The sequence below is a fragment of the Acomys minous genome (assembly GCF_964271855.1).
Source record: "Acomys minous genome assembly, chromosome: 16".
Classification (NCBI taxonomy): Eukaryota; Metazoa; Chordata; class Mammalia; order Rodentia; family Muridae; genus Acomys; species Acomys minous.
This window is the reverse complement of record NC_140498.1, coordinates 94,071,895-94,139,633: the sequence shown is the minus strand read 5'-3', so window position 1 is coordinate 94,139,633 and position 67,739 is coordinate 94,071,895. Positions and strand designations below refer to the sequence as shown.

Below are 67,739 nucleotides of genomic sequence, written 5' to 3'. Positions count from 1 at the left end.
GCGCACACACACACACACACACACACACACACACACACACACACACACACACACACTGCTCTGTATGTGCATGCTCCATGTGAGGAGGAGGGAAGGCAGACACCACCCACATAGCCTCCTCTAACCCCTACCTCGGAGAACAGAAGCTCAGAGAGGGCAGCAGCTTGCTCAAGGTCACACAGCATAGAGAACTGCATTCGAATGCAGGTCTGTCTGTGGCGTGGGCAGGAGCCTCAGCATGATGAGCTCTGACTGCCTTACTTTATTTTTAAATGCGATGTACTTTATTTTGGCAGGATTTTGCCACATGGCACAGGCTGGCCTTGAACTCCTGCCTCATCATTGCTAGGATTGCCAGAACTGGATAGAACACGCCAGTGGTCCAAAACCAGCTGTTGGTGGGGGGTGGGCGCTGCTTCCTCCCTCTCCTCCTCTGCCTTCCTTCCCTATGTGTTGGCTGTGGGTGGGCTAGCCTCTGGTCTCATCACTGCAGCTGTGGGCGGGCTAACCTCTGGCCTCATCACTGCGGCTGTGAGCAGGCTAGCCTCTGGCCTCAACACTACTCCTCCCTCTGTCAGGATTCATGAGCCTTTCTGCTTTCTGGTTCCTAGGAGAATGCAGGTGACCCTTTTCCAAACATGGCTTCTAGCCGGGCGTGGTGGCGCACACCTTTAATCCCAGCACTTGGGGGCGGCAGAGGCAGATGAATCTCTGTGAGTTCGAGGCCAAGCCTGGTCTACAAAGTGAGTCCAGGATAGCCAAGGCTACACAGAGAAACCCTGTCTCGAAAAACCAAACCAAACAAACATTAAAAAAAAAAAGTGGAGGAAATAAGTTGGGGGGGGTGAGTGGTTCAGCAAGAGCAGGGAGGATGAGAGGAGGGTATTGGGGTGAGGAGGGGTGAAGGGAGGTGGTGGGGTGAGGAGGGGTGAAATGCTTTATGTCCAAATATGAAAGTGTCAAAAGTGATAAACCGCTAAAAACTCTGGTTTTTGTATCTGCATGTCCCAAGCGTAAGTGTGGCCTAGTGACGCCCAGATCTGCAGGCAGAACACTTCCTGAACCCTCTGTACAGCATACAGCGCCTGCTTCCTATGAAAAGAGTAACGTGGTGTAGGTACGCTGGCTGCGGGGTAGCAAAACCGGAAGAGAAAGGAAAATGGAGACTCAGAGAGACGAGTCCAGGATAGCGTGGCCACCATGGAGCTCTGAACCGAGGGGTGAGAAGCAGACACGACTTCAGGGAGCCTCTAGTTTAGTGGGTATCAGAACTGTGGTGGTTCCTCACTGTCGCCTGATGGACTGGGGGGGGTCACCCGGGAGACACACCTGTGGGCCCCTCTGCAAGGGTGTTTCCAGAGAAGATTCTGGAGACGTTAACAGAGTAAGACCACCCTGAAGACAGCATGTGCTGTGGGCTGGGATCTCAGACCAAAATCCAGGAGTGGAGTGAAAGAGGAGCGAGTGCCAGCGTTCACCTTTCTGCTTCTGGATGGAGCAGTGTGGACTGCCCAGAGCCACTGTGCCATATAGGCCATGAGGGACTGCACCCTTTCAAACCGGGAGCCAGGGTCAAGGGGTCCGGTGGAAGGGGGGGTCTGGAGCGACGGCTCAGTGGTTAAGAGCGCTGACAGGACTGGGTTCGACTCCCAGCACCCACATGGTGGCTCATATCCATCTGTAAGTCCAGTTCTGGGAGGTTCAGTGTTGTCTCTGGCCTCCAAGGGCTCGCGTCTACATATGTGTACATATTCTCAGCAACACACGCATAAAATAAATAACTACTTCTTTTCTTTTTCTGTAGTGGATGTAAACATGTTTCTGTTTTGATCCCAAGTGTGGGATGGGAAACAGACTTGTGAGAGAACAGGTGATGTTTATCCACTGGAGTAGGAACCGCCCTTGCCGGGGGGGGGGGGGGGGGGGGCTCGGTCTTTGCCAGCTGAAAAACATCCTAGACTGGACTCTGAGAAGATGCATATGAGCTCAAAACAAGAGGCTGGGCTTTTTGGTCTTGAAACCTTTCCCTACGGCTTGGCTGTTCATCGCTCCACTTCGAGACACTTCTGGAGAGAACCGCTCCAGAGAACGCTTCGAAGTTCCGGGTTCTGGCTGCTGCCCTGGATTCCGGCTACTGCAGCTGCAGTCCCCTTTGCTGAATTGCTGATTTGCTGATTTGCCGAGTGACAGGCTTGCTGGAATCCTGCCGACTAGGCCAGAGGAACCGCTCCAAGGAACTGAGTATGAAAAGGTCTACTTCTCCTGTTCCCCTTAACCCCGTTTCTCTCCTATCTAGGGTAGGTGGGTTGGAAGGGAGGCATAAGCACTAAAGAGCCCCAAATAAAGTAGGTTTGAGAAGTTCAAAGTCTACATTTTTTTTCTTTTTCTTTTTCTCTTTCTTTCTTTTTTCTTTTCTTCTTTGTTTTCATAAAGACAGGGTTGCGTTATGTTTTGGAACTACACGCATAGACCAGTCTAAACTCTGACTCCCAAATGCTGGGATTAAAGGTATGTACCATCGTTCCTGGCTGATAAATAAAATTTAAAAAGAATCACCCGGGGTGTTCCGGGGGTAGATCAGGTTGATCTAAAGCAGACTTTTATTCCCTCTTACGTGTGTGGTACTTTGCGTGTGTGCATGTGTGTGCACCGCGTGTGTCACTGGTGTGGGTGGGGGAGGCCTGAAGAGGGCGCTGGGTCCTTTGGAACTGGAGCTACAGATGGCTGTGAGCTGCCATGTGGGAGGTGGGGTTTGAATCGGGGGTTCCCTGGAAGAACAGCCGGTGCTGTAAACTGCTGAGCCCTCTCTCCAGGCCCCTCTCTGGTCTTGTAGTATGCTCGGCTACATGAGGCCCAGCTGGGAGGCTGGGAGGCTGGCAGCACGTGCAGGCTGTTCTGCAGTGGAGAAAGGAAGGGGCCTCTGTTGGAGGGGAACAGGGATTTGCCCCTCTTTCAGGAGGTTTTAATTTCAAGGTTTCTCTGGCTGCTCAGAAATAGCAAGGGATGGGGGGACTTGGCGCCAGCTCTGGGCCCTGGAGACCCTTTACAGCTGTTCCCCCTCTTGGGGTGTGTGTGTTGGGGTGGGGTGGGGGAGTGTGGGGGAAGCACAGTTTTATGGTGGCAGCTGCAGAGTGAAAAATAGCCAAGCTTGTAAACTGGCCTTTCCAGGAAAGCTGGTGCCAGAGGTGCCTGTAAAGTACATCCCTACTCTGGGGGCGGGGAGGTGGGGGTGGGGGTGGGGGTGGGGCGCTCCCTCAGGCCGGGACAAGGGGTTGATCTAGATGGTAGAAGGCAGGGGAGGCAGCAGGACCAGGGGCCTCCACTGTTGCCAGGCCTCCCGCCTCCCCCAGAGTGTGAGGGGCAGGGTGCATGGCACGGTGACAAGAGCACAGAGCTGGGACCTTAATTCTATCCCCCAGCTGTGCGTTTTGGGCAACTCCCTTAGCCCCTCCTTGAGTGGGCTTGCCTGAAGTAGCAGCAATGGTGCGGTGGTACAGGTGGGAACCGAGTTTCTTCTGGGACTGGGGTGGGTGCTGTGTGGCGGGTGCCCTATGGACGCTCGGCTGTGAAGGGAGCGGGGAGGAGGGGGAGGAGGCCTTGCTTCCTTGAGCTCAGAGCTTCCTAGAGACCAGTGAGAACTGGGGCAGCTAAAGGGGTCCCCAGGGCTGGGAAACCAGAGCAGAGGCTGTCATCAGGGGAGCCCAGAGACCCTGTCCCTGGGCAGGCGTGTGTGGGGTGTCCAGTGAGGTCATTAAGGGTCACAGCTCAGCTGTTTCTCATCTCCCCTCAGGGACAAGGTGACCGTGGCCAGGGCTTGAATGTTGTCTGGGTCAGCAGCTGGAGACATGGCTGGCGACATGGCTGGGGGAGGCCTTGCCCCGCACTGGGCCAGGTGCTAGGCTGTGTGTAGGGGAGTTGCGGGACCCTGGGGTTCATTATCGGGGAACCAGGCTACAATTCCTTCCTTAGGAGTCTGGGTGGGGACAGCCTCCTCCAGGCACAGTTGTGGGGAGGGTGTGAGGTTTCTGCCTCTGGTTCCCAGAGACTCCGGGGTTAATCTCAGCATTTAGTCCACACCCTGACTTTAAGCAGTTCCTGCCCCCATCTCGAGCCTCTGGGTGCTCTGCCTGGCTGGGAGGCGCAGGCTGGAATCTTTAGGGGAACATTTTTGTACTATTACTGCTCCCCCACTAGTGGAGGCTCTCAGGGGGGTGCTGTGCTCCCCCCACTGTGACCTCTCTACCCCCCCTCCCGCCCAGAGCCTCGTGACGTGACGCCTCCTCCCAGGCCTGGGTGTTCAGATCAACAGGTGCTTAATAGGTGCTGAGGAAGGATTGTGACACTCCAGACCCGTAGGTGAGGAGCTGGGGGTTGGGTAGGGACACTAGGTGTTGGATATTCCTCTGTACCTGCTCCTGGGCAAGCCGTGCCATGAGAGGCTCCTGCCCCCAGCCCCACAGCGCTGCCTTTCCTCAGCATGTAAATCTCACTGTAGAATCCCCGCCCCTTCTTGGGCGCCAGTGTGGGCAGGCAGCGGATGGCAATCAACACTTGATTTTGTTTGTTTTGAGACAGTGAGTAGCTCAGGGTGGTCTCAAACTCTAGACCCACCTGCTGGGATAACCGTGTAAGGCCCCCCCCCCCAAACTAAGCCCTTCCTAGCGCCGAGAGTATCAATGAGGTCACTTAACTATTTCTGTTGAGGAAAGACCCAGGAGTTCAGAGAGGTGCGGTGATCTGCCCAAAGTCACACAGCCAGAAAGTGTCTGAATGGAGCTTCAGCTCCGGAAGGTTGAACTCCCACACTTAACGACAGTGCTTTGAGTAAGTGAGTTAATGAGTTAATGAATGGATGGATGGATGGGTGAACGGGTGGATGGATGGATGGATGGGTGAACGGGTGGATGGATGGATGGGTGGATGGATGGATGGATGGGTGAGTGTTTTGGGGGAAGGAACCCAAGGCCAGTGAGCTCAGACTTCCTCAGGACCCTGGGCAGCTTCTCCATTTTGTGGTGTTGCATTTGTCTCTTGTGGCTTGGCAGAGAGTCCCTGACTACAGCTGGCCTCTCTCTTCCTGTCTGTCTGCTCACATAGTGGAGCTGCTTGGGGGGGGGCACTCATGTGGCAGAGCGCGGGGTGGCCAGGCACCTCGTGTGAGCACCCATGACCTGTTGATCTTCCTCTAACGGAAGGGACTTGTTGAGTGGCCTGCTCCAGGTGGTGAGTGAGTGGCCGAGCCCTGACTGTTGGGCTCCAGATTCAGCATGTTGGGGGGAAGCTGAGAACCTGGCCCAGTACCCTGAGGTTCTCCAGAGTTCTGTGATGGAGGAGGGTCCTTGGGCAGGCCCTGGGCAGGAACCCTGGGAGGAAGGACTGACCTCAGCCTCTTGCTGGGCTGTGCATCCTGGATCAGGTCACTTGCCCTTTCTGGGCCTCAGCTGTGTCTCTGACTTAGGGGGAAATGAGGCTTGTGCTGGATTTTTGGGCAGGGATGGGTGCCAAGTGCCCTCCTCAGACCCGTTTCCATCTGAGATGCTGTTGTTAAGCTGGGCCTGGGGGCTGCCAGAGTCACTCTTCCTGAGCAAAATGGCTCAGCCCTTCCATGAGGTCTCAAAAGAAACTGGCTCCTCCTTCTGGAATCTATCCCAAGGGGATCAAGCCACTTCCCTCCCCCTCCCCCAGTCACCCAAGCCCCTTTGTACCTTTCTGCTGTCCAACAGCCCTGCACTCTGAGGACCTCCCTTCTCCTATCTAACCCAAGCTGAGCATCTTGAGCCCAAAGGCCAAATCTCCTCACAGCACAGCCTATGCAGAGCTGTGTTGGCAACCTGGGCCAGCCTGGGCTTTTGCTTTCTCCTGTAACTTTCTTTTTTCTTTCTTTCTTTCTTTCTTTCTTTCTTTCTTTCTTTCTTTCTTTCTTTTTTCTTTTTTCCTTTTTCCTTTCTTGAGACAGCATTTCTCTGTGTAGCCTTGGCTGTCCTAGATTCACTTTGTAGACTAGGCAGGGCTCGAACTCACAGCGATCCACCTGCCTCTGACTCCCAATTACTGGGATTAAAGGTGTGCGCCACTGTGCCTGGCTTCTCCCGTAACTTTCAGCCCATCTTGACTTGGTCTCATTCTAAACACATCGGGCTTTGAGCAGACTGGTAGGGGACAGTCAGCCCTCCTGGAAGGTGGCATCTGGCACCACTGAGCAAAGATCAAAAAGTCTTTTCTAGAACTTTGCCCATGAGCCCGCACCAGGGTGGACACAAGAGGATGGCTGTGCTAGCGTTGTTTAGAATAAGTGAGAACGGGAGTGGCAGAGGACCGGTGCTTCCAGACAGGGCCTGCTCGAGGCCTGGACTCTGCTTTCTTGCTTGCCTTGCTCTGCTTTCAACCTGCCCCTGGCAACCTGCGCTGCGTAGGCAAGGGCCCTCCTGCCTCCACCCCGTGAGTGCAGTGCTGGGGGTGGGACCCAAGGCAAGAGCTCTACAGGCTGAGCTATAGCCCCAGTCCTGGAAGTTGGCTCTTGAACAAAGACATTCAGAAAGACCTTCTGGCTGGAACAGAAACACAGCCTTTATTTCATACAAATGGTTGCCTGTCAGAAACTCCTGTGAGCCCGGCGACGGTGACACATGCCTTTAATCCCAGCACGCAGGAGACAGAGGCAGGAGGATCTCTATGAGTTCTAGACCAGCCTGGTCTATAAAGCAAGTCCAGAACAGTCAGGGCTACATAGAGAAACCCTATCTTGAAATATTCCCCCCTCCTAAAAAAAATAAACTGCTGTGAGGTTGGTTTGGTGGAGTTCATTTTTTATTTTGTTTTGTTTTGAGACAGGGTTTCTCTGTGCAGCCTTGGGTGTCCTGGATTTGCTTTATTTATTTTATTTTATTTTATTCTATTTTATTTTTTTGTTGACCAGGCTGGTCTCAAGCTCACAGAGATCTACCTACCTCTGTCTCCTGAGTGCTGGGAAGCCACCACACCTGGATCTAGAGGGGTTTTCTGAGGCAGCAGCCCAGATGTGGAGCAGGGAGCCCAGATGGAGCCCAGGGCAGATGCTGTGGCTCTCAGACCAAAGTGGCCACCAGTCTGAGGGTGGACTCAGACTTCCCCTGCCCTGGGCTATAGGTGACCATGGTGGGCTTGCTTTTTGGGGTGTGTGTGGGGGTTTGCAACAGTCAAGCTTCAGGCCCTGTGGTGACTATGGTAATGGAGAATGTGGATGTGAGGGTGCAGGAGGTGAGGGCGGAGGGGGCGAGGGCGGAGGGGGCGAGGTCGGAGGGGGCGAGGGCGGAGGGGGCGAGGGCGGAGGGGGCGAGGGCGGAGGAGGTGAGGGCGGAGGGGGCGAGGTCGGAGGGGGCGAGGGCGGAGGGGGCGAGGGCGGAGGGGGCGAGGGCGGAGGGGGCGAGGGCGGAGGGGGCGAGGGCGGAGGGGGCGAGGGCGGAGGGGGCGAGGGCGGAGGAGGTGAGGGTAGCAGAGGTGGCAGCAATGGAGGGGTGCAGGGAATGGTGTGGTAGAACGGATGATGGTGGAGGAGGCGATGCTGGCGATGGTAACATTTGTGGGGTCAGTTGGTGACAGGTAGAGGTGAAGGTCATGACAGCCCCCTCAGTGGTGACGGCTGATTATCCTGAGTCTGTTGTTCATGAGAATGCTCTCAACGTTTTGCAAGCGATGTCAGCTGTCATTCCTTGCAAATGATCTTTTCAGAGGTAAGGAAACCGCTTTCTACTCCTAGATTGCGCTAAGATACCGTGCCGCGGGTGGCCACTGACTTGGAGTCACTTATCGCTGTGATGAAACACCATGACCATAAGCAACTTGGGAAAGAAAAAGTTTATTTCACTCACAGTTCCATATAACAGTTCATCCTCTAAAGTGTGAGGACAGGAACCCAAGCAGGGCAGGAACCTGGAGGCAGGAGCTGAGGTCAAGGCCATGGAGGGTGCTGCTCCCCATGGCTTGCTCAGCCTGCTTCCTTATAGAACCCAGGACCACCAGCCCAGGGATGGCCCCGCCCACAATGGGCTGGGCCCTCCCCCACCACTCACTAATTAAGAAAATGCCCTACAACCTGATCTTTTGAAGGCATCTTCTCGATTGAGGTTCCCTCTTTTCCAGTAACTCTAGCTTGTTGCAAGACGACATAAAAGTAAGTAGCCAGGATGGTCACTGAGGTTTAGGAACACAGCTTTCCCTCACCCTGGTGGGCTGGGAGGACCTGGTCCTCAGCAAGCTGAAAGAGCTGGCTTTGTGAGCAGGGACCCTCTCCCTGAAGCGCTGACCCTGCAGAGCTGAGAGCTGGGCCAGCATCCCCTGCTTGCCTGCTGCCTCAGCACTTTCTCCTGAACACTTCTGCCGCTGTTTCCTCTGGCTGGTGGGATCCCAGGGGGACCGGACTTCCCCCAAGTTGTTCCAGACAGAGATCGGGACGTTCTGAGGCTGGGTAAAAAAAAAAGAAAAAGAAAAAAAAGAAAAAAAAAAAAGAAAAGAAAGAAAAGAAAAAAGAAAATGCCAGTGGCAGACAGTCGGGGGGTGGTGGGATCTTGTTGTCCTGTGTTCCCCGGCTCAGTGGCCAAGGTTGGGGAGAAATGCTTGTGAGGTTGGGGTGAGGGGAGGAGGGGTTGTTCTAGGCAGAGACAGTGGATGAATCATGCGCTGGCCCTGCTCTGGTTATTGGCTAAAATGAGGAGTTTTCCGAGTCTGTGGAATCTTTTTGTTTGAGCTGGAGGGGAATATGGCTCATGGGATCCAACTATCTCACTTCGTAGACAGAGCGACTGCAGACTGCAAGCAAGCAGAGACCTTTGCCCAGGAGTTAGGGACAAGCTCTGCCTCCTGCCTGTCCCAGGGCCCTGGCTATAAGGCAGGACCTGAAGGAAGGTGACAGAAGGGGCCTGTGTTGGTGTCAGGGATGCCTCAGAGGTGATCTCTCTCAGCAAGAGAGATCTAGAGTTACTGTGGTGGTGTAGTGACCAGGCCTGTGTCCGTTTAGCTGTGGCTGCTGAGAGCCTATCTAGAAAGTGGCAGCATTCAGGCGGCATTTAGGCAGCATTTAGGGGATTCCCATTTGACTATTCCCAATAGTCTTGAGGCCCTCTAGGGAAGATGGTTTTTGGCACTCGAGATGACAGGCACAAAGCTAGAAATTAACTGGGCGAGGCAAGCCCACTGTGAGGAGTAAGCTGAGAGAGAGAAAGCGAGTGTGTGTGGGGGGGGATGGGAGGGAGGGAAGGAGGGAGGGAGAGGGAGGCAGGCTTCATGAAAGGCTGAAGTATATCTTTCTGGTTCCTTCCTTGCAGTGTGGTAAGGTACCAGCCTATGGAGGAATGAGCATTTAGTAAGCGCCTATGGCGTACTCTGTGCTGGGCACTTTCTATGTGCCCTCACAGTACTGCAAACCACTCTTTCAGCATTACTCACATGAGCTGAGCAGAGTCCTGTGGAGACTCTCACACAGCGCAGGCCCGGGCTCTCTCCCCAGGGACCCTCAGCTTAGTTAGCTAGCACACAGTCCTCCACCAGGCTCCCCTGAAGACCAGGGAGGAGGCTCAGAGCCGAGGCCGCCCAAGTCTGATTTACCAGGAAGCTGAGCGGGGCTGTCTGGAGCCTTTGGGGGCTGAAGTGGATGAATAGTCCCCTGATGGGGAATTCTCTCTGGGGACCCTGCTGTTTTGGGAAAGGGAGCAGGATCCCAGAGCCAAAGGACCAGCGGGGCAGTGTGGGCCGGTCTTGCCAAGCCCTTTGCCCCTAGACCGCAAGCGTGAAGGATGCTTGGGATTCCAGCAGCTGAGCCGTCAGTGTCTTATCGCCTCTGAGTGTTAACTAGAACTCTCTCTGGGGAAAGAGGGATGCCAACAGTGTGAAGGGGCAGTGGTCCTGACGCAGGACAACATGGGGCACATCGGGCCTAGAGTACCCTGTCACGGGGACGGAGGCCGTGTTGGGTTACACCACGCCTGTATCTCCTCTCTGCTCCGTTATGTTCCTACTCAGCTGAGGTGGGCAGAGCCCAGGAGTTGTCTCAAGTGAGCACCTGGCTTATGGCATCCATTGGAGAGTCAGCTGTGGAAAATGGGTCTGTAGTAATGGTGGTGATGACGGTGAAATGGTGTTGATGATGGTGAGATGGTGGTGCTGATGACGGTGTTGATGGTGGGATGGTGGTGCTGATGATGGTGTTGATGGTGGGATGGTGATGTTGGTGATGTTGATGGTGATGATGGTTAGATGGTGGTGCTGATGACGGTGTTGATGATGGTGAAATGGTGTTGATGATGGTGAGATGGTGATGTTGATGGTGATGATGGTGAGATGGTGGTGCTGATGATGGTGAGATGGCAATCTGCCAGGAAGGACAGGGCACAAGGCTTGGACAGCCCAGAGCCGTCAGCTAATGTGTTTAAAGGTGCAGCTCCCTTAGTGGCTGCCAATAACGGATGAGAAAATCCAAAGGGCCTTAGTGATTCACCAGTTTTTGAATGAGACAAAAACAAAAAATAGAGCCAGGCGTGGTGGCGCATGCCTTTAATCACAGCACTCGGGAGGCAGAGGCAGGCGGATCGCTGTGAGTTCAAGGCCAGCCTGGACTACAAAGCGAGTCTAGGACAGCCAAGGCTACACAGAGACCCTGTCTGGAGAAAAGAAAAAAAAATAAAAAATAAAAAAACTTGGACCTGTGTGGCGGCACTCACACATTCTTAGGGTCAGGCCATGGCCGACAACTTTTGATGTGTGGAATTCAGTTGTCAACTGGGATTGATGTGTCTCATTTTAAAATCACAAATAGGGGTGGGGAACTGTAGCATGGCCACGAATAAGGGACTGGTTTACACAGCACAACACACCCTGCAGGACAATTTGACATGGCCCCACCCAGGGGCTAATTTGAGATTCTGATGGGCTCTGGCCTGCGGTCTCCAGAGGGTGGAATAAGTAGCCTTTGAAGTTCTGTGCCCTTCGCCAGAACCCAGAATATTTTAAATAAAGAATGATTCAAGAGCCAGCCTGCTTATGCCTGGACAAAAAAGGCACCATCAGAAAACAGCTTGCTTTTGAAGTTCACTGGGGCTGTCCCAGCACCAGACAACAGGGCGCTTCGCTGAGCTACACAACTGGGCAGCTCAGGGCAGGAGTGGGCTATCCACGTCCAAGTCAGGGAGACACGGCCGATGTAGCCTAGGCTGCCCTCAAACCTTTGATCTTCCTCCTCAGCCTGTCAAGTGCTGGGTTTATAGGCAGGTGCCACCAAGAGCCGTGGGATGCTGGTTTTGGACCGGGGGCCTAGTGCAGTACATGAGCTGGGCCTCTTTACTCTGCCTTAGCTCACTGTTCACCACAAAGCCGGTGCGGCCTCCAGAATAGGACGGCCAGGAGGAGGCTGGAGCCCTGCGCCTCAAGGGCAGCCGTCTAACCTCATCCGAGGCTGCCTGCTTGGCCCACAGGGTTATGGTCTCAGCCAGCTTCCTGGTTAGTGTCTGACTTTCACAGAGCAGGGGAATTACTGCAGGAACCCTCGGCACCAATGTGAACTGACCGGATCTCCCAGAGTGCTCTGGCCAGCGAGGAGCACTGGCCATATCCTCTACCCTTGCAAAGGCACCTAAGTGGCTACTGCATCTGCTGTGCTGTGTCGCCCATCTCAGTCTGGCCTTGGGAACCCAAAGGGCTCTGGGCTGCACTAGGGGTGAAGAAGTCAAGAGACAGGCTCGCTAGAGAAAGCTATCGTCTTACATTCTTTTATTATAATATGTATGCAGATCTGTTAAATATACAGTAATAAATCCTGACAAGTAACCAGAAGGAGGCATTCTGCTGTCACTCTCCCCCAGAGAAGGGACAACTCGCTGTCACTCTCCAAAGCTTAAGACTTCGGTGCTGATTTCAGACCCAGGCCACAAAACAAATCAAGATACTAATTGCATTAAGGACACAGTGAGCTGAAAGGACACGGGATGGGCGCAGCCAGAGCCACGGTGCAAATGGCGAACAGTGTGCGTGTCTCGTAGCTTCTTTGCTGTGGTGTGAGTGCGGCAGGCAGCAGTCTGTGGAGGTGGGGCGGCTGCAGAGCTCACTGCTTCTGTGGCTCTTCCTTCCGGGGCTCCTGCTTCAGTTTGTAATCAGCCAGGGCGGCCTTGATGGCGTCCTCCGCCAGCACTGGAAGGCATGGAGGGCAGGCGTCACTGTGCGCACATCTTTACGATTGTGTCTGTTTAGAGTATGTATGTGAGCATGCGTGTGTGTGTGTGTGATGGCATGCGTGGTGGTCAGAGGACGACGACTGGGAGTGGGTTTAGAGGCTGTGGCTCAGGCTTGGTGACAAGCTTTGCCCGAGCCCCTGCCTGGCCTGGCAGCGGTCTTAAGGAAGAGAATCTCTTCAAGCCAGAGTGCCCTAGATGGGCACAGGCAGGGACGGTCTGTGAGGACAGTGAGGGCATTTGCGCAAAGTGCCTAACACCCAGTGGAGACACAGCAAACATGAGGTCCCCGAGAGTGAGGGCTGGCCGGGCTGTGCACCCCTCCTGCAGCTCCACACCGCAAGGCGTTTCCGAGGGAGGCACTGAGAGTGAGGCTGTGGGGGAAGTAGGAGCTGGGAGCTAACTCAGTAGGGTGTTAAGGTGGCTCCTCATTCCTGACTGCAGGCTCTGGGGTACCAGGCCTCCCCTAGGGCTGTGTACTGCAGGCTGGGGTGGGGTGGGGGGACGACACCAGGCCTCCCCTAGGGCTGTGCAGTGGCTGCTGCATACTGGCCTCAGGCACCGCACAGACTGACTCAGACAAAGACAGCAGAGAGGGCAGAAATGGGAGCACACACACTGGACAGGGTGTGTTAGCGCTGTGTCTCCCTTGCTCAGCCATCCGTCACGCCAGTGTGGTGGGGACAGCAGATTCTGAACAGAGACCCCGGCTTACCTCTGGCCCTCCTACCGCCTCATTTCCTCACCTCTGAGGGGAGCAATGCTGCCAGCTGAGGGGTTTCTGGGTGTTTGTTCACTGTGGCTCCAAGGCACAGGGCCTCTTAGCCTGACTTCTTACAGCTCTGGGCCATGAGACCACAGACTTCATCCCCCTCAAAGCTGACTGTGGCAGCTGTTTTCTGGGGTCTCAGGGTGTGGTCCTAAAGGGGAGTTTATGACCGCCAAGCCTGCCTGGCGCTGGGGGACGACTCACTGGAGCAGTGCAGTTTCACGGGTGGAAGGCAGAGCTCCTTGGCGATGTCTGTGTTTTTGATGGTCAAGGCTTCCTCCACCTGAGGTGCAGGGGAAAAGGCAGTTTTAGTGAACTTTATCTTGCTGAGGGTAGGTGGTGAAAGGGAAGGCCAGAACACATCTCAGGATAGGCTGTCAGGGCTAACTCTTGCTCAGTAACTAATTCCTGGGCAGCACTGCCACTGTGTACCGAGGGGTCTCTAGCAAGGGACACACTCTCATGCTGCCTTGCTGGGTAAGCAAGAAAGGACGCCCTGTCCACTGAAGGCAGGCACTGCCTAAGCGGCTATGCAGCCTCTGCCTGAGATGCCTGGGGTCTGAGAGCTGAGGGATGACGGGAGGCAGACAGGAGACCTTGAGGTTAGAGGAACACGGTCTTCCTACTTTCTGAGCATAGCTCTGAGCCTTCTAAACACCAGGTCCCGGGAGCATGTGCCCAGTCTCACTTCCCCTTCCCCAAGGCTAGTTCTTTTTTTTTTTTTTTTTTTTTTTTTTTTGGTTTTTTGAGACAGGGTCTCTGTGTAGTCTTGACTGTCCAGGACTCCCTCCCAAGGGCTGGGATTAAAGGCATGTGTCACCACTGCCCAGCTCAGGGCTAGTTCTTTTTTTTTCTTTCCATTTCCAAAGATTTATTTATTATGTACACAGTACTTTGTCTGCATGTGTGGGCACCAGATCTTATTACAGATGGTTGTGAGTTACCGTGTGGTTGCTGGGAATTGAACTCAGGACCTGTGGAAGAGCAGTCAGTGCTCTTAACCCCTGAGCCATCTCTCTAGCCCTCGGGGCTGGTTCTTAACTAACTTCCTTTAAGGCATTTTCTTCCAGAACAAGCAGGCCTGGGCTCCCTGGCCTCGGGGAGCTCTGCAGCAGGAATGCCTGAACCATGTGGCGAGGTGGTGCGAGGCCAGCTAACGGCCCTGCTGGAGCTGGCAGTGCAAGTGTGCCAACCTGTGACTCAGCTTCCCCAATAAATGGCTCTGCTAGAACTGGCTGGCAGTGCAAGCGTGCCAATCTGTGACTCCGCTTCCCCACAGGTCCCTGTGAGGGAGCGAAGCGTGAGCACACTGCTTTAAAGCAGGGCCCACGCTGCCTGTGTGACCCTTAACTTGCTAGGCAGCTGAGGAAGACTCACGCCCCAATCCTCCTAACAGCTGGGATCCGGGCTTGTGAGCCCAGGATGGGTGGTTTCGAGGCCCCTGGAACTCAACAGACCCAGCTCTTCACAGGCCTCTGCTATAGCTGCTGCCGAGAGCTCGGGTGGAGAGAAGGACGGAGAAGACGTCACAGCTCTTCCCAGCTTCCTCTCAGAGGCCCTGGACCGCTGCTGCTCGGCTCTCACCCCTGAATCCCTCTTCCACCACAGGCTTCCTGTGCCATCGTGCGCGCGCCTCTCTGGAGTCCTTGAAGCAGGAGATGTGAGGACACAAGCGGCAGCTACTGCACAGCAGCTCCAGGAGACCTCAGCGACCTTAGGGACCTTAGGGAAACCCCAAGCTTTCCTTCCAGTCCTGCTGTTGGGGCTGGGGATGGTCCTGTTTAACCAGTAACAGTAACTAACAAAAAGGCCCACAGCTCCCATGTGAGGATGTGACCAGTACATAGACAGGAAGAGAAATGAACTTAGACTAATGACTGTGTTTGCCAGTCCCTGCCAGGTGCCCAGGCTGGCTTTGAACTGTCATCTTCATTTTCCTGTGTTTTGTTTTTCGACTCATGACCAGATTCTCCCAGAGCTACAGTCACAGGGAATTTTAACTTAATTCTATAATTCTTTTGAGACAGGTCTCATTATGTAGAGTAGGCTGGCCTAGAACTCAACAGAGACCCTTCTGCCTCTGCCTCTGCCTCCCAAGTGCTGGGAGTAAATAGCTCTACAGCGTTTGTGAGCATCTTACCGTCTTCCCCTTCACCCACTCCGTGGCTAAGGAGCTGGAGGCAATGGCGGAGCCGCAGCCAAATGTTTTAAATCTGGCGTCCACAATCTTCCCCTTCTCGTCCACCTGGATCTAGAGGAGAAACAGGAGCCAAGAGGTGATTCTACAGCCTGACATCTGGAACCCGAGAGCCTGGAACTTTAGAGGTCCAGAGTGGGTGCCCCACGTGAGCCCTGGCTGGCTGTCCACACCAGAGGTCCAGAGTGGGTGCCCCTCACGAGCCCTGGCTGGCTGTCCACACCAGAGGTCCAGTGGGTGCCCCTCACGAGCCCTGGCTGGCTGTCCACACCAGAGGTCCAGAGTGGGTGCCCCTCACGAGCCCTGGCTGGCTGTCCACACCAGAGGTCCAGAGTGGGTGCCCCTCACGAGCCCTGGCTGGCTGTCCACACCAGAGGTCCAGAGTGGGTGCCCCTCACGAGCCCTGGCTGGCTGTCCACACCAGAGGTCCAGAGTGGGTGCCCCTCACGAGCCCTGGCTGGCTGTCAACACCAGAGGTCCAGAGTGGGTGCCCCACACGAGCCCTGGCTGGCTGTCCACACCAGAGGTCTAGAGTGGGTGCCCCACACGAGCCCTGGCTGGCTGTCCACACCAGAGGTCTAGAGTGGGTGCCCCACACGAGCCCTAGCTGGCTGTCCACACCAGGTGCTATAATGTCAGTGGCTATGTTTTGTTTTAAAGAGCTCAGTAGAGGACAGCACAACTTGGGGCCCAGCTGGCAGAAGAGCAGGGAGACGGTGCCTCTCAGCCCACTGGTTCTGTTTTCGCCCCTAGGCACTGCATATGAATCCTATTTGCAGAAGTCCGTTACAGCTGCGACCACCGTCAGCCTCCTCAGGCCCTGGAGAGCCTGTGATCAAGGTCTCCATCAACACCTTCCCACTGGGCACCGACTATAGTTAGTGGCTCTTTCCTACGCGACATTACGGAGACTGTTCTGAAGCTATGGCTTCCTGAGGTGCAGCCCACCCAATGCCCCTTCCTTTCCATAGAGAGATTTGGTTAGCGCACTCCTTTCCTCACTGGGGAGCGCTAACTCCTTGGGGGGGGGGTGTCTTCATTTGGCCGGCAACATTCACAAGGCGTCTCACGCTGTGACAGCAGGACTTACGCTGAGCAGTGAAGAGAGAAACGAGGCTGTCTCAGAACCCTCACCACCATGACAGCCACTCAGTCCATCTCACAGGGACAGATCAGATAGAAACGCTTTGTGTGCCAACGCCTTGTGGGGGTATAGCCACTACCTGCAATTTCATGACGTCACCACACGCTGGTGCACCCACCAATCCGGTTCCAACATTTTTAGATGTCTTGTCAAGGGAGCCCACGTTCCTGGGGTTCTCATAGTGATCCACGACCTGAAAGGACAGATTTACAGAAATTACGGGGGCTTTACTGTTTCCCTTTCAGATCAGCAATCCAAGTGGGACGCACACTTCTCATCTCCTTCCCGATGACCTTCATATTGGGACACCGGCAAAAATTCAGCCACATCTTGGTTTCAAAAAGTTTTCAACTACAACCAAACACTTGACTTACAAATTGTTACCAGGTTTGGGCTCAAACACCACTTCTGTTTTTGTTTTTGTCTTTGTTTTCTTGTTGTTTTTGAGACAGGCTCTCTCTGTACAGCCTTGGTTGTCCTGGACTTGCTTTGTAGACCAGGCTGGCCTCAAACTCACAACAATCCACCTGCCTCTGCCTCCCGAGTGCTGGGTTTAAAAGGAGTGCACCACCACACCCGTTTGGTTTTTTTGAGGCAGGCTTTCTGTATGTAGTCTTGGCTCTCCTAGACTGGCTTTGTAGACCAGGCTGGAATTCCTAAGGATCCTGAGTGCTGGGATTAAAGGTGTGCGTCATCACATCCGGCTTACCACTTCTGTTTTTACCAAACAAAATCTCAAGAATAAAACCAGCCCTAAATGGAAGATTTCTCCATTAGTTTCAAGGTGACTGTTAGAGATTAGCGGAGGTTGGGCAATGAGTCACTCGTGGCTGTAAACATAAACACGGCGCCACCTGGTGCGGGAGCGCCCTCTGGTGCCATAGGGCTGCCAGCCCGTCCAGGTTCCCGTAGCTTCTAATGTCAACAAAACAACCTTCCTTTTGGGGGTTGAAGGCCTTGAGCAAACGTACTCAAGCCACAAGAGAACAAACAGCCATTAAAGTCAGGGACACACTAACATTTAATAACCTCCAGTTTTGTTGCTGCTGGTTTTTTCCCCTTTTTTTGCTAGTCAACAAGAGGCAGCCTTATCTGCAGATTTTGAGGCCACTACGCAACATCTAACGGAGACTTTTGGTGTCTTGTGCAGAGATCTTTTGCTTTTCCGAGCGAGTCTCATGTCAAGAGGTCTTTACGACCCTAGAAGGCAGAGAGGCCTGCAAACTACCCTTCCCCTTCTATACTTTCTGCTCCCGACAAACAAAAACAAACAACCGACAGCCGAAGTGTTCTGTTGGTTAGGTGCTCGGCTCGCCCCGAGGCCATCAGCCCCTAAAATAACAAACCGCCAATAAGTGGTTTCCATTTGTTGGACCGAGCGCCGCACACGGTGCAGAAGACCCCTTTCAGATCGGGGAGAGGAGGTCAGGCGAGGGCCAGTGAGGGCGCTCATGCATGTGTGTGCGCTGTCCCCTGACCCCAGCATGACACACCAGGACCCTCCCTTCTGGGATGTCAGAGTGGGGACACTCGGAGCGGCGGGGCTAAGGTTGCCGCGGGGTCCTCGGTGCTGCTTATCTGTGCAACGGCTGCAGGTCCCCTCGGTGGCTCGCGCACCCCCTCGCCCGCCCATACCTTCTTGTGGTAGAGCCGGGCTGGAGCCGACAGCTCCCGGGCGGGGAGCCGCGGGCTCCGGAGCAGCAGCGCGGACGCCGCCCGCCTCAGACGGCCCGCTCCAGCCGCCGCCATCTTGCCGGCTCGCACTCGCGTCGACGTCTGCGACGCAGAAGGCCGGGCGCGCTCGTCTGACGTCACCGCGGCTTCGCGCTTGCGCCCTCCGGTTCCAAGCGCGCGCTTCTGCCATTCGGCCGGCCTCTCTGACCACACCTCCTGCGGGGCGTGATCGGGGCGCAGAGCGGGAAGGTCTGAAGCGGAGGAGGGCTCGTTTATGGGTGCTGCTCAGGCGCTTGGGATCCGGACGTGCACAAGTCCCTGTTGGACTCCTCGATGTGGCTGTGGGGTGCATTCTCTTTTCCCTAGTTCAGCCGTTTCATCTTTAGGGGTTAATACATATTGAGTGTACGCTAGGTGTCACTACGGAATCCTGGGGGTCCAGAGGAAAGCAAAACAGACACGATTCCTGCCTCGCCAACCTTGCTAGAGAAGGAGAAAGTCAGTGGGCGGAGAAAAACCGCCAATGCTTTTCTACCTCAAGAACGAGAAGGAGAAAAAGGAAACAAGCTTACATTGTATGAGCCATTGTTTTACGACAACGCACGGCGTTCCTACACAATCTAGCAATTTATTACCAAGATTAGCTATGAAATCACAGGACTCACATTTTTACTAGGTGCGAAGCGTTACAAAAGGGGAGGCAGCTTTATTCTTCGGGAGACAGGCTTTTCTCACGAATGGTGTATTCAATCGCCGAGGAACTGGACTCTAGTCTGCACCCGGGGCTGGGTTGCCGGGAAACGACCACGCACTAGAACGGGCAGAGCCTTGGAGTCCAAGAATGACTTTGACCTTCTTAAGATGGCGTCTCGACCTTAACTACGGACATCACGCACACACGACTTCCGCTATGACCGCCACTTCCGTTTCAAAGACCCAACGCCCGTCCAAGGTTGTAACGGAACACACGCTATGCTGATGGGCCTTTCCCCCCCTGATATTGGCCTTTAGAGGACTATAAAGAGGCTGTCAGATGGATATTTTGCGGTTTCCGGCCTCCCGAGGCTCTCCGTGCCGCCTTGGGTGGTGATCTAGCGGAGTTTTGATCAGGCGGACGCCGCGGACAGCCCGATGCTCGCCCGGCTTCGGCGAGCGAGGGAAGACCCGAGAGTCGCAGGCTGCGCAAGATGGCGACGGTGGCCGCATCCTCGGCGTCCGAGCCGGAGGTTGAGCCCCAGGCCAGGCCCGAGGCGGAGGGAGAGGAGGATGAGACGAAGGCAGCCGGCGTGGGGAGGAAGGCGCTGTCCCGCGCTGTGGCCGCGGAGGCGGCTAAGACCAAGGGCCCAGAGTGGGACCTGCATCCGCAGGAAGGCGTGAGCGAGAGCGACGGGGATGAGGAGGACGCCATGGCTTCCTCGGCCGAGAGCTCCCCGGGCGAGGACGAATGGGAGTACGACGAGGAGGAGGAGAAGAACCAGCTGGAGATCGAGCGGCTGGAGGAGCAGGTGGGCCGGGGTGGGCAGCGGGCTCTTTCCCTCGGGTCCCCAGGTCTGGCCCGCCCCCCTCGGTCCTCCGTGGTGTTGAGAGCGCCGAGGTCGCCAGTCTCCGGGTCTCCCTGCGTTCCGGGCTCGGTGCCTGCTCGGAGCTTTGCTGATGGAGTGTTCCATCGAGTTCTCCCCACGGCTGGGGAAGGAGTGTCAGCCCGGTTTCACTGTGGGAAACTGAGGCTCGTGGAGGAGGGTCTTGTCCTAGGTATCACCCCACTGGACGTGTTTATTGTTCTGAGCTGAGTCCAGGGCTCGTAGCCTTTTTACTTTTCAAGTCTGCGTGCATGCATGCACCCGGTCGTCTGTTACCGTGCGCGTTCCTGGGATTGATCTCTGGTCATCAGGTGCTTGCCGAACCATCTCTCCGGACCAGGACTGCCCTCTTTACCAAATGGTTTAACTGTCTCACACTAGGAGGAGAATACTCGTCTGATGGGGTATAGGAGGGAAAAAATGGTCGCGACTGTAACAGAAATGCAGAGGTTGAAGCTTTTGTGTCTGAAAGCTAAAGGCCCGAATCCTTTTTTTTTTTTTTTTTTTTTTTTTTGTGGGGCCGAGATTTGAGGCAGAGCCTCACTATGCAGCTTTGGCTGACCTGGAACTCGCTGTGTAGACCAGGTTGGCCTGGAGATCTGCTTGCCTCTGCTGCGCCAGCCAGATGAGGACCACCCTACGGAGGCCTCCCCTCCCCACACACGTATTTATTTTTATTTTCATTTTTTATGTGTATGAGTGTTTTGCCTGCATGCGCGTTTGAGCAGAGGCCAGAAGAGTCTCCTGGAACTGGAATTACAGACCGTTGTCAGCAGCTCTGTGGTCGCAGGCAATCAAACTGGGGTCTCTGGAAGAGTAGCCAGTGTTCCTAACCGCTGAGCCATCCTCCTCCTCCTCCTGGAATTCTGTAGTAGTTCTGCTACTGTGTCCTTAGTGCATTTAAAAAATTTTAATTAACAGCTTCCATTGTAAATTAGGAGCTATCATGCCTGCAAGATGTGCATAGTGCAGTTGTCATAGTAACTATGACCCCGGTGCCTGGTACATAGTAGTAAAGTGGTTCCTGATAAGATAGTGACAAAATTCCTTTGTAATCCAGTGAGCTGGCAGGCATAAGTGACACGTTTAAATTAGAGTAATTTGAGCAAAGATCAACAGATGGTCACTGTCTATAGTGTGGGCAGGGGAACCAGCAGTGCAGGCTTGGTGCCCACAGCTGGTCACAGCAGGGGTGAAGGGAGCCTTAGGGTGCTTGGGAAGTGCGTGGAGGCAGCACCTGAGAGCTGCTGAGACCTTTGGTCTGAGACCTGCTATGGTTTCCCTCCTCCACACCTCTGCCGGTGCCTCCTGTTGGTTAAGCCCAGCTGTAAACCACTGTGCCAGGAAGACCAAAATGTGCACCCTAGTTCATAGGACACGGAGAAGATATGGAGGGAATTGGAGGAGTGGGGCCCAAAAGAGATGAAGCCTGTTCCCACGAAGAAACAGGGCGCAGAGCAAGTGGCAGGATTTGTCTGCACTCACAGGTGGGCTGTGGTGTCTCACGGTTACCCGTGGGCCCGATGCGACGCTGGATGTGCAGCCCCTCAGTGTGAAGTAACAGTTTACTGAGCTAAGCCTGGTGTGTGGCACAGCTCACTGGGCTGAGCCTGGTGTGTGGCACCGATGCTCTTCTAGGTACGAAATGATGATATAGCTCGTCCCACTTGTCGTTACGTCTAATAATTATTAGTAGTTTCTGTTTTCTAAGACAGGGTTTCTCTGTGTAGCCCTGGCTGTCCTGGACTCGCTTTATAGACCAGGCTGGCCTCGAACTCACAGCGATCCACCTGCCTCTGCCTCCCGAGTGCTGGGACTACAGGTATACTTTTTATTTTTTACTAATAAGTACTCTAGTCCTTGTTTTGGGAGACAGGATCTTTTTTTTAAAATTGCCCTTACCTTGTGCTTGAGACAGGTGCACATGCGCCGCAGCAGCGGACAGTCTGTAGGAGTCAGTTGTCTGTTTCCACCATGACTGTCTCTGAGATCAGCGGCATGACATCGCTGAGCTCCGAGCATCTCTTCAGAGGACTTTGTCGCTCAGGTTGCCCTTCACTCTGTTGCCTAGGCTGGGCTCAAACTTGTGGCAGTCCCCTGTCTCAGCGCCAGCCCCTCACATGCTGGATTATGGACATTTAGCCATCATGCCCAGGGTAGTCCCATTGGTTCAGAGACACAGGGAGCTGACTGGCCGTGTCCTAGCCCTTAGTGAAGAAATGTCTTCACGCGGTGTGGTGACACGCATTTCCTGCAGTGGGCAGTATACGTGGTGTACACGTTCTCATTGGCCCCGCGTCACTGTGAGTCCCAGTCCACATCTGCTGAAGACTGGCTCTCCTGGTACTCAGGGGTAAGGTCACGGCTAAGGGGTCAGTTTGCGTGATTGTCGGCACACAGATGGCTCTGCAGCATACATACATAGGTGGAGTCACGCCTAGACATGGCTCTGAGCCCGTGCGTGTTTTCTGTGGAGACTAGAGGTCTTCCTTTCCCGAACCCCACTGTCTCTCCTTCCCCGGCCCTGGGATTGTTAGCTCTTCACGTGCCTGGCTGTTCAGGTGGACGCTGGAGAGCAGACTCAGGTCTTCCTGCGTGTCCCGAGAGCGCTTTGCCTACTGAGCTGCTGGGCAGCCCTGTCGTGCGTGTCAGTGTGCGTTCACGGCCCGTGCTCAGACTCCACCCAAGTGTCGTGACGTGTGTGTCAGTGTGTGTTCACGGCCCGTGCTCAGACTCCACCCAGGTGTCCTGCTCTTTTCAGGGTCAGAAGCTGTCACCAAGCCCCCTCCTGCCTACTCAGTGACTTTCTGGTTTTTGATTCTCAGACCTACGTGTAGTGTCTTAGTTTTGTTCACTGCTGCTGTGGTAAATAACCTGACAGACGCCCCTTAGGGGAAAGGGGTTATTCTTCCTCACACTTCGGGTCATAGCGCATGACTCCCAGGCAGCAGGACCGGGAAGCAGCTGTCAGACGCAGAGAGAGTGAATGACTGTGCCTGTGGGGACTCCTCACTTCCCACAGTTGGTAATTCCCCTGCCTAGGGAGTGTGCCGCCCACAGTGCCGCCTCACCTAGTGCAGTCAAGACAGCTCTTCGCAGACACACCCTCAGGCCAGTGTGATCTAGAAATCCCACGTTGAGACTCTCTCCAGGTGACTGTAGGCGTGAACCAGCAAGGCCTCCTGTTCGTGGTCATAGCCTATCCGACTGGGCTCTGATGACAGTGAGATGTGTGTTCTCCCAGCAGGGAACCTGAAAGTGCATCCCTGGTGACCTTACCCTGTTGCTCTTACCTTGTGTCACATTTGCACTTGATCTTACACACTGACCCACAAGAGTGCTCTTCCCCAGCCTGTCATGCAGTGCCGATACAGTGCAGTGCAAGTGCATTGCAGAGCCGGTGCAGTGAGGTGCAGGTGCAGTGCAGAGCCGGCACAGTGAGGTGCAGTGCAGGTGCATTGCAGAGCCGGTGCAGTGAGGTGCAGTGCAGAGCTGGCACAGTGAGGTGCAGTGCAGGCGCAGTGAGGTGCGGTGCAGGTGCAGTGCAGAGCCGGCGCAGTGAGGTGCAGTGCAGAGCTGGCACAGTGAGGTGCAGCGCAGCACTGGTGAGGTGCAGAGCCAGTGCAGTGCAGAGCCGATGAGCCTGTGGGGATTGATTCACTGGCCCAGCTCTGGCCATGTTGGCCCATCATGAGATCATGAGATGGGCTTCAGGTTTGTGATGAGCCTCCGGATGCTGGGCCAGAAGAGGCATGGGTCCCCTGTGATTAGCTGCCACGAGGGTGTTGGAAACAAAGCCCAGGTCTCCTGGGAGAGCGGCCAGCGCTCTCCGCCTCTGGGCCAGCTCTGCAGCCTGCTTTCAAGTCACTGCTTCTGTTGTTTACCAGCATCACTGTGTGATTTGTTAGAAAGCAGTTGGTGAGTTAGTCTCTTAGCCCAGCTCTTCAAGCCGGGCCACACCCGTGGGCCAGTGCTTGGCTTCAACAGAAGGAGCCAGTGCTCCCCATCTGTGCACCCTGGGCGCTTTCTGCTCTGTCCCCTGCTAGCTCAGGAGTCTGGTTTCTCAGCACTGCTCTTGGTCACCTGACACAAACTTAATTGCTTGATTTTTTTCCCCCCGAGACAGGGTTTCTCTGTGTAGCCTTGTCGGTCCTAGACTCACTTTGTAGACCAGGCTGACCTCGAACTCAAAGAGATCCGCCTGCCTCTGCCTCCCGAGTGCTGGGATTAAAGGCGTGTGCCATTACTGCCTTAGGCTTTTGTAACTAAAAAGTTTAAATCATGGTTGGCAGTCTTATCAGATGCCTTTTCTGCAGTGAGGTCACTGTTTTCCCTTTGTCTGCTAAGTGGAAATTACACTAATTGGTTCTCTGACTCAAAACCACCTTTCCGTTTCAATAATATGTTTTGCTGCATTGTAGGCAGGGTGTGGCTCTCCACTCTGGCTTAGCCTTGTGCCGTAAGGACACTAGCTGTTTGCAGTTTGGGGGTCAGGAAGAAAGCGTCATGAGCCTTCACAGGCTGGCTGCCGTGGAGGCTGGGGCTGGGTATTTTGAGGCTCAGGTGTTGCCTCTGCACAGCTGTGGCAGATGGGCGTTTGCTAGCATTTGGCGGTGTCTGTCAGCCTGCTGACTGTCCACATGTATTCAGGAAAGAGTTTTGTCATTCTCTTTTCTTTGTTTCTCTGAGACAGGTTCTCCACGTAGCCGTGGCTGACCCGGAGCTCCCTGTGTAGATCAGGCTAGCCTCAAACTCAGAGAGATTTGCCTGCCTCTGCCTGAGTGCTGGGATTAAAGACGTGTACCACCATACCTGACCAGTTTTTTTCCACTTGAAACAGGATTTCTTAGCCAAGCACTCAGTCTTCCATCTCTGCCCGCTCGGAGCTGGGCCTGCTCCAGCCCGACTCACAGTGGTGCTCTGTGGCCTCTTCCACTGAGGTGACTTGGCACCAGGCGGTACTGTTGAGTGGCAGCTTTTCCCACTCCCTCATAAATACGGGGTGAGGGTGGGGCTAGGGGTGCCTGCTAGACTCTGAGGACAATTGATGTCATTTACACTCCTGCCCACTGTATATATGTAATCAAAGAAAATATAAAAAATAAAAAATAACCAAAAAGGCGTGAACTTGGCAGTATCACTTTAGAATCGGCCCAGGCGCCACTGGCTGGCCAGTGTCACCCAGCTGTGTGTCACACAGGAGTTGTTTTGTAGGTTTGGGATGTGTGAGTGTCGGTGGCTACAGTATGGACATGCAGTCATACACGTTTTTTTGCTCTCCTTACTTGTTCTGTAAGATGAAAGACCTCAGGACACATCTGCCATGTAGTAATCCCTGTGAGCTTTGTGCACCAGAGGTTAGCAGTGTCCCCACCCCATTCATAGTTGGGGAGCTGAGTCTGAAGTTAGCAGTGTGTCTCTCCCCCCATTCATAGTTGGGGAGCTGAGGCTCAGGAGGTGAGGTGACTTCAATCTTTGTTTCATTAATAAGCCCAAGGGGAATCAGCTCTGGGTTAGGAGAGACCGCCTTACCTTGTTGTCCGTGGTGGGGGCTGGTGCTGCTCGCCTGCCCAGTGGCCTCCCAGGTAGACAGCCGCTTTGTTGGGGCAGTCATGTCCTCGTTACCATGCGTGCAGCCATGCTGAGGCTGGCGTGTAAGGGTTACCTTTGCTCTCAGCTGTCCATCAACGCCTATGACTACAACTGCCACGTGGAGCTCATCAGGCTGCTGCGGCTGGAAGGGGAACTCAACAAAGTGAGGATGGCCCGCCAGAAGATGAGTGAGACCTTCCCCCTGACTGAAGGTAGCTGCCCTCGGGACGGCGGTACTGCCCACGGGAGAGCTGCCCATGGGAGGGTGATGCCCATGGAGAGCTGCCCATGGGACTGTGATGCCCACGGGGAGAGCTGTCCATGGGAGGGTGCTGCCCACGGGGAAAGCTGCCCATGGGAGAGTGCTGCCCACAGGGAGGGTGCTGCCCACGGGGAGGCGCTGTGGTGAAGGGAAGCCACCTGCTTTTTGCTTCTCCATTGTCCCAGACTGTTTTGTAGAGTGCAGTCTGATCATTCAGGTCCATATGTGGAGTACTGGATTCTTATCCCAATACTGTGAGAAATATTTTCTTTAGTGAAATTTAACTTCACTGTGGTCCCTATTCCTTTGCAAGAAGTGTATAGTTGCACCACAGTGTGTTCACAGCACCACAGAACTGTAAATTTAGGTAAACATTTATAGTTTTTTTAAAAAAAGAATTTATTTATTTTATATATGAGTGCTTTATCTGCGTGTACACCCGCACACCAGAAGAGGGCATCAAGTTCCAGTAGAGATGGTTGTGAGCCACTGCATGGTTGCTGGGGATTGAGCTTAGAACCTCTAGAAGAGCAGCCAGTGTCCTTAACTGCTGAGCCATCTCTCCAGCCCTCAAACATTTATAGTTTTAAATCTCTTAATTTTGTATGTGTATGGGTATTTTTGCCTGCTTGCACATATGTGTGCTCCTGTGTGTACCTGGCCCTCTTACCCATGAGCCGCCTCTCCAGCTCTAAACTTCATGTTGGGACAGCAGTTGTGCGTTTTCTTTATCCCCACACACTTGCTTCTCAGAAACACTTTAGTGAGCAACTTGGTGGCTGGGTCTTGGTACATGTTTACGACTGAGCTGTCAGCGTGGGAACCCCAGTGTCGGCCACATCTCTGTCCCCACCTCCCCTTCACAAAGTGCAGCTCACGAGAAAAGCAGCTGACAGAGGCCATGTGCACATTGCTGTCGTGGCTGCCCACTCACAGCCGAAAGCAGATCCTGGAAACAGTGGAGACTCGGGCCCCGGCAGTCAGCCGAGGGAGCGGCAGTTCTGGCCTGCTGCGTGACAGGGTAGGATCCACTCCTGTGGACAGGGGTGTCACGAGCTAGCTGGCCCTGAGTCTCCACAGGCGTGCCATCGCTCTAGGATCTTGCAAGATTAGCATAAAGAGTGCCCAGAGCATGAGCATGTGCTCTGTGGAGCAGGCTGGAAGCGCAGCCTGCGCTTGGCTCAGCTCTGGGAGCCGCGGGGGCAGGTGACGGGGGCAGGTGACGGGGGCAGGTGAGGGCGCGTGCTGAGCTCTGCTGTCATCCTAGAGCTCTGGCTGGAGTGGCTGCACGATGAGATCAGCATGGCCGTGGACGGCCTAGACCGCGAGCACGTGTACGAGCTCTTCGAGAGAGCCGTGAAGGACTACATCTGTGAGTGCCGGGCCTGGGTGCTGGGTGCTGTGTCTGCTGCCCTGTGCTGTGCTGTGGTGCTGCCAGGGAGGGCGGCCTTAGCCCAGAACAGAGTTCACTTCCTTTGTGGTGTTCTAGTGTTAGTGGAGACTGTTTGGGCCTAAGGTAAAAGTAGAAAAATGTTCGTAGGGAGAGAGTAAATGCCTTGGCATTTGTCTGGCAGGACTCACACGGGATTTCTAGGCACGTAAAGTTTAGCTTGCATCTGTCAATTGAAACAGACTCTCACTCTGCAGCCCAGGCTAGCCTTCAGCTTGTGGCCGTCCTGCCTCTGCCTCCTGAGTGCTGGCTGGAGGACATGACAGTCTGTCTGTCCCACCGCGTCCTTTTTGTTGTTGCTGCTTTGAGACAAGTTCTCATCATATAGCTCAGGCTGGCTCTGCTTCAGCTGCCCGACATAGTGCACACGTGTGTGTCACCACACACACTCCTGTCATCACCAGTGTCACCACACACACTCCTGTCATCACCAGTGTCACCACACACTCACACCTGTCATCACCAGTGTCACCACACACTCACGCCTGTCATCACCAGTGTCACCACACACACTCCTGTCATCACCAGTGTCACCACATCCTCACATCTGTCATCACAAGTGTCACCACACTTGCACCTGTCATCATGAGTTCCAAGCCAGCCTGGGCTACACAGTGACGTCAAGGGCACCTTAGGGTACATAGTGAGACCTCTATCTCAAAACCCCAAAAACTGTTTGAAGTATTGGCTTTGCACAGCCTCTCTTACCAGTTTGGACAACAGGCTTTTGAGAAGAAGGTGAGTGGGGTGCCCCCTGTAACCCCAGCACCAGGGGGTGGATCAGGAGCTCAAGGGAACCTAGGTATATAGTGAGATGGGAGCTCTCCTGGACACATGAGACCTGTCGCAGAAAAGCAACCCACGAGAACCCTTTTTGGGTCCTAGCTCCAAGATGACCGAAACAAGACTGGTTGTGTCAAAAGGGGCGGTGGCCAGCGCCTTCACACTCGTGACCTCCCTGCCTCTGCCTCTCATGTGCTGGGACTCAGGTGTCACCTCCACGCCCAATCGGGTTGTCACAGGTGTACCGCTCTATGGGGAGGTGTTGGTGTCAGAGACTCTGTGTCAGTGGCTCCTTTAGTGGGTTCCAGGGCAGAGAAGCCTGAGGGGGAAGACGACCCTGCCTCAAGCCCTTAGTGCAGACGAGTGGTGAATTTCTAATGCAGGGTCAGTGCTTTTGGTTTTGGTCTTTCCTCTTGGCCTGAAGACTGCAAGACTGAAAACTCTGGAACTTGAAATTTTTAAATTTAATTTAATTTTTAAAAAAGATTTATTTATTGATTATTTCTACAGTGGTCTGCATGTATACCTACACGCCAGAAGAGGGCGCCAGATCTCATTATAGATGGTTGTGAGCCACCATGTGGTTGCTGGGAACTAGCAGCCAGTGCTCTTAATAACTCTGAGCCATCTCTCCAGCCCAAGGGACCTGAAATTTTTTGGACAAGTGACTCAGAATTATAACCATAGTCATTGGAATATGTTAGTGCGTTCCTTCAAGCCCTCTACCCCATGTGTTGTCTGTCTGCCTGCCACTTTGTGGAGGATCAGACCCAGGGCCTTGCCTGCCTGTGTGGCTCCACCCCTTCAGTTTTCATGAGCTGTGCGTGTACTGGGTACAGCCATCCCTGCCTGTGCAGCCAGAGCTTGCTGTGCTCTTCTGAGGTGTCAGCGCTGTGAAGCTGGGGTGCCTGCTTGTTGGCAGTGTTCTGCTGCACACATGAGCACGGTTTCCCTGGGCATGTGTTTTCATGAGGGTGACATCGGGGTGTATTAACAGATTGCTTCTTGTCCTTCAGGTCCGAACATTTGGCTAGAGTATGGCCAGTACTCCGTTGGTGGCATTGGCCAGAAAGGCGGCCTGGAGAAGGTCCGCTCTGTGTTTGAAAGAGCCCTGTCATCTGTTGGCTTGCACGTGACGAAAGGCCTGGCCATCTGGGAGGCCTACCGGGAGTTTGAAAGTGCCATTGTGGAAGCTGCTCGGGTGAGTCGCCACTCTCTGAGATCCATGCTTGCGGGAAGTGTTACTTTGAAACAAGCGCCCAAGAGACTTAAGAGTTCCGTACTTTGCCACTCTGTCAGGGGAGGGCAGTCACTGGCAGAGCAGGGACTTAAATGACTTGCAGCAGATGACTGATTTTCCCGACCCACTGAAACACTGTGGCTTTAGTTCTGCAGCTGTAGGTGAATGTACAAGAGCAGGCATGCCCATGGCTCACGTGTCTGTTGGTGTGCCTGTGTATTATGTATGTGTGTCTTTGTGTTGTGTTCAGTGTGCTTGCAGAAGGTTTCAGACATGGACGAACAGCCATGCCCTCTCGCCCTCTCTGTGACCCTCGGGTTAACGATGGAACCTGGCGGGCCCTCAGAGCTGGGTCATCGCAGCTCAAGCATCTCTAGAAGGGAACTCAGAAATCCAGAATGTTTTGAGCACTGACTGAACCATACTGGGAAATTTGGTTTGTTATAGCATGTGACAGTGGGTCACAGCCAAAAGTATTGTGTAAAATGGCTTCCAGGTTGGGGACAAGGCATGCGAGCTTAGGCTGGCCTCATTTTGTTTATGCGCACACTCTAAGACCTGGGAAGGTGCTAAGTGAAGCCTTCTGGCCCAGGGAGCTGTGACGGAAGTCGCGCTGGTGTGCGTGCAGAGCAAGTGCTGAGGAAGTGAGCGCTGGTGTTCTGCAGGATCTGCTGCCTGCCTCCCCGGCATCCGTGCCTCTGTGTGCTGTGGATTTAGCACGCCATCTTCTTCTGGAGCCACTGAGCCTGTGTCGCTGCTGTCGCGGTCCTTTGTGACAGCAGCAAGTCCCTGCGCTAACGCTTAGGCTCTGCATTTTGCAGTCATTTGCCTTTCTTGTTGGTTTGTTTTTTGAGACAGTTTCTCTGTGTAGCCTTGGCTGTCCTGGACTCACTTTGTAGACCAGGCTGGCCTCGAACTCAGAGATCTGCCTGTCTCTGCCTACCGGGTGCTGGGATTAAAGCCATGTGCTACCACGCCTAGCTTGGATTTTTACTTAACATTTGTTTTTGTTAGTGTGTGTGTGAGATGTGTGTGTGTGATGTGTACCATAGCTGCATGTGGAGGTCAGACAGCAATTTGTGGGAGCTGGTTTTTTCCTCCTACCTTGTCCACCTGGGGACAGCAGGCACCTTTCCTGCACAGCCGCCTCTTGGCTCTGGGTGCCTGTGCTCCTTTCACTTCTTGCCGTCAGCCTTAGAGGCCAGTGTGGGTGGCGTCTCCTGTGTAAGACGCCAGACTCTTTCTTAGTGTGAGTTGACAGTTTGTTGAGCTGTCTTTCTGAAGTGGAAGGAACCAACGCTTTCCTTCACTGCTGGTTTGCTTCTTTAGCCCGTAGCTGCCTTCCTTTCCCCTTCTGACCGGGAACAAACCTTTGATTCACAGCTGGAGAAAGTGCACAGCCTCTTCCGGCGGCAGCTGGCGATCCCACTATTCGGTAAGAGAAGCCGCTCGTCAGCAGCCCACCCTCAGTGCTTTGCTAGTGCTGGCACTCGTGTCCTTCCCAGCATCCTGTGGGTGGGCAGTGCTGGTGCTCGTGTCCTTCCCAGCATCCTGTGGGTGGGCAGTGCTGGTGCTCGTGTCCTTCCCAGCATCCTGTGGGTGGGCATGGCTGGCGCTCGTGTCCTTCCCAGCATCCTGTGGGTAGGCAGTACTGGTGCTTGTGTCCTTCCCAGCGTCCTGTGGGTGGGCATGGCTGGTGCTCGTGTCCTTCCCAGCGTCCTGTGGGTGGCCATGGCTGGTGCTCGTGTCCTTCCCAGCGTCCTGTGGGTGGCCATGGCTGGTGCTCTCCATCTGGTGTATAGTCTGTTGTGGATGTTAATGCTAGGAGTGTGAGGGTCAGAGGCAGGGTGAGTGAGGGACCATGTGTCCTGGAGCCCAGCTGGCATTGCTTCTTCCTCTTAAGACAGAGTTGGAAAGCTGGGGCATGGGCACAGTCACTCGTTTCCTGGGACACTGTTGGCCAAGTGTCCCCTGCTGGTCTGTGTGCATGTCAGAGGAGCTTCTGCTTCAGAAGTGACTGTCAGCATTCATGGCCAGGTTGTTGGGCTTGCCTAAGGGTCTCTTGTGGTGGGCCCATTTTGACAAGGCTTCAGCAGTGAACATGAGCAGTGCTGGGAGAGCCTTCCTGTGTCATCTGGCCTCACTCAGAGCTCAGGGCCACTGCTTGAGCCTCGTGATCTCCTTGGACTGCAGCTCTCATCTTAGCACGTGCTGTCTACTGGAGTTGCCAGGTGTTGTACAGAAAGAGCCAGATTGGCCTGTGTGTAGATCCCATCTGACATGACAGCCTGCAGCGGCCAGGCCGCTCTGCTGCTCACTTCAGCTTCTTCGCCCATCTGTGAGGGTTACCTCACCGTGTAAATGTGGGGGGACCCGTGAGGTGAAGGGTGGAGGGTCAGGGCTGCTGTGCAGTGGTGCGTGAGCAGCACTGGAAGCCTTGGTGGTCTCATGGACTGGCAGCTGGTAGGGTCGTCTGGCCTGTTGTTCCAGGTATCCTGAGGCCAAGTGTGGGCACCACAGAACCGGGGATCTGAGCAGTGAGAGCTGTGCTAACCACAGGTGTGGGAGGAATGGGGCTCTGACTCTCTGCCACAACCTATGGCCTGACTCTGTCTCTCAACAGATATGGAGGCCACCTTCGCAGAGTATGGAGAGTGGTCAGAAGACCCCATACCTGAGCCCGTGCTTCAGAGCTACCAGAAGGCGCTAGGGCAGCTGGAGAAGTACAAGCCGTACGAGGAAGCGCTGGTGAGTGCCCTGCTCCTGGGGGCAGCTAGAAGCTTCCCACAGCTTGTGTCCTGAGCTGCATCGTGAACGGTCTCTTTACAGTTTGTCTCACTGTGCAACCCAGAGCGTGCAGTGCAAAATGTGCCCAGCGCATCATGCCAGGCACAGGCCGAGTATGGAAAGGCAGGAGAGCAACAACCATCAGTTGTTGCCCTGGGGTGTTGCCGAAACGGGGGTGGGGGGTGGGGGGGCACACCCATTTGCCAGCTGTGCAAGATAGACTGGGCGGTCTCCAGGCAGCTTGCTTGCTTGCTTCTGCGCAGCTCTTGGCAAGAATACGTCTTGACTTCTGTTGTCATAGGCAGCTCAGCTGTCTGTTGCGAGTGTGCTTCTTGGACAGTGGTCATTGCTGTCTGCTTTAATTCCCATGATGCCCTGCAGTCTTGGGGCCAGCTGCCCTGTTCATCACTGGAGCTTCCTTGAGCATCTCGATTTTGATCTTTTTGAGCGCAGTGAGGAAGAAGCCAAACTGACAGTCGAAGCTGTGCCGGTTTTGAACTGAATTCTCCCCTAACTCTGTTTCTGGGCAGATGCTGAGCTGCCCCGTGAGTCAGGCAAGCCTAGTCTACAGAGTGATTTCCAGGACAGCCAGGGTTATATAGGGAAACCCTATCTTGGGGAAAAAAACAAAAAAGCCTTCAGAAGCTTGCCCCTGCACAGGCTTTCTGTCCTCATTAGACCCCACACTCTGAGCCTGTCATTGGAGCAGCTCTTGTCACTTGAGTGGCACAGTGTCTGGATGGCCAGCTCACCGCCAGTTCGGGAAACATGGCTGTAAAACATCCCACTGCCACATGCAGAGGCTGCGTCCCTCTCTTTCCTCTGTGAACCCTGTGTGTGCACTTGTTTTACATGCGGCCGGACGGCAGCAAGGGGGCACTGAAGAGGATTAAAGGGTTGTGTCCCATGTCGGCCTGGCCTCTTAGCCCTAGGCCTGCATGGGTGGTTTAATTTATGACCTTGGATGACCCTTCATTAGCACTCAGGATGGTGGAGAGCAACGGTCCTCAGCAGGGGGCGCTGTTCTGTCATCCCCTGCTGTCAGGAGTGCCTATAGGAAGGGCTTGGTGTCCTGGTGGCTAGGCCAGGTGTGCAGCCGCCTCTCCCACAGATCTGTGCTGCTGTGGGCAGTTCTGAGCATCTGAAGATGCTTTGTGCTTTCCCAGACTGTCCAGCACCTAATTTAACAAGTGTGACCTTCCTGTGCTCCAGTTGCAAGCAGAGGCTCCAAGGCTGGCGGAATACCAAGCGTACATTGATTTTGAAATGAAAATTGGGGATCCTGCTCGCATTCAGTTGATCTTTGAGCGTGCCCTGGTGGAGAACTGCCTGGTCCCAGACTTATGGATCCGCTACAGTCAGTACCTAGTAAGATAACCCGCTCATTCCTGTTCTTTCAGGGCAGAGCCCTCTCTGCTTCTTTCCTGCCAGCCGCTTGCCCCCACCCTAACCCCTAACCCCTGCTCTCTCCTCCCTCTGCCCCACCCCTGCTCTCTCCTCCCTCTGCCCCACCCCTGCTCTCTCCTCCCTCTGCCCCACCCCTGCTCTCTCCTCCCTCTGCCCCACCCCTGCTGTCTCCTCCCTCTGCCCCACCCCTGCTCTCTCCTCCCTCTGCCCCACCCCTGCTCTCTCCTCCCTCTGCCCCACCCCTGCTCTCTCCTCCCTCTGCCCCACCCCTGCTCTCTCCTCCCTCTGCCCCACCCCTGCTCTCTCCTCCCTCTGCCCCACTCCTGCTGTCTCCTCCCTCTGCCCCACCCCTGCTCTCTCCTCCCTCTGCCCCACCCCTGCTGTCTCCTGCTGTCTCCTCCCTCTGCCCCACCCCTGCTCTCTCCTCCCTCTGCCCCACCCCTGCTGTCTCCTCCCTCTGCCCCACCCCTGCTCTCTCCTCCCTCTGCCCCACCCCTGCTGTCTCCTGCTCTCTCCTCCCTCTGCCCCACCCCTGCTCTCTCCTCCCTCTGCCCCACCCCTGCTGTCTCCTCCCTCTGCCCCACCCCTGCTCTCTCCTCCCTCTGCCCCACTCCTGCTGTCTCCTCCCTCTGCCCCACCCCTGCTGTCTCCTCCCTCTGCCCCACCCCTGCTGTCTCCTGCTCTCTCCTCCCTCTGCCCCACCCCTGCTGTCTCCTCCCTCTGCCCCACCCCTGCTGTCTCCTGCTCTCTCCTCCCTCTGCCCCACCCCTGCTGTCTCCTGCTCTCTCCTCCCTCTGCCCCACCCCTGCTCTCTCCTCCCTCTGCCCCACTCCTGCTCTCTCCTCCCTCTGCCCCACCCCTGCTGTCTCCTGCTCTCTCCTCCCTCTGCCCCACTCCTGCTCTCTCCTCCCTCTGCCCCACCCCTGCTGTCTCCTCCCTCTGCCCCACCCCTGCTGTCTCCTGCTCTCTCCTCCCTCTGCCCCACCCCTGCTGTCTCCTGCTCTCTCCTCCCTCTGCCCCACTCCTGCTCTCTCCTCCCTCTGCCCCACTCCTGCTCTCTCCTCCCTCTGCCCCACTCCTGCTCTCTCCTCCCTCTGCCCCACCCCTGCTCTCTCCTCCCTCTGCCCCACTCCTGCTCTCTCCTCCCTCTGCCCCACCCCTGCTGTCTCCTGCTCTCTCCTCCCTCTGCCCCACCCCTGCTGTCTCCTCCCTCTGCCCCACTCCTGCTCTCTCCTCCCTCTGCCCCACCCCTGCTGTCTCCTGCTCTCTCCTCCCTCTGCCCCACCCCTGCTGTCTCCTGCTCTCTCCTCCCTCTGCCCCACCCCTGCTGTCTCCTGCTCTCTCCTCCCTCTGCCCCACCCCTGCTGTCTCCTGCTCTCTCCTCCCTCTGCCCCACCCCTGCTGTCTCCTGCTCTCTCCTCCCTCTGCCCCACCCCTGCTGTCTCCTGCTCTCTCCTCCCTCTGCCCCACCCCTGCTCTCTCCTCCCTCTGCCCCACTCCTGCTCTCTCCTCCCTCTGCCCCACCCCTGCTGTCTCCTGCTCTCTCCTCCCTCTGCCCCACCCCTGCTCTCTCCTCCCCGCTGTCTGCCTAGGAATTTATTGCATTTGATGCTACTTTAAACTTGCTGCCAACTCCAGAGTGAGGGAGAGGAGGTGTGATGATGTGGTCCTGTTTGTTGCGTGGTTTCAGGGAACAGAGAGAGGGGTACAGGTAGAGGTGGGATTGAGCTATAACCCTCAAGGCTCTTAACTCTTTCACTGACCCACTTTCTCAGCTAGGGCTTGCTTCCCAATTTTCAGAACCGCCCCCCCCCAAAATGATGTCTGTATCTGGTACTGAGTGTTGGGACGTGTGTGTGTGTGTGTGTGTGTGTGTGTGTGTGTGTGTGTGTGTGTGTGTGTCTGTCTGTCTGTCTGTCTTTATATTCAGACTCTAATACTGAGGAAGCCTACAGTCTGTCTCTTACTCTGGAATTCTTTGCCATAGGATCGACAGCTGAAAGTCAAGGATTTGGTTTTGTCTGTGCACAGCCGTGCTGTGAGGAACTGCCCGTGGACAGTTGGCCTGTGGAGCCGTTACCTCTTGGCCATGGAGAGACATGGAGTGGACCATCAAACGATTTCTGGTATGACTGTTTGTGTGGACGGATCTGAGTTATTTTTTCAGAATGATCTTCCTGTGCAGCTCACTGTAGCCCAGGCTTCCTGGGGTTATAGGCAGGAACCGCCATGCTTGGCAGCTCAGCCTGTGAGCACAGCGCCCTTACACACCTGGGCCTGTTCTTTTCCTTCCGTGGTGTGGTGCTGGGCTAGAACTCTGCAGCCTTGCACATTTGAAAACATGTGACTTCTAAGTGCACAGAGCACACGTTTATTGAGCTTTGTCAGCTTTATCTCCCATTGAATTGCCCGTGGTGAATGTGGTGTCTTTCTGCATTGCAGCAACCTTCGAGAACGCTCTGAGTGCTGGCTTCATCCAGGCCACTGACTACGTGGAGATCTGGCAGGTGCACCTAGACTACCTGAGGAGGAGGGTCGACTTCAGGCAAGGTGCGAGTGTGGCCTCCTCAGAGCTGGGCTTTGTCATCGTGGCCGGGTGTGTGTGTGTGTGTGTGTGTGTGTGTGTGTGTGTGTGTGTGTGTGTGTGTGTGTGTGTGTGTTTTGCGCGCGTGCGTGCCAGAGATCAGTCTTGGGTGTTGTTCTTTAGAAGCCGTCCACTCATTCATGAGACAGGGACTCTGGCTGATTGTGAGCTCAAGCTTGGCTGGCTGGGCAGTGAGCACCAGGGATGCATTTGCTCCTACCTCCTGAGCGGTGGACGGCAAGCAAGTGTCACTCATTGGCTTTTTCCTTGGGTGCTGGGAATGAGGCCCTCATGCTGGCGTGCAAGCACTTTATGATTGTGACACACACACACACACACACACACACACACACACACACACCACACACACACACCAACTGCTGTACTTTGCACATCTGGAGATACATCCTTGTTCTTCAGACACAGTGTGATCGGGAAGGGGTTGAGCAGTTTCCAGCTTAAGTCGGACTGTGGAATGAAAGAATGGCGGATCCTTCCGTGCTGGTTCCGCGGCCGCTGTGGCCTCTCCTCTCGTTTTCTGTGTCTGACCTTTCATAAGCCCTGTCTTGGTTTCTTTTCTGTTGCTGTGGTAAATATTCTGACAAAATCAGCCTAGAGGAGAAGGGTTTAAAGTCTCACAGTTCAAGACACAGTGCAGCATGTTGGAGAGTTGATGCCATAGAGTTAGAGCAGCCATCACAGGGCATTTGTGCTGAGAAGAAGGAGAGCAGACGCCAGAGCCTCTCCTGTGCCCCATCCGTCACCCTGCCCAAGATCCAGTCAGAGGGCGGCAGGACCCGCAGCGGGTTGGTCTTCCCACCTCAGTTAATGTGACTGAGATCATCTGTTAAAGTAACTTCAATTTGCTTGATGTAATCATCTCTGAGGCTTACTGCCTCCGTGTGCTAACCTAGGCCCAGGCCTGGAAGCTTCCAGACTCCTCCATATAATCTAATCTAGGCCTGGAGTGATGTCAGCTCCTGAGACTTACTGCTGAAGAAGCTCACTCTTTCTGAAGTCCTGCTGGCTGCTTCAACTCAGCTGTTCTGGCTCAAACTCCTCTCCAGTCTGCTTTCTGTCTTGGCCTCTGACTCAGTTGCTCTGCTTGGCCTCACTAACTTTGGCAATATGTCCTAATTTCTGGCTCTTTCTCATTCTCTGGCTCACTCTGTTCCCTGTGCCTAGCTTGTTCTCTCTTTCTGCAGCCTGTCTCTGTACAACTAACTTTCCCAGGAAACTGCGTCCTCACCCCCTCCGCGCTGCTCTTCTCAGTCCTCTCTCTCCTGTCCCCTCTCCTGTCCCCTCTCCTGTCCCCTCTCCTGTCCCCTCTCCTGTCCCCTCTCCTGTCCCCTCTCCTGTCCCCTCTCCTGTCCCCTCTCCTGACTCGTTCTGTGCACTTCAACTCAGTTAGACATCACTTTCAAATATGGCACTTCTTCCTACAAACTAACTTTACCTTCATTGTTTCCATAAGGGTGTGCACTAAGGGTGTATCTGTATCCAGCTGGGGATTACAGGTGTGTGTTAAAGGTGTGCCTGTATCCGGCCAGAGTAGCCATGTTGCTGGGTTAGAATCCCTCTACTGTCTTCCCTCACAGACATGCCCAGGGGCCATCTACCTGCGGAGTCTAGATTCCATGGAGTTGACACTGATGTCACAAACCTCAAATCTTTTCCAATAAGACTGTCCACACCTGCACAGACCCCTGCTCCACACCTGCACAGACCCCTGCTCCACACCTGCACAGACCCCTGCTCCACACCTGCACAGACCCCTGCTCCACACCTGCACAGACCCCTGCTCCACACGTGCCACAGACTCCTGCTCCACACGTGCCACAGACCCCTGCTCCACACCTGCACAGACCCCTGCTCCACACCTGCACAGACCCGTGCTCCACAGGTGCCATAGACCCCTGCTCCACACCTGCACAGACACCCCCCCCCCATACCTGCATAGACACCTGCTCCACACTGAAGGTCAGCTAGAAGCACCCTGTGTCGTGTGCTGCTTCATGCAGCCTCTGTGCCTCCTCCCTGCCCCTGCTGGCCAGGGCCTGTGCCGCTCACTGCCACCATGCCTTTACATGGTTTAATACTGACTGAGGTTCCTGTGTCCATAGTGGGCTCCATGGTTCTGGGGTGAGATTTAAAAATGGTGGCTGCAGTGGCTTCATGGTGTCCCTCGCCTTTTCCAACAGACTCTAGCAAGGAGCTGGAAGAGCTGCGGTCCATGTTCACTCGTGCTCTGGAGTATCTGCAGCAAGAGGTTGAGGAGCGTAAGTGGCCTGCTGTCTGCCCAGCTGTCTTGCCCGTCCTTGCTTGCTGAACCTCTTTTTCCGGCCAGAGGGGTTCTCTCTATGGTCGTCCTAACTGTTCCCGTTCCATTCTGAAGGGTTCAGCGAGAGTGGAGATCCGAGCTGCGTGATCATGCAGAGCTGGGCTCGGGTTGAGGTGAGCATCCCCTCAGCCCGTCAGGCCCCCCTTTGAAGGCTTTGGTTCAGTGCTTTCTTCTGCATTCGTGAGAACCGGGGCAGAATCTGAGGCGTGCTCTAGGTGCCATTCACCTCTCAGCTCTTCCCTCACTGTGTGCCGTTCGCCACGCTCTGCAGTTGGTGCTGAGTGCTTTAGCCTTGTCCAGAAGTTGGGCTGTTTGAGCAGTAGAGGGCGCACTTGCTATTCCTGCGCCTTGGAACCCATTTCCCCAGCTGGTAGAATTAGACAGTTCCAGTCCTGTTCCACGAGGGACTTGGTTGGGGAGTTCTGTGTGAGATTCTTGTTGACTCTGGAAGGGTAAGGAAGCAGGCTGTGCATGCGGGCGCTGTTTTAGATCACGTGACTTTGAAGTGCCTGAGCTGGCATTAGCTGCTGGCTCAGTGTCTTTCTCTCTAACGCTCTTACATAAACATGTGCAGTCAAGTTTGTTAGACGGAAAGAGTAAGTGCGAGAGCTGCTGCGTGCTGAAGGCCCCGCTGTGTGCTGGCAAGAGCTGTCAGCAGAGCCAGGCTCTCCCCGCGCTCCAGGGCCAGATGCAGAGACGTGGCCAGGCCTTAGGCCTGTTAGCACTGAGGGAGGCCCAGGACCTTCAGGGATTTATGTGGCACAGTCATGGGGCATACTGTCCCCTGATCTTGTCACTGGATTTCAGGCTCGCCTATGCAATAACATGCAGAAAGCCCGCGAGCTCTGGGACAGCATCATGACCAGAGGGAATGCCAAGTTCGCCAACATGTGGCTGGAGTACTACAACCTGGAAAGGTGAGTGGCCGGGCGGTGACCTCTGCACCAGTCTTGGCGGGGCTGACTTGGGCTGCTGCTTGGGCTGGGCACCTTCCTCTCTCTCAGCAGGGCCTGTGCCTGGCAAGACTCCAGCACGGTTTTGTGTGTATCTCCTCTGAAATTCTGAGTTGTTTGAGTTTTTATTTTGAGTTTGAAGATGTCTGATTAGATCTTACCCCTGGCTCCAGGGTCACTGTTTATTTTTAGTACAGTCGTATAGGAAGTCACAAAGCAGTAAGAAAAGTGCGGGTTAGCCAGACTCAGTGTTGCTCGTGGCTTAGGATGGCCTCCTTGGTGTGTGGCTGCCGTGTGTCCGAATTACTGCATTCAGTAAACAGGTGGGAAGACCTCGTCCGTCAACTCTCCCTCTCAGAATAGAGGCTGTGTAGCCCAGGCTGGCTCATGGTGAGTCACCTGCTTAGCCTTCCAAGTGACGCCAAGATGCCAGGCAAGAGCTACACTGCAGCCATCTTGGCTAGCTGCGTGATTGAAAATCCACATCGTTTCCAGTACTTTTTCCTTTTTAAAATAGTTTGTTTTAAGCTGATCAGCGATAGCACACACCTTTAATCCTAGCACTTGGGAGGCAGAGGCAGGTGGATTGCTCTGAGTTCGAGGCCAGCCTGGTCTACATTTCGAGTCTAGGACAGCCAGGACTATATAGAAAAGCCGTATCTCAAAAAACCAAAAACCCGAAAAGAAAAAGAAAGAAATTTGTTTTTCCATTAAAAAAAAATGGTGTGGGGCTGGTTCCCTCCCATGTGCCCAGAAGGCCTAGCTGTAGCCTGCTGTCTGAGGTGCACTTGCAGGTGCGCTGTGTGGCCAGCAGAAGCAGGTGTGGAGGGGCCTCCCCTGGAGACTGCAGCGACTGTGAGCGCCCTGTTGCTTCTGCAGGCAGCGTCTCTGCAGTTAGACCTCCCCTGCCTCAGCTGGCAGCCCGTCCACGTTCCTTGCTGAGGGTGGGCCTTGATGGCAGCATTTGCTTTCTCCTCTAGGGCACATGGGGACACGCAGCACTGTCGGAAGGCTCTGCACCGGGCTGTCCAGTGCACCACTGACTACCCTGAGCATGTCTGTGAAGTGTTGCTCACCATGGAGAGGACGGAAGGTGAGAGCCTCGGGCGTGGAGTGTAGCCTGTGGCGGTCATCTCCAACAGCTACATCTGTAAGACAGACTGGTTGCTTGGGTGTGGGAGCGCCCTCTTCAGCAGTCCGCAGTCACAGGAGGGGCTCAGTGACAGGGCTCTTCCATGGTCTCGGGCTCCTCAGTTAGTACCACTAGCCATCCTCCCCACCACAACCACATGGGGCTCCTAACAGATGATGTTGGAAGTCAGGAGCCTGTGCGACAGCTGCTGCTCTGGTGGTGTCTGAGTGGAGACGTGAGGCTTTGGGAAATGCGTGGCTTTCTCTCCTGGGCACAGGTCTGGGTAGAGTGTGAGCCTGAGACAGGTCAGGCCCAGAACAGAGACGCCGGCACCCTGGAGTACTCCCTGGGCTCCTGCGTGCCATGTGCACTCTGCATTGGCATGCTTTTATAATGTTTACCATTGAGAGCTTGTAGAGCCGGGTTTTTGTTTTTAAGTCTCTTTGGAAGGAGAAAGGACGCAGCAACACAGAAGGACTGTTAGAATTTCAGACTGGCAGCCTGATGGATGCGTTGTCTTAAAGCAGGAGTGGGTGCAGGGCTCGTGGAGGGAGCAGTGGGTCAGGGAGCGCTGGCACAGCCTAGGAGCGAGGGTGTCAAAGTGCTGCTTGTCTTTCTGTCCAGGAACCTTGGAAGATTGGGACGTGGCCATTCAGAAAACAGAAACACGTTTGGCTCGTGTGAACGAGCAAAGGATGAAGGTAACAGGGATGCTTCCCGAGGGTTTGGAACTGCGCCTGTCTGCCCCCCTTCATTGGCATGAATTTCTGTGCGCTGTGTGTGGGCAGTGCCCGCAGTGGCCAGCAGAGGGCGTCAGGTCCCCTGGGACTGGAGTGCACATTTGCAAGCTGCCATTTGGGTGCTGGGAGTTGAACCTGGGTCCGCTGGAAGAGCAGCTGGTGCTCTTAACCACTGAACTGTCTGCCCAGCCCCTATTCAATACTAATTAAAGAAACATTTGGGAGCTGGGCATGGTGGCGCATGCCTTTAATCCCAGCACTCAGAAGGCAGAGGTAGGCAGATCGCTGTGAGTTCGAGGCCAGCCTGGTCTACAAAGTGAGTCCAGGACGGCCAAGGCTACACAGAGAAACCCTGTCTCGAAAAACAAAAAACAAAACAAAACAAAAGAAACATTTGGGCCAGTATTTAACGGTATCCCTTGCCATCTTAGGGATGCACTTAAAACTTTGAACTCAACAGTAAGGATTGACTGCACTCGATCAAGAAGAACCTGGGGCCCACGGGGTCGCATTGTGGAAATTGTAGTCAGTTGGTGCCTACTGGGGAGGGAGCCTGGGGTAGGTTGCTCATCCCACTGGATGGGCTCTGGTTCCAGTTAGCCTCGGTGGTTTAACAGAAAGAAAGAAAGCGCGAATAGAGTTGAGGGAGGTGTGGTAGCTGGGATCCGAGAGGAACTGAGGGCAGAGCGGGGGAACTTGATCAGAACGTGTCGTGTACGTGGATGGGATGCTTGAGGGCTGTGAGTGGGTGTGAGTGTCTGTAGCTCAGATAAAGCCATTCCCCCATGGGCTCTTGTCAGGGCCTCTGTCCCAGCAACGGAGGTGAGCTAGGACCTGGCCGGCTTTAGGACTGGCTTTTTCCTTTTCTTGGCATGAAGTGGTTGAGGATATTGAAAGTATATGAGTTGTGAGTCTTTTCTTTGCCGTGCTCACATGAACTTGTATGTGTGAGAGTTCCCGCCCCGCCTCCTTCCATGTCTAGCCAGCTGGCACACCATGGCATTGGGGATGTCCCGTCCTCTCTCACTAGGCTGCAGAGAAGGAAGCGGCTCTGGTACAGCAGGAAGAGGGAAGGGCCGAGCAGAGGAAGAAGGTGCGGGCCGAGAGGAAAGCCCTGAAAAAGAAGAAAAGAGCCCGAGGTGCAGACAAACGCAAGGCGGAGGAGGAGGAGGAGGAGGAGGACAGAGAGTGGGGCGAAGAGGAGGAAGGTAATGTGAACCCCAGGCCAGGGCTGCACGGGCGGGACACTGAGCATCTCTTAATTGTCCCACAGTGGCCTTGACTTCTCAGGGGCAGCGCTTGCCATGGGTCTCAGAGCTGTGCTGCCCCATCCCACCAGTGCTCGCCATCTGCCGTGTCTCAGTAGTGACTCTTTGGTAAAGACCCAGGTGAAGGTTGATGCAGCCACCTTGTGTGGCTTCTTCTTGAGGCAGTAGTTGAGGCTGTCCAGGCCCAGCCCAAGTCCGCTGGCAGGGTGCAGGAGACTGGCTCTTGCCACTATTGGAAGCGTGTGTGGGGCAGTCGCCAGTGGGCTTCCACACTGCTCCAGGTTCTGCTCTTCCTGGGTACCTGGGGCTTGTGGGAGAGCTCTGGACTGTGCCTGGACCGTGGGCGCTCACGTCCATGCCTTCTCTGACAGCAGCACCTCTGCTGCAGTGTAAGGTGTAAGTTGGACCCACGTGTTGTGGGCATGGCGGCTGTCCCTCCTACGTACACTACGTACACGGCAGTGTGTTGTGGTGGCGTGTGCCTGAGGCAGGAGGGGTGCTTGCCTTGCTAGCTGCCTCTTCTCTCTGAATGCCTGCAGAGCAGCCTTCCAAGCGCAGGAAGCTGGAGAACAGTTTGGCTTCTGGAGCGGCTTCGGCTGTGGAGGAGAAAATAGAGCTCTCTGGGGAATGCGTAACGATAGACGTTGGTCCTCCTTCCAAGCAGAAAGAGAAGGCAGCCTCCCTCAAGAGGGACATGCCCAAGGTGGCTCACGACAGCAGTAAGGACAATGTCACCGTCTTTGTCAGCAACCTGCCCTACAGCATCGAAGAGCCAGAGGTGAAGCTCAGACCTCTGTTTGAGGCCTGTGGGGAGGTGGTCCAGATCAGGCCCATCTTCAGCAACCGTGGGGACTTCCGGGGCTACTGCTACGTGGAGTTTAAAGAGGAGAAGTCAGCCCGGCAGGCCCTGGAGCTGGACAGGAAGAATGTGGAAGGAAGGCCGATGTTTGTGTCCCCCTGTGTGGATAAGAGCAAAAACCCCAATTTTAAGGTATGTTTTTTTTAAAAAAAAAGATGTCGTTTTCTTTCTTTCTTTTTTCTTTTTGAGACAGAGTTTCTCTGTGTAGCCTTGGCTGTCCTGGACTCACTTTGTAGACTAGGCTGGCCTCGAACTCACAGCAATCCGCCTGCTTCTGCCTCCCAAATGCTGAGATTAGAGGTGTGTGCCACCACGAAAAAGGATGTCTTTAAGGTGAACTGCCTGATAGGCTCAGCCTGGAGCCTACAAGGACCCTGTAGGCTTGTAAGGGACTCAGGCTGCCTCATGCTTGGCCACCTTGAGCCTCCTCTTCCTGATGGGTGATGGCTGTAGTCAGCATTTGGAAAGATGGCTGCCTTCCTTTGGGTGCTCAAGAGGGTGGCAAGAGTGACCCTCACCTGTGTCCGGGGGCTGTTCTTTTTTTTTTTTTTTAAGATTTTATTTATTTTATATACAATGTTTTCTCTGAATGTACACCTGCAGGCCAGAAGAGGGCACAAGATCTCATTATAGATGGTTGTGAACCACCATGCAGTTGCTGGGAATTGAACTCAGGACCTCTGGAAGAGCAGGCAGTGGCTCTTAACCTCTGAGCCATCTCTCCAGCCCCAGGGGCTATTCTTAAGATGTTGATGTGCCAGGTGGTTTTGTCACTTAAGTCTCTGAGACGAGGGCTAGCTCAGGGCTGCTGTCCCAGGACACACGCTTGTTAGGTCCTGGGCACATGTGTTGGCGTTGCCCATCTGAACTGTCCCTTTCTGGCAGGTGTTCAGATACAGCACCACCCTGGAGAAGCACAAGCTCTTCATCTCGGGCCTGCCCTTCTCCTGCACCAGAGACGAACTGGAAGACATCTGCAAGGCCCACGGCACCGTGAAGGACCTCAGGCTGGTGACCAACAGGGCTGGCAAGCCAAAGGTCAGTGAGCACGGCAGACTCTGCCCCGTTAGATCCTTCAGTAACATGTTCAGGCCCTGACTTGGCTCACATGGGAGAGTCAGAGAGTGTGACAGAAGGGGGGCAAAGGACGGTGGCCTGCCAGGACCTGTCCATGTCCCATCTCTGGGGTGAGCACAGTCTGCTCTCTCCCCAGACAGGCTTCAGATTTCAGTCAGTGACACCAGAGTCCTGGATAGCCTGCGGTCCTGCTGCTGGGTGCCTCAGTCCTTGACGTCTGACGTGGCAGTGGGTTGCTCTTTCAGGGCCTGGCCTACGTGGAATATGAAACCGAAGCGCAGGCGGCGCAGGCTGTAATAAAGATGGACGGCATGACGGTCAAGGAGAATGTCATTAAGGTGGCCATCAGCAATCCCCCGCAGCGGAAAGCTCCAGAGAAGCCGGAAGTGAGGACAGCACCTGGAGCCCCCATGGTGCCCCGGCAGATGTATGGAGCGTAAGTGGCTGCTGCTGCTGCTGCTGTTCGGCCAGTGCTGAGGGAGGGGTCCCCTCTAGAGGGGTAGGTGAGGCAGGTCAGAAAAACAGGAGTGTGGACTTGGTTTCCCTGGCGTGATGTGCGTAGGAGTCTATAGAGGAAGGCGGCCCCGCGGCTGTGGTGTTTGCCACGCTCACCGTTCCTGTCGCCACCCAGCGCCCTGGCAGTGCTGGGCAGGGCGTAGGTTTCTAGTGCTGGTGATAAGACCGTGGGGAGAGAGGGTTTGTTTGGCTTACTGCATAGAGCCAGTCCATTATCAGAGGACGCCAAGACAGGAGCCTGCGGTGGGGACGGAAGCAGAGGCCACTGCTTCCTGCCTTCCTTTCCAGGCCTTGCTCAGCCCATTTTCTTAAAGAAATTTTGTTACTTACATTTATTTTATGTGTTATGAGTATCTTGCCTACCTGTGTGTCCACATGCCATTTGTGTGCAGTGCCTGCAGACGTCAGAAGAGGGTGTCAGATCCCCTAGAATTGGACTTAACAAAATGTTGTCAGTGCCTTATGGGTGCTGGGGACTGAGCCTGGGTCATCTCAAGAGCCCCTCAGCTTGTTTGCTTACTTGTTTTAATATTGGTGTAGAGAAGGCAGCTTGCCCGAGTGTTGTCACTGCCTTGTTGGAGCTAAGGGCAGGGGGCACCTGGTTCCTTTGCTTTCTGTTCTGGGTGCTAGGTTAGAGCTCAGCCGTGTACATGCCGGGCCAGCCACAGGTCTCACCATTGCACACCTGTCCAGCTGGGGCCATGAGGCCATGCTTCTGAAGGGTCCTTATGTTTACTCTTGTAGGCGCGGGAAGGGAAGGACACAACTGGCTCTACTTCCTCGGGCGCTGCAGCGCCAGAGTGCTGCTCCTCAGGCTGAGAACGGCCCAGCTCCGGGGCCAGCAGGCTCTACCTCTGTGGCCACCGAGGCTCCTAAGATGTCCAATGCTGATTTTGCAAAGTTGCTTCTGAGAAAGTGAGCAGGACTCTGCGAGATGGGAAATGCCTTACTTACTCCTTCGTGCTGGCCAGGCCGGCGCTGCGGGCCCTGGAGACAAGGGCTGGGCTCTCACCTGGGCTCCCACGGGAAGAGAAAGCCCATACTGAGCGTGGCGGTGAGGAATGTTCCCTCACATTGAGGGCGGAGGCCAACCACTCTACAGGCTGTCCCAAGGTACTTGAGTGTCCTAACAAGGAGGGAACCTGGTTTTGGGGACCCACTTGTCCTGATGCTTTCACCACCTCTGGCCCTTTTTCTACGAACTCCCTCCCCCAGCTCCACATAGCACGCACGCCCATCACTCCTTGAGTCTAAACAATGAAATAGAAGTTGTCCTTCACTCATCAGAGTGTCTTGTTCAGTGAGGTGTGGCTGCGGGCGTCACCGAGGACACGTTGATGGGTTTTTCCAAAGAGGCTGTGGGTTTTTATTATGTATTTGTAATTGACACCTTGACTGTTTTATGTTCCCTTAAAGTGGAATGTCTGCGACATTTATTCATAGAGGAATTGTGTGCACCACCTGTTGTGGACCATTTTCTTAGCCTGATGACTGAAGACCTACGTCCTCTGTGCAAGCACTTGTGTCTAAATGCCATGTCTAGTGCAGAGTTGAGTTCCCCCATTAGCTTTGTTTATTAAACTGCAGTTCTCTTACAGTCGCCTTTCGAGGTGCTGCTGGGTGTGTGTTCATTACAGTGGGGGGGGTGTCACATGGATGCACCTGCTTTCCTCAGGAATGTGTGCACATCAGCCCCGCGTCACTTGGATTATACCATCAGTGATGCAGTGACTCAGATTGGAGTTCTGGCAGGCTGACACTGCTGGAAGGACTTACACTTCCTACCTGAAAGCCCTTCAGGAGGGCCAGGGAGCGCGGTGGGGACGGGGCTCACTGTAAAAGCACTTTGGAAGAAACATGAAGGAGCCCTGTATGTGCTGGATGTTGCTCCTGCATGGCATGTGTGCGTGCGTGTGTGCGCATCAGTCAGGCTTCCTTTCCTCTGTGTAGATGTTAGTAATAGAACCTGGGCCTCGTGTATGCTAGGCAAGCCCTCTGCCTGCATCCCTAGCCCTACATTTAAAATCTTCGAAGGAGAATTATTTTTTGTTTTGTATTTATGTATATGCGGATCAATGTGTGTGTGTGTGTGTGTGTGTGTGTGTGTGTGTGTGTGTGTGTGCGCGCGCCATGTGTGTAGAATCCAGAAGAGGGCATTGATGGGTCCCCTGCAGCTCAACCTGGGTCCTCTGCAAGAGCAGCAAGTGCTCTTAGCCACCGAGCATCTCTCCAGCCCCTGCTGTGGTGTGCACTGCCGGGCTGTGCTGGTGGACAAGGTCAGAAGGCGCTCACCCACGGTGGGATCCCAGGACAGCTTGGTTGCCTTGGGTAGGCCTTTCACCGGGTAGACCATCTGCCTCCCAGCCCGAAGTTGGTTTGTTCTTTTAAAACTTAACATTTTGAAAAATCCTTTTTAAAAAAATGTGAGTTTTGCCGGCATGTATGTAAGAGTGACACATGCGTGCGTAGGCCATGGAATTTAGAAGAGGGATCCCGTGGAACTGGACTTGTAGGTGGTTGTGAGCTGCCATGGGGGTGGGTGCTGGGAACAGAACCCAGGTCCCCTGCAAGAGCAACAAGGCCTCTCAGTGTCCGGGCCATTCTCCAGCCCCTCAACAGTGTTTGAAGTGTAGCCACCACTGTGTGCGCCCTGGAGCTCTCAGTATTTCAGCTCCTGGCCCTCCTCTCCTTTCCAGACAGAGGTGTGCTCATCAGCTGCCCTGCGGCAGCGTCTCTAAGAGATGACGGGCGGGCAGTACAGACTGCGCTACAGGTGATGCCGAGAGGACCTCGCCCAGGGTTAGCTCCTGCCTGGTAACCGTTAGTTGACCCTTCCTGTACATGTTTTTAAGATGCAGGTCCTCCGCCATCTCATGTAACACAGAGACCTTTCCCAGGCATCGCTTTCCAGTTGGATAGTAGCTATGGATCGCAGGAGCCTCGCTGTGGCATGGCTTCCTCCTGGGTCCATCTCTAAGGGAGCCTACGAGGCAGCTCAGGGAGTGTGTGCCTGGGTGTGTACTGAGAAGACTGGCGTGTGAGCGAATCCCATTGTGTTCACGTGGCTTTCCTACTAGTGTCACAAACTGCCTGGTCTTACTGTGGCCAGTCCCCAGGTATGACTTCTTGCTCTCCACAGGGTTCATGGTACAGCTGAGCCTTTCCACGTGCCAGCAGGACCTACTGGATCATTTTAAATCTGGTTAAAAACTTAGTAAATTTAACTCAGGGCAGGCCCGGTGACGGGGCAGGGGCTGCTGTCTGTTGGAAGCCTGACAGCCAGGGAAAGCTCTGAGCCACGTGGTGGAAGGTCTGCATGTGTGCTACCCAGTAAACACCCGTGAAGAAAACTCAGCCAGGGAACTAGGCAGGCATCTGCTGAGCTGCTGTGACCCTCTGGGGTGTGTTCGCAGAACAAGATGCACAGTGGCAGCTCGGAAAAGTCCCTGGATAAGACAACACAATCAATGTTTATGTAATAAAATACTTTATTAGAACCAGTAATTTGTTAAAATAGTATCTTTCACACGTAGCTAAAGTGCAGGTTCTCACTGCAGGACAAAGCAAGCATCCTGTGAGATTTGGTGTGCAGAGAAAGGGAGGCGCTGGGGGCTGTGCTTCCTTCCACACAGTGGCGTGCAGTGTGGCATTGGCCGCTGCAGGCTTGCGGAGCTGTTGTGGTACTGCATCCACACATCTTTACACTTGTTTTTCTCAGCCCCTCAGACAGCTGCCACTGAGTACCTTCTAAACACTGGGGACGTCGGTTGGCAGCACCTAGGGGGAGAGTTGACCCCTGTGTGAGTTGACCATCAAACAAAGAGAGTTGGGGTGTGAACACCATAAGCTGTCTCCAGAACAAAACAGCCATTTCTCGCCATCATGAGTCTAAATAGCAGCAGTCAGATTGGCACTTGGCCATGTATGATTGAAAAGTATTTTTCTAAGACGACATCTTTGAAACACATTTATAACAGGCACGACACCATCAGTGTACCCACCCGAGGGGGTGCCCGACCCTGTGATGGCTTTATAGGGAGTTAGAACCACAGGACCAAGGAGCAAGGAGGGCTGTGGTCACAGGTATTTGCTTGGTCTTAATTATTTTTACCAGAACTGCTTATTTGTGGTAACATTTTGTAATGTTAGGGAAGGTGCCTAGGCCATGGTGCATGCTGGGTAGCATTCTACCACTAAGCCGCACCCCCAGACTACGAGCTTTATGGCTGACGGAGTAGCGCACTAAGCTTGGAGAACTCTTGGCCTAAGACATCTGGTCTCAGTTAATGCAAGTGAAGTACAAGAGAAGATAAGGGAAAGCCACGCTGGCCGCCGCCCTCCTCAGGAGAATAGTCTCCCCTGGCACTGCGGCCTCCCAGGGACGGAAGCCTGCCTCAGCTCAGGGAGTGCAGCCCTGCCCTGAGGTCACAGGACACCTCTGGCCCCGGGGTCCACCCACAGATCTGGCTCCCCTGCCTCTACCCTTAGTGCAAATTCTGCCAGCCACCCAGGCTCATCACATGAGAGAAGCACTGTTGCCTCCCTGGGTGCTGGGTCACCACAGACGGTGGCCACAGCCAGCACTGCTAGCTTGCTCACTCAAAAAAATAAATAACTTGGCTCAACTATAAATTACCCTAAAGACAGGCCCAATAATTTAGTTTTCTTTCTCAACTAAAAAATATGCAGAGGTAAAGAATGTTTAAAGGTCTCCTTTGCTGCCAGGGCGAGCTATCTTTCTAGGAAGCAAGCGCTCTCTGAATGCCATCTCCTGGCTTCCCCTGCCGCCCAGTGGCTAGGGCCTCACAGGAAGTGTCTCCTTGAACCCAGAATGGTTAGGCTGGGCTTCCGGCAGTGCCACGGAGTACTCAGTGGTGGCGAGGAGCAGCGTGTCCAGCGTGACCTCCGTACACTTGGCAATGAACCGGATGAAAGGCCGCACGTCGCCCTCGTTGGCAACTTCCAGTACGTGGTAGTACTCGGACCTCTGCTCCTTCCGGATGGTGATGGGCGGGTACCCGGCCTGCATGAGGATCAGGTTCATCAGCAGGCGGGAGGTCCTCCCATTGCCGTCTATGAAGGGGTGGATGTACACAAGTTTGTAGTGGGCCAAGGCTGCGAACTCAACCGGGTGCAGGTTCATGGCGTCCTCCGAGTTGAGCCACTGTGTGAAATCCTGCATCTGCTTCTCCACATCCCGAGGATGGGGCGGGACATGCTGTCCCACCAGGACCTGCGTCCTCCGCAGCCTGCCCGCCTCCACTGGGTCCACGTGCCCTAGCACCCTCCTGTGGATCTCCAGCATGTCGTCCATGGTGACGGACCCGATGCGGGACACCAGGGTGGTGTTGACGTACTTCATGGCCGCGTGCATGCCGAGCACCTCGTTCTGCTCCTCCAGGCTCTTCCCGGGCACCGCGTAGCGCGTCTCCAGGATGTGCCTGATCTCCGAGAGGGTGAGGGTGTTGCCCTCGATGGCCACCGTGTGGTAGATGTGGTGGTAGTAGGTCTCCTCCATGACCCTGCGCAGCGCTGAGCTCCCCTTGGGGATGGACATGACCTTCCGCACTTTGCTGTCAATGATGCTAAAGTACCTCTGGTCGATCTCCTCCACCAGCGGCAGCGTCCGGTCCCGGTTCACCAGCGCTTTCTTGTGGAAGGGGGAGATGGTCAGTGCCCTGGTGTACAGGTAATCTGCCTGGATGATGTCCTTGCCTTCTTCTGAGAAGATGCCAAACTCATTGAGCGCCTCGACGAAGCCGGGGTCCATCTTGAGGGCGTGCAGGAAGAGCTTGTGGGCTTTCTCCCTCTTGCCTTGGCGCTTCATCTCCAGGGCTTGGTTCAGCGCGGCCTTGGCTTCCAGCTTCCCTGCTGGAAGAGAGCCAAAGAGGCCTGATGAGGAGCGTGGGCTGCAGGTCTCCTGGGGACACCACCAGGCATGCCAGTTGTGTTAGACATGTCCAGTGTTCCCAGCCACTCTGTACGCTGGGAGGCACCCGCCTTCTGCCTGGACACGGGCAGTCTGGGCATTTACTATTCCCCCTCTGCTCCCCCACCTCCAGTTCGGCTGCTCAGGGTGTCCACCCCTCCCCTGTAGGCCCGGGACCCACAAGCGCCTTCCACTCAGGTACTGTTTGTGGTAATGCCCGGTTGTCACCACTGGGGGCAGTGTGCTGTTGGCACCCAGTCAGCAGCGGCAGGCAGAGTGACTGGTCACTGCTCTCAGGGCTCGCCTAGTGGAGGGTCCTTACTTCGGATCCCGCCCTCTTCCCAGATCTGTGTTGCCTTTGAGGGTGAGCACCCACACTCAGCTTCCCAGAATTCCTCAGGGGTCTCCCAGCTCCATCCCCTTTGGTTTCTGGCCTGAGGGTTGTTTTCTCAGATGCATTCCTTGAACCACTCCCACTTAGAGCTGAGACGCTGCCCAGGCCCCACTCTTTGTGGGGTTCCCTCCACCCCCTGGGACACCTGTTGTGAACTGCCTCATTCACCGGAACACCGTCATGCCTACACACAGGATGCTGCAGGTGCTCTATAAAGACCTATCTTGACTGACAAGGGCGGCATAGCCTGTGCGCTCACCTGCAGATGCCTTAGTCTTGACCGTCAGCAGCCCCATGCCTCCGGAGGTGACGCTTAGCTCTGTGGAAGGGCAGGTGCCCTTGGTGACCCTGTCCAGCTTGCTCCTGAGCAGGTGGAAGCCTCGAAGCACGGCTAGATACTGCTCTTCCACAGCTGCCAGCGGCAGCAGCAGGGCCAGCAGTGAGCCCAGAGCCATGCTCAGCAGGGCCAGCCACAGTAGACGGCTCCAGACCGAGACCCATTTGGGTTCAGCCACCGCCATCACTGACGCCATCGGCATGAGGGGCATCTGGACTAAGGGCTGCGCCGCACAGGCCAAAAGTGGGATCTGTGAGGAACCAAGCGTTGTAGAGGATGAGGCAGGGAAGTGGACCTGTTACCAGGCAACGTGGTCACCAAACCTCCTAATTCATTAGGGACCACCAGGGAGAAGGGGAGGGGAAGGGGCAGCCTGGGACGGCTCACGCTAGCCTCTACCTCTTCCTGGGGAGTGTGATAGGCATCTAACGCATTTACTGAGCACTTGCTATATATGATGTTAGACTACGACCCCAGGAGGTGATGTTTCCACCACCCCCTCCCAGTTGCGGGAAAAAGGGGCTCAGAGAAGTCAAGTCCCGGCACCCACCAGGGTGCACTTCCCTACAAGTGTCCCCCAGTGTTTGGGCCGTCACTCCTGCACACGCCCGCGGACACACGCCACACTCTTCGCTAAGAGCACAAACATCAGGTGTCCTTAAGTTACCACACGAAAGCCGCCTCACCGCTCACAGTGTTGTGTCCCTTCTGGCTCTCCTTTCCTGGCCCGGGCAACAACAACAGCGGGTGATGCCTCACCTTAGTGAGGGCGGACACAAGCTTGGGGCTGGCACGGGGAGCGAAGGGTCAGGTATGCAAACGCCATCTTGCCAACAATAAGCATTTATTGGGCAACTATGGTGTCGCCGAGCACTGCGCTGGGCCGCTAGCCTTGCATGCTGCCAGCCCCCTATGAAGAGCAAGCTACCTGTAGCTCCGGTTTACAGATGAGGGACGCCGCGGTTCTGACAGGCGGTGCCGTGGCTCCAGGGCCTTACCCGCCACGTCATCACTGCGCGCGGCCTGTGCAGCTGCGCCAGCCCAGCATGCTGGGCTTATTCTCGAAGGGGGAAACTGAGGCTGGGAGAGGCTTCCCCGCAAGGCCTGCTGCAAGGTCCCTCTGCGAACCGGTCCGTGGCTCGCGCCCGCCGCACCATCCAAACCCGCGCGGCCGTTGCTCGCCGCCGCGGCCGTCGGCCCCGCCCCCAGCGCCTCGCCATTGGACGGCCCGCCGCCCTCGCCGCGGCGGATTGGCTCTTTCCACCTGTCGGTCCGTCACGCTTCCGGGTTCTCCCCCTCGTCTCCGCCTCCCCGGGAAAGGCGCGCCGTGTGCCGCTCCCATTGGCTGCGTTTGTGTGAGTCTCGTGCCCGCAGCAGCCAATCGGCGGCAGGGGGCGGAGCCGGGGCCACCGGCCAGTGGGGGGCGCTCGCGTCCTGGCTCCTTTTCCATCAACAGCTGCCAGGCTCTAGCCTGTGCCTCAGTTTCTCTAGTGTGCAATGGCGGTAGCCACGCCACCCAAGGATTTCCACTTCGTCGTCCCGGTTCCGGCGTTTGTCCTTTTTGTTTCCCCTCTCTTGTTCTCTCTAGCTTGTTTTTGTTTTCGAGACAGGGTCTCATAGTGCAGCCTTTTTAGTTTGCATTCTTTGGAGCGGCCAGTTATGGCCTTTTGGCTACCACGTAGCGTTCTTCGGTGCAGAGCTGAAGCCTCTGTCTTAACGCACAAGCACGGAAACGAGGCATCCAGGGCCCCCGCTCCAGCGAACGCCGCGATGAGGGCTTAGTCAGGCGGCCCACAGATTCAGGTTGTGCCCTCAGCCTCTTGTGACCCAGCGGCACCATGGGACAACCGTCCGTCTATCTTAATTTTAAAAAGTTTTATGATACGTTTGTGTGCGCGTGCACAGAGGTCAGCTTGCAAACGTGGGCTTTCTTCCTTCCACCGTATGGGTTTGTGGGTTTGTGCTCAGGTCACGGAGCCTGGTGGCAAGGGTTCTTTTCCACCCACTGGCTCCCACCTGCTGTAGCACTCAGGTTCTGGATTTGGGACTCTCCTGTGGGGCCACACGGCCCTGGGTTCAAATCCCAGCTCTGCCGCTTGCAGACTGACTTGAGGGTGCCAGTCAAGAGTTTGCCACTTCTATCACCTGCAGGTAATGTGCTGACGGAACCTTTTTACAATTTTATTTTATTTTGAAACTGTAGCCCAAACTGGCCCGGAACTCACTGTGTAGCTCAGGCTGGCTCCAACCTCCTGGGTGGTAACCATATTTCCTTCTCTGGGGTTTCAAGTGTGAGTCTGTATGTCTGAGGAGAGGCACATCTGATGAGTATAGCCTGTCATTATAGAGCTGCTTTTTTTTTTCTGTTGTTCTACAGAGTTTCTCTGTGTAGCCCTGGCTGGCCTCAAACTCACTATGTAGACCAGGTTGGCCTCAAACTCTTGCCTCTGCCTCCCAGGTGATGAGGTTAACGTTGTGACCAACACACCCAGCCTGCCAGAATCTGAAAAACACCAGGTTATTACTTTATTATTATTATTTTTTCCTCCACAGAAGAAAGTTCCAGAGCTGCAGGCTGCCCCGTCCCGAGGAAGCCCCGACTGTACCTTCATGAGCCTCATCCTGGGTCTCGTACAGAGCACGGTGCCCAGGTCCTGACTGGAGTTGGGAGTTAAGGCTGGAGTCACCTGTTGTGACAGACACCGGGGGAACATTGTGAGGTGAGGGAGCAGCTTCTATCCTCATCTGTTGGGCTCCCTGTTTATATCTAGGACCTGGCCCTCAGTTTCCCACCCCGCAGCCCTACACTGTGGCACAGAGTAATTGTTCCAGAAAAACTGCTACTGTCGAATTGAAAACACCAGTAGAAAGAAAAACTGTAGAGTTCTTGGACTACTGAACTAGGCTGGTGATTGTCTTAGTGCGTCAATGTTGCTAAGACATGTCAGGCGGTGGTGGGGCACGCCTTTAATCCCAGCACTCGGGAGGCAGAGGCAGGTGGATCGCTGTGAGTTCAAGGCCAGCCTGGTCTACAGAGTGAGTCCAGGACAGTCAAGGCTACACAGAGAAACCCTGTCTCAAAAAACAAAACTCCCACCACCACCACCACAAAGCACCTCAAATGTTGCTACAACACCGTAACTAAACAGCAAGTGGGGGGTGGGGGAGGGGTGTGGATGTTTATTCAGCTTGCACCGCCCATCACTGTCACTGAAGGAAGTCAGGAAAAGAACTGTTAATAGCAGGAACCTGGAGGCGGGATGGCTGCTTTACTGGCTTGCTCGACCTGCTTGCTTTTGTTTTGGTTTTTTTGAGACAGGGTTTCTCTGTGTAGCCCTTGTCTGTCCTGGAACTCACTCTGTAGACCAGGCTGGCCTCGAACTTAATACATCTGCCTGCCTCTGCCTCCTGAGTGCTGGGACTAAAGGCGTGTGCCTCCACTGCCTGGCTTCAGCTTGTTTCCTCATAGAATCCAGGACCACCAGCCCAGGGAAGGCACCACCCACAATGGGCTGGGTCCTCCCCCATCAGTCACTAATTAAGAAAATGCCCCACAGCTGGATCTAATGGAGGCATCTTCTCTATTGACGCTCCCTCCGTTCAGATGACTCTAGCGGTGGTTCTCAGCCTGGAGTCGCATATCAGACATTTGCATTGCAGTCCATAACAGTAGCAAAATGAGAGTTACGAAATAACAACAAAATCATTTTATGCTTTGGGGGTGTTTAAAGTATAATGTTACAGTGTATTCACTGCAATGCTTTGGGGGTGTTTAAAGTATAATGTTACAGTGTATTCACTGCGTCAGGAAGGTTGAGAACCGCAGCTTTAGCGAGTGTCAGGTTGGCACAACACTGGCCAGCAGAGCTGCTTGTGTTTAACCTTTGTTCAGGGGTCTTCAACACAATTCAGCAGCCTCTGAGGCTTCATTCTGACGCCCTAAAGTAGTAATATCATTGTAAAACGTCTTTCACAGAGGAGGCAACTAGTGTATGTGTGTGTGTGGGGGGGCAGTTGCTGTCACAGAAGACCAGAGGGCTTTCAGGCCAGACTGATGGCCATTCACACGCAAGGCCACCACCCCCGGGGCAAGTCACTGACCCTCTGAAGTTTTGGGGCAGAGGCACTCAGACTTAAGAGATATTTCCTATTTTCAGGGCCCATAAACAATCTCTGATGGATTTAGGCCACGGGAGGCAAATCCGGTTTTGAGGGAGGGCTGGGGTTGGTGGGGACCCTCGAGAGCACAGGGCTCCCTCTGCAGATGCTGAGCCCCAACCCACAGCTCTTATGCTCAGTTCAGTCTGACAGTTAACGACGTCTCCCCCCCCCCTCCCCCCCCCCCCCCGTCCCGGAAGTCCCAGCTTCTCAAGACTCATCAAGCCTGCATTGTTAGGTGAAATTTCCAGAATTTTAAACAGCAGGCATGCCTGTGGGCCTGTCTGTAATCTGAGAGAAACTGGCGGACAGCAGGGGGTGGTAGCTCCCCTGGAATGGCGACCCTCTCCCAGTCCTTCCCCTGGAGATGCTGATGTGTGTCGGTTTTTTGTTTTGTTTTTTTCTTTGCTGAGCTCAGCTACATTGAATGCACAAAATATGGTCCCTGAAGTGATATTGAGAAGCTGGCTTTCTCCTTCTTAAGCATTCTGTACTAGGTAAAATTGCCTCCTTGGGGCACACATAGGAGGAGGAGGAGGAGGAGGCTTTTTGGTTTTGTTTTTTAAATGCTTACTTTGACACATGACAAAGAACCTAGAAAATGGCTGCATGGAAAATATGCTCATTATGAAAAACCAAACGCAAGTCTTTATGTTTCCGCACCTCTGCCTGTCATGTTTCTCCAGTGGAGGGAGAGGTCATGGTTCTGAAAGACAAACCCAATTGAGGCTGCACACACACATCACACGCACGCACGCATGTGCACGCACACACACATACATCACACACACACATCACACGCACGCACGCATGTGCGCGCACACACACATACATCACACACAATCACACGCACGCACGCATGCACACGCGCACACATCACACACACACATCACATGCACACACACATACATCACACACACATCACACACACACATACATCACACATATCACCACACATATCACATGCACACACATACATCACACATATCACATACACATCACACACATTCATCACACACACACATATACACATATCACACACACGCATCACAAACACAAACACAAACACAAACACAAGAGCGTTCAGCTGGACCATTGGAGACTGTGGTGTCTCTTAGGCCTAGAGAGCATGGGTTGCGCCCTGCAGTGTCTGAAGGCTTGTCTGGGCCTTGGAGCCCTCTCTGCAAGGCCTTAAGGGCTCATGCACTTCAGCTCCACTGTCCAGGGTCTCTCCATGCTCAAGTCTTCTCAAAGTGTGTTGGTGGGGTCCTCAAGAGTGCAGTGTCAGCCGGGCGTGGTGGTGCACACCTGTAATCCCAGCACTCGGGAGGCAGAGGCAGGTGGATCACTGTGAGTTCGAGGCCAGCCTGGTCTACAAAGCGAGTCCAGGACAGCCAAGGCTACACAGAGAAACCCTGTCTTGAAAAACAATAAAAAAACAAACAACAACAACAAAAACCAAAGACAGAGTGCAATTTTTTGTTTTTTGAGACAGGCTCTCACTGTGTAGCTCCAGCTGGCCCAGGACTCAGAGAGATCTGCCTGCCTCCACTTTATTTTTCGGGCAGTGTCTACTATGATTCATCTTTGGAAGCCATGTGCTGTTACATTTGCTTGGTGTGGGAGGGCTGCCTGTGCCTCATAATGAGGAAGGGGCTACGATGGCCATCTTGGACCCTCCAACCCTACACCTTGGCCTTGTCCCTCACCAGGCCCAGCAGCAATTTTGTGGAGTGGCCCAGTTTCCTTGATCCAGGTCAGGAGCTTCTGCAGGGGTGGGGTTTATCTGAGTTTGAGGAAACTCACTGGTCACCAGAGGCTTTCCCAGCTGAATGACTTTTTTTTTTTTAAAGCAGATTTATTTATATGTACATGAGTGCTCTATCTGCATGTGCACCTGCAGGCCAGAAGAGGGCATCAGATCACATTATAGATGGTTGGGAGCCACCACGTGGTTGCTGGGAATTGAACTCAGGACCTCTGGAGGAGCAGACAGTGCTCTTAACCACTGAGCCATCTCTCCAGCCCCTGAACGACTGACTCTTACATGGCTGGAAAAGCCTAACGATGCAGTCCTGTTAACATGGAGACTGGCTCAGGTGTGCAATGTGCTCTCAGCCTCACCAGGATATGACTAGGGGCTCTCCCTCCTCCTCCTGCTTAGAGATGGTAAGTCAGGCTGCAGGGGTCCCCAGGGGAGCCACCCCCATAATCTCTGGCTTCTCTAGACCCTCTGAGCTAGCTGCTCGAGGCAGCCAGGGCAGGGCAGAGGGGCTCCATACCGCACTGTCTCTTTGGTCTATCCAGGTTCCCCAAAGCTCTGTGTTGTCATAGTAACAGGGGCCATGGAAATGAATGCAGGCCAAGGAAGCCAAGCTTTCTAATAGGAATGCCTCTCTTTCAGAGAGATTTTCCTGGGAGAGCTTTGGCCAAATACTTGAAGGGCTTATTTGGGACATGAGCTTGGCCCTAATCAGAGAGTTGGTGGCATTTGGGAGTTCTTAAGGGGAGACCAGATATAAGCTGAGTGCCCAGGCAACCTCTTCTTCTTAAACCAACAACCGTGGGCTGGGATCCACACAAGCTGGGGAACTTGTTCAGAATGGCTGTCACCCCAGGCTTCAGCAACCTCAGCACACCCAGACAGGAGGCTCAGGGGCTAGCTAGACTGGAGTGCGCACCAGAGAGCCAGAGACGCTGCCTCAAACAAGGCGGAAGCTGAGGACTGGCACCCAAGCTGTTTCTCTTGGCACCCACTTGTGCACCATGGCACACGTGCTCCGTCCTTGTCCTCAACCGAGAAGATGCCTCCATAAGATCGGGCTGTGGACAAGCCCGTAGGGCATCTTCTCAATTAGTGGTCGATGGGGGAGGGGCCATCCCATTGTGGTTCTGTAAGAAAGCAGGCTGTAGGGGCCGGGCGTGGTGGCGCACACCTTTAATCCCAGCACTCGGGAGGCAGAGGCAGGCAGGTCGCTGTGAGTTCGAGGCCAACCTGGTCTACAAAGAGACTCCAGGACAGCCAAGGCTAACACAAAGAGACCCTGTCTTGAAAAAACACCAAGGGGAACAAAAAAAAGCTGGCTAATCAAGCCATAGGGAGCAAGCCAGTGAGCAGCACCCCTCCATGGCCTCTGCATCAGCTCCTGCCTCCAGGTTCCTGCCCTAAATGCACCCTAACAGGACACCAATGTTTGCTTAGCGCCTGTTTCTAGAGGGCTCAACCACAGGACCCTGGTTTGTTTTGGTTTTTTGTCATCTGAACAATCTGTGGTTCTGGCCTGGAAGTCATGTTAACTCTAGGTGTCAATCTGGACAGGCAAAGGGTGCCCAGATAACAACCTCGAGCGCATCCTATGCCGCTGAGGACGACCTTGATCTTCAGATCCAGCTACTTCCGCCCCCTGAGTGCTGGTTGTAGGTGTATATGCCACCATGTCCAGCTTGTGCAGTGCTAAGGATTGTACCTGGGGTGTCACGCAAGCTCTGCCAGCCACGCAGGTCTGCCCCGTGGTGCCGGTAAGTCAGGAAGGCTGGTGTGCAGTGAGTGAGTGAGACCGTGTCCTAAGACAGAGTCAAAAGTGGCCGTGGGCTTTCTACAGGATGACTGATTGGTGGTGGCGGCGGGGCAGGAAGTCTAGGAAGAAGGAGCATTTCTATTGGTGTTTACAGCAGGGGGAGGAGTTGAGGGAGCTGGGTTGAGAGTAAGAAGTGCTTTCCAGACAGAGGGAACAGCATGTGCGAAGGCACAGAGGAGAAAAGAGACCGCCATGCTTGTTACACAGCAGTATTGTGGCACAGGTAACGCTTGCATCCTGCAGAGACCTCCACACACACACACACACTTCTTTCCCTCTCTCCTGCCTCCTCCCAACCAGCATTTATTGAGGAGTTACTGTGTACTTGGCTAAAACAGTGCATAAACCCAGACGTAGTTCCCGCCCGTAGGCTTTTCTAGCACCGTCTTTGATTCTGTCAGGTTATCTTGAAAGACACGTTCAGTAAAAGGAGGCTAGTTTTGGGGTCCGTGTGCCGTGGGCAGAGGCGGATGAGTCTCCACAGACTGTGCCTGTGGGGGTTTCTCTGCCCCCTCTGCCACTGAGGGAATCGCCTCTGGCGGAGGCAGCCTCTTCCCCATGTCGGGCATCCTCCCGTGGTGATGTGAGTGTGAACTCAGCCTGGCCTTGAGTCAATTATGGAGAGTGAGCGTGTTTTTGTAAGGCGGGGAGAACAAAGGTGCTGCTAAGTTTGATGTACTGATGTAAGTTATGCTTTGGTTTCAGGCCTGTGCAAAACAAAACAAAACAAAAAAACACCCAAAACAACAAAAAACAAAACAAAACAAAGCTGAATGTTTCTTTGGGTTCAGGAAGTACACTGTAAATAATTTGTACTTCTCGGCCGTTACCTTTCCTCGCAATATAAAGCGGTGTCCGCCTCTGTATCTTCTGGGGAGTGGGCGTTTCCCCCGTCCTTTCCCACAGCAGGGAAGGAGTGAACAGATTTCCTGGGTTCTCCAGACTCTTGGAGGAATTGGTGGTCCATGTCCTTCAGCTCCCAGCTGCCCACCAGCCTGAGGCCACCTGTGCTGCCAGCATTTCCCTCTCCCCCAATCCCTGCCCCCCCCCCGTGCACTCCCCCCCCCCGTGCACTCCCACCTCCCCTCCCTGTGCACTCCCCCCCCTTCCCCTTCCATGCCATTCTCAAAAGACACCTGTGTGAGCCATGCTGCGGGTGACAAGACATCAGAAACAGGTGAGCGGTGGTGGGTAGCTTTGCCATGGGTGACAGTCAGCTTGTCCTCTGGCGAGCAGTGCTTTGTCTGCTGAGCCTCCTCCCCACCCCCACCCCTACCCCCTGCCACCTCCGGGCTGACCGGCTGGTATTAGACAACCAGTTGCTGTGCTCTCCGCCTGCCCGGGAAGGCTACCTCTCCCGCCCTCAGCGTTCCTTAGTTGCCTGCGCGTGAAGCCTTGTGAGTTGTCCATTGTTTACCTTAGCATGTCTACTCATGCGTCTTTCTTGGTCAGGTCACGTGAGGCGGCCATGTTGATGAGCATTCATGCGTGTAGCTTCCGGCATTCCTAAGAGATGCAGTCTCAAGGCATACCCCCAGGTCCTCTGGCCTTCACATGCGTTCTGCCCCCTCTTCTGAAATGTTCCCTGAGCCCTGGGTGCAGAGTTGTACTGTGTATGCAGCCCCACAGCTCCCGTTTTGATTGGCTGTGGTTTTTGTATAATGGTCTGTGTCTGCCTTGATGAGGGGGAGGAGTATTCCTTGAGGTTGGGTATAAGGGCAAATATCTAGAGTGTAGTTAGGGATTGTGCTGGCTTGTTGACGGCTGCAAGTCTCATTAGAGGGCTGCTGGTGGCTGCCAAGATATGAGTGCCACTACTGCACCCTGAGTGATACCAGTGCCATGGTGGTCATGCTGTGGTTCGTAGGCATCGCACCTGGGTAGGGCTGCTGGCTGCTTGCTTCCTTCCTTTGGAACCTTACACAACACCTCTGGACCATGAAAGCCAGCCCTCAGGGTGGAGGCCTCCAGATCAGGGTTCCCCTGGGTCCTGTGTCTGACGTGCATGGTGTCTGCAGCAACAGGGACTTACCTTCCACCTCTGGGGGAGAGGCATGGGCAACAGCAGTCATCTGTAATGCTTTGGAGTCTCTTGGATAAGCGTGACCAAAAAACTCAAAAGGGGACTTCTCGCGCCTGCTGTGATGGTTTTCGTTAGATGGTCTATGGCTCTTGTGAGGAGCACCGTTAACCCCAGCACTCGGGAGGCAGAGGCAGACGGATCACTGTGAGTTCGAGGCCAGCCTGGTCTAGAGCCACACACTCAACAGTGATGCTCCTGGGGCCTGTGAAATGAGATGGAGTTAGCCAATATGTCTGTGTCCTCAAACCCACACCCCCCGGACAGCATGAGACTTGACCTCACGGAAGGTGACGCTGTAGCATGCCCAGTAGTTCCCCAAGCACGTCTTAATCCAAGCAGTCTGACAGCAGCCGCTGACCCCCAAAGGTAAAAAGTGATTGGAGTTCATTAGCCCCGCCCCCCACCATATCACCTTAGCCCCACCCCCCACCATATCACCTTTCTGTACAATTCTGTTTTTATTCACTCAACCGGAGGACACTGACACACTGCTGTGTCTGTCCCAACAACACCTACCCTAAGGGGTAAGTGGCTCATCTAAGCTCATAAAAAGCATATGGGCTCGACCCATGATAGCGTAGTACCCACCAGGACACTGAACCCATGGCGCCCAAGCTCTGTGTCCACCCCCCATGCTAGGATTTTTATAGGAACCAGGATGTTAAGTGGCCCTGTGTAAGCCTGAGGGATTTCTCCTCTACTCATCCCGTTGATCTTTGGTTGGGTGTGTCCGTGACTTGGCCACGTGAAACACCTGTTGACATCAGTGACGTCACTGTGACAAGAGTCCTCATCTAAGGTGCTTGTCACTCAGTGGCTGTCCCCCTGGGTCGGCAGCTGAGTAAGCAGCTCCTGGGTCCTGCTCTGCAGAGCCAGGCGGGCTCGTCAGTGCATGGCTTTGCTTGACCAGCAGGTGGCGCTGTTGAGAAGCGATTGGCTCACTAGTGGTACCAAGCTCATTGCTAGAACGTCCTTTGTTGGATTTGTGGCTGTCTGGCTGGTGAGAGGAGCGCGGTGACTTGGTCAGAGGAGGGAGGACACGCTATGTGGCTTAAAGGGTCTGTCTTGTCCCTAGTTCACTCTCTAGCTCTCTGCCTTTTGGCCACAGCGCCTTTGCACCGCGATGCTCTTGTCTTTACCTGATGAAACCAGGTGCGTGGGCTGAGAGCGCCAGTCCGTGAGCTGAAACGAACCCTCCCTTGCTGTTTTCTAGTGTGCTCTGTCACAGGAACAAAACACAAATGACACCTCGCCTTGCTCAGCTCTGTTGCTGTGGATAAGTCAGCTCGGCCTCTGCCCTAAGTTTCCCGGGCCAGGGGTAGCTTTCTCTCTGCACCCTAAGCCCATAGACGCTGTCATTTCCAGGCGGGTCATGCAGCTGGTTCTGGGTCGGTACTCAGAACCCCTGCTGAAGGGCTGCAGAACACACCCCCTTCCTCACAGGCCACAGCAGCTGCCGGGGAGGTGGCGGCTGAATCCTGCGAGTGGTTGAATGTGTCACGAGCCTTGGTTGTTCAGTCACTAGCTTGGGGCACTGTTTTGCATACCTACCTGACCCAGCGTGTTCAAGACAGGGTGTATGTGAGAGAGTGAGCAGGTGTTGGGGGAGATCTCAGACAAGGTCTGCTCACTACTGTGAGAGAGGATGGGGTTGGGCTACGGTGGTGGGGGAGGGCCAAAAGACCACTCAGCTGTGCTGGAAAGTCAAGATCAAGATCCACCTGTAGTGGATCTACAGGTGAGGGGAGAACAACCACGGCTGAGGGTTGCTGGGAGTCACCGCTTAAGGACCATCGCAGTTGATGTAGGAGAATGAATTCTATTCAACTTTCTCGAGACAGGTCTCTTCACTTTCCAGGGCACACAAAAGCCTGCCTTTCCCATCGCCAAGGCTTTCTGCTGGTGATGCTGGCTGTGACAGACCTGGCCACATGGCGCTCAGCTGGCCTCACAGTAGGCCTTTCCTCCTCCTGCCCCAGGGCTCGGTCCCCAAACTGGCAAGAAGTAGATCTGACTCCCTCCCCAGCCTTGCAGAGCGTCCTGGGCACAGTAGAAGGGCTCTTTAGAAGATTGCAAGGTAGGTCAACCAGAAGGCTCTTTCCTTAGGGGGACCCTGTCAGGAAGGAGAGAGAGCCACACAGGCGAGCACATGGTCCTCAGAAGAGCTGAGCCTTACAGGGAGCCCTCAGAGGGGGAGCACCAAGGGCATGAGACAGAGGGTCAGCTTTGCTCTCTTTGGAGAACTTAGGAACTAGGTGAAGGCGTCAGCGTGTCATGCCTTTGGACTTTGTCTCCAGCGTCCAGTATAGTAGCCATCAGCCTCACAGGGGCACTTACATTTCAGTTTTTCAATTTGTTAAAATTACTTATAATGAAAAAGTAAATACAATGAAGAAAAACCATTCTCTCAGTCACACAAACCACGTTTTCAGGGTTCAGTGGCCCTCCAGTGGTCACACTGCAGGACAACACGCAGGGCACCGCCACCATTGCTGTAGATTTGGTTGGATAAGCTGGAGGTGGGGGCCCTTTCAAAGTCTTCCCCAGCCTGAAGTTTAGGAGCCTGGGTGCATGTCACCCCTGTCTTCAGCTAAGATGAGGACCTGGGCTGGGGGGGGGCCTGAACTTTCCACAATCCCTCAGCTACCCACTCATGTGGAATCCTCCAAGGACCGTGAAATGGCTCACTGGCTAAAGGTCTCCCGAGCAGCAACACTAGAGATTTATCTACCAATGCTTGCCTGTCATTCACCGAAGGAATGGTTCCTTCCATGGTTGCCAGGGCAACACTCATTCTGGGTACTGCCCACGAGTCTTGGGTATCTAGATTTGTGGAGTGTGGAAGGGTGGGAAGCACCCATAGAACCTTCTACAGGTGTCCGCCAGGTGTTCTACAGGTGACCATCAGGTGTTCTACAGGTGTCCACCAGGTGTTCTACAGGTGACCATCAGGTGTTCTACAGGTGTCCACCAGGTGTTCTGCAGGTGTCCGCCAGGTGTTCTGCAGGTGTCCGCCAGGTGTTCTACAGGTGGTTGGAGAGGGCTGGCGGGTAAGAACACCAGCTGCCTTTGCAGAGGACCTGGGCTCGGTTCCCAGCACCTATGTGGTTGGTCACAGCAGTCTGGAACTCCAGTTCTAGGGAGTCAACACCCTCTTCTGACCTTCCTGAGGCACACACATGGTACACGCACATTTGTGGAGGCAAAACACCTGTAGACATAATGTAGAAAATAGTGTTTTTAAAAATAGTGTCCAGAAATTGGCCCGACTGTTGTGGGGTTGGGACACTGATTCTGGTGACACCACGGCCCTGCCTCTTGTACTCCTGTTTCCTCCTCTTTCAACTTATATCCCTCTACCCAATTTCTTTGAAATACAAATCACACTTGGGAGGCTGAGGTCTGAGGATCATCATGATTTGGGGACCAACCTGGGATTTACAGTGAATTCCAGGTCAGCCTGGGTTAGAGTAAGATCTTATCAAAAGCAAACAGACATCATAAAATCTTCATTCCCACCCCCCAAACAGAGCACTACTGAGGTCTCATCATATACTTGCCAACTGACTGAGAAGCTGAGCCCTGAGGCCCCACACGTTCACACACACACACACACACACACACACACACACACACACACACACACACCCCACACACACCTGTGTTAGCTTCCTTCCCAGCCTTTCATCACCGCTGGGGACCATTTCCCTGTTTGCACTGTGGCTGTGTCCTGTCGTCCCTCCGGGGCTGCCCACCTTATGGGGGAAGAACACATTCATTCTCTTCAGTCTATGCCCAGGGCTTGGCGCAGTCCTCAGACGTACAGTAAACAGAGAGGAGCCATGCTCTTGTGTGTGGCTTAACCTCTTTCAACCTCGGTGCTCTCACCTGTAACATGGTAGCCCATCACATGGGTTTACAGGATTAGGATCAGTAGAAGCACTTGTGAGTGCTGCACAGCATATAACAGGCACCAAACAAGCAGTTGCTATGGTTATGGGAAAGCAGGGGCCTGGGGATGCCGCTCATTGGCAGAACACTGGCCTAGCACATATGCGGGAGGCCCTAGGTTCAATCCCCAGTACAGAAAATAAGTAGTTCAATTCTGGTGTCCTCCTGCCTCCACCCCTGAGGAAACTGAGAGACAAACTGCTAATATGATGTCCTGTCACCTTTGAGCACAGTAGTTGCTCTGTAGACCACGGTCATGTTCAGGACTCTGACCCAAGGACATTTTGACCACTAAGGTCCTAGACCCCACTAAGGAGTCCACTTGTTCCGGTGACCACATTCAGGATCCCCACTCTGTCTCTTAAGTCCTTCAATCTGGAACATTCCTCAGACTTTGTTTGACCCCTGTGACCTAGTCTAGACACTGTTTGCTTTTGGGGCAGGGTCCTGTGTATTTCAGGCTGGCCTTGAACTCACTGTAGCTAAGGATGACCTGATGCCCCTGTCGCCATCTAGGTACTGGAGTTCCATGTGTCACTGTGTCACTTGACCTGGACAGTTTTAAAGGGGACCGGTTGTCACTTCATGGAACACCCCCAGTTTTTCTGGTGTTTCTGTGTGGTTAGGTCCCATCTCTGATGGGGATGGCAGGAGAGAGATGCCTTATCCTCTCAGGGTCCTGAGAGTTTGATATATCCCATCATTGGTGATGGTCACTCTGATCTCTTAAGAGCTGTGTGCACAGAGAGGGTATCAGGGTGAAGTTTTCCTTTCCTTTGCAATGGGAAGCGCTTTTAAACACGAGTACGTGAACCTGCCTGCATGTGTGTCTGTGCACTATGTGCATGCAGTTCCCACAGTGGCCACAAGGAGGCGCACATCTCCCACACCCTCTGCTCCCCACTCTTCCTTTCTTTATATCTTTTCTTCCTCCTCACAGTTCCTTCTCTATTTGTATGTCCTTTGCACGTGTACACAAAGATTACATACACACATATACACATGCACATACACATGCACATACATAACCCCACACACATGCGCACACATACACACATGCACACATGCGCACACACATATATACACATGTGCACACACAACTCTCGTTTGCCCGTGTGAGAGGAAATCTGCAGTGTTATCTTTTTTTGAGTCTGGAAGATTCCCCTGTTGTGGAGAGCTCCAGATCCACCCACTGCCCTGTGAGCGTCGCTCTCTCTGGAAGATTCCCCTGTTGTGGAGAGCTACAGATCCACCCACTGCCCTGTGAGCGTCGCTCTCTCTGGAAGATTCCCCTGTTGTGGAGAGCTCCAGATTCACCCACTGCCCTGTGAGCGTCGCTCTCTCCTTCTTCTTTAGAGCTGAGCAGAACCCCATTATGTGAGAACCACATTTCTTTTATCCGTCTGTGACAGCTGGCCTCATCCCTCTCTTGGCTACCGTGGGTGGTACAGCAGCATACACGCACTCGTGTGGAGCGCTGCCTTGGGTCCCTTGTGTGGTGGTGCAGCTGGTCCACAGTGTAGCTCTGTGTGTTGGCTTTTGATTCCCACAGTGGTCATTTCAGTCACATTTTCACCAGCAGCTCACAAGGGCCTTTCAGTAGAACGTGGTTTTGTGAGGACCAGAACCATAGCCCAGCAGCTAAGGGCACTGGCTGCTCCTGCAGAGGACTTGGGTTTGGTTCCCAGCATCCACACACGCGTCAGCCCACAACCATCTGTGACTCAGTTCTGGGGGATCTGATGCCGTCTTCTGGCCTCTGCAGGTACAAGGCACTAAAGTGGTGTGCAAACATACATGCAAGTAAAAGGCACGCACACACACACACACACACACACACACACACACACACCACACATACACACACACCTCAAAACCAAAATTTTGTAGGGAATGTCTTTGAGGATAATCTTTCTTTTTCTTTTCTTTTCTTTCTTTCTTTCTTTTTTGAGACAGGATCTCACTATGTAGTCCCGGTCATCCTGGAGCGCACTGTGCTGGGATCAGAGGCGTGTGCCCCTGCCTGGCTGAGGCTGCGTCGTCCATGAGTCAGCATTCACTTCATTTACACAGTGAGGATCCAATTGTTCTCTGCTGTTGCATCACGCGGGTTGTAATCTGTTGCTACTGTCATTGATTTTGATGCTTAAATTGCCTCACTAGGCAGTGAGGGCCCCTTCAAACTAACTTGTCTCTCCTCTTGGCTTCTCTGATTCTCTGAGTCGTCCTTGCTTCCTGGAGCAAGACGGCCGGAAGAGCCACTGGCACCAGGAAGAGCCATTGGCACCAGGAAGAGCCATTGGCACCAGGCCTCTCCAGGGAGCCCTGATTCAACTTAACAGAAAACATGTACGACAAAGATCTCGGTGTCAGGTGTATTTGCTGGCATTGGCATGTCACAGCATGTCCCTCAGTGGACAGATGCACTGTGTGCTTGTGTGTGTGTGTGTGCACGTGTGTGTCTGAGTATGTCTGTGTCTGTGTGTGTGCATGCGCATGTGTGTGTGTCTGCACGTGTGTGTATGTCTGTGTCTGTGCGTGCATGCGTGGGTGCGTGCGTGCGTGTGTGTGTGTGTGTGTTGGTGTGTGTTGTGTGTGTGTTCTCTAGATGAAAGTCTCATACATGAACTGCTCCTTCTCTGACTATCCAGCCGCCCCAGTCTACCTCTGCTTCTCTCTTGCAGGGATGGCTGGAGATCCATTATCCTCCGTAGATTTCACCACTGGACCCTTGTTACCATTTTCTTGTTAGAGCTGCCC

The 67,739-nt window shown here is 54.4% G+C and overlaps 3 protein-coding genes and 2 long non-coding RNA genes across 10 annotated transcripts; 2 read left to right on the top strand and 3 right to left on the bottom strand.

The window, feature by feature from the left end:
* The first annotated feature begins 9,272 nt into the window (after positions 1-9,272).
* LOC311587719 lies at positions 9,273-12,116 on the top strand. Its single transcript, XR_014775951.1, has 3 exons — positions 9,273-10,082; positions 10,126-10,192; positions 10,335-12,116. It is a non-coding gene; the product is annotated as an uncharacterized lncRNA (long non-coding RNA).
* Positions 11,720-18,103, bottom strand: ISCU (iron-sulfur cluster assembly enzyme). The gene is made up of 5 exons (XM_084764840.1): positions 17,940-18,103; positions 16,384-16,497; positions 15,104-15,214; positions 13,168-13,246; positions 11,720-12,153 (listed from the first exon to the last, which is right to left on the bottom strand). Exons 1-5 carry the CDS (start codon positions 18,051-18,053, stop codon positions 12,068-12,070), a joined length of 504 nt encoding a protein of 167 aa, XP_084620966.1. The 5' UTR covers positions 18,054-18,103; the 3' UTR covers positions 11,720-12,067.
* A 37-nt stretch (positions 18,104-18,140) lies between these two features.
* SART3 (spliceosome associated factor 3, U4/U6 recycling protein) lies at positions 18,141-46,149 on the top strand. 2 transcript variants are annotated; one of them, XM_084764833.1, is made up of 19 exons: positions 18,141-19,483; positions 25,236-25,362; positions 26,680-26,784; positions 28,662-28,846; positions 30,215-30,320; positions 31,509-31,633; positions 32,885-33,040; positions 35,067-35,205; positions 35,522-35,629; positions 37,865-37,942; positions 38,059-38,117; positions 38,812-38,921; positions 39,938-40,050; positions 40,714-40,790; positions 41,860-42,037; positions 42,637-43,088; positions 43,842-43,994; positions 44,279-44,469; positions 45,294-46,149. In XM_084764833.1, exons 1-19 carry the CDS (start codon positions 19,166-19,168, stop codon positions 45,466-45,468), a joined length of 2,955 nt encoding a protein of 984 aa, XP_084620959.1. In that variant the 5' UTR covers positions 18,141-19,165; the 3' UTR covers positions 45,469-46,149. The 2 variants fall into 2 exon arrangements, with proteins under 2 accessions (XP_084620959.1, XP_084620960.1); XM_084764834.1 differs by having other exon boundaries at positions 18,142-19,483; positions 30,269-30,320.
* On the bottom strand, positions 27,246-27,447 carry LOC311587718. Its single transcript, XR_014775950.1, has 2 exons — positions 27,348-27,447; positions 27,246-27,283 (listed from the first exon to the last, which is right to left on the bottom strand). It is a non-coding gene; the product is annotated as an uncharacterized lncRNA (long non-coding RNA).
* A 1,870-nt stretch (positions 46,150-48,019) lies between the features above and the next one.
* FICD (FIC domain protein adenylyltransferase) lies at positions 48,020-52,422 on the bottom strand. Of its 5 annotated transcripts, XM_084764839.1 has the most exons (4): positions 52,138-52,422; positions 51,896-51,996; positions 51,132-51,459; positions 48,020-50,420 (listed from the first exon to the last, which is right to left on the bottom strand). In XM_084764839.1, exons 3-4 carry the CDS (start codon positions 51,418-51,420, stop codon positions 49,345-49,347), a joined length of 1,365 nt encoding a protein of 454 aa, XP_084620965.1. In that variant the 5' UTR covers positions 51,421-51,459; positions 51,896-51,996; positions 52,138-52,422; the 3' UTR covers positions 48,020-49,344. The 5 variants fall into 5 exon arrangements, with proteins under 5 accessions (XP_084620965.1, XP_084620964.1, XP_084620963.1 ...); XM_084764838.1 differs by having other exon boundaries at positions 51,877-52,422; XM_084764837.1 differs by having other exon boundaries at positions 51,896-52,422.
* Between the last annotated feature and the right edge of the window lie 15,317 nt (positions 52,423-67,739).

Excerpts from the sequence above, each read along its gene's own strand:
- ISCU (XM_084764840.1), bottom strand. The coding sequence starts at position 18,053 with ATGGCGGCGGCTGGAGCGGGCCGTCTGAGGCGGGCGGCGTCCGCGCTG. Across the intron at positions 16,498-17,939 it reads CCCGGCTCTACCACAAGAAG|GTCGTGGATCACTATGAGAA; the intron begins GTATGGGCGGGC and ends CTGTCCTTTCAG. Across the intron at positions 15,215-16,383 it reads GTGACGTCATGAAATTGCAG|ATCCAGGTGGACGAGAAGGG; the intron begins GTAGTGGCTATA and ends TTTCTCCTCTAG.
- SART3 (XM_084764833.1), top strand. The coding sequence starts at position 19,166 with ATGGCGACGGTGGCCGCATCCTCGGCGTCCGAGCCGGAGGTTGAGCCC. Across the intron at positions 30,321-31,508 it reads GCTGGCGATCCCACTATTCG|ATATGGAGGCCACCTTCGCA; the intron begins GTAAGAGAAGCC and ends GTCTCTCAACAG. Across the intron at positions 35,206-35,521 it reads GGACCATCAAACGATTTCTG|CAACCTTCGAGAACGCTCTG; the intron begins GTATGACTGTTT and ends TCTGCATTGCAG.
- FICD (XM_084764835.1), bottom strand. Across the intron at positions 50,421-51,131 it reads CAAGACTAAGGCATCTGCAG|CAGGGAAGCTGGAAGCCAAG; the intron begins GTGAGCGCACAG and ends GCTCTCTTCCAG.